This window comes from Brassica napus, chromosome C1 (genome assembly GCF_020379485.1).
Source record: "Brassica napus cultivar Da-Ae chromosome C1, Da-Ae, whole genome shotgun sequence".
Classification (NCBI taxonomy): domain Eukaryota; kingdom Viridiplantae; phylum Streptophyta; class Magnoliopsida; order Brassicales; family Brassicaceae; genus Brassica; species Brassica napus.
This window is the reverse complement of record NC_063444.1, coordinates 8,396,450-8,466,703: the sequence shown is the minus strand read 5'-3', so window position 1 is coordinate 8,466,703 and position 70,254 is coordinate 8,396,450. Positions and strand designations below refer to the sequence as shown.

At 34.5% G+C, this 70,254-nt stretch overlaps 9 protein-coding genes and 1 pseudogene across 12 annotated transcripts; 3 read left to right on the top strand and 7 right to left on the bottom strand.

The window, feature by feature from the left end:
- Positions 1–5,896: 5,896 nt before the first annotated feature.
- Positions 5,897–7,171, top strand: LOC106365918 (E3 ubiquitin-protein ligase BOI). Its single transcript, XM_013805434.3, has 2 exons — positions 5,897–6,103; positions 6,236–7,171. Exons 1-2 carry the CDS (start codon positions 6,069–6,071, stop codon positions 7,062–7,064), a joined length of 864 nt encoding a protein of 287 aa, XP_013660888.1. The 5' UTR covers positions 5,897–6,068; the 3' UTR covers positions 7,065–7,171.
- A 7,928-nt stretch (positions 7,172–15,099) lies between these two features.
- On the bottom strand, positions 15,100–17,412 carry LOC106364045 (fe(2+) transport protein 1). The gene is made up of 3 exons (XM_013803688.3): positions 16,733–17,412; positions 16,448–16,597; positions 15,100–16,359 (listed from the first exon to the last, which is right to left on the bottom strand). Exons 1-3 carry the CDS (start codon positions 17,318–17,320, stop codon positions 16,054–16,056), a joined length of 1,044 nt encoding a protein of 347 aa, XP_013659142.1. The 5' UTR covers positions 17,321–17,412; the 3' UTR covers positions 15,100–16,053.
- Positions 17,413–23,154: 5,742 nt separating this feature from the next.
- On the bottom strand, positions 23,155–24,687 carry LOC106364044 (annotated as a pseudogene).
- Positions 24,688–31,798: 7,111 nt separating this feature from the next.
- Positions 31,799–32,601, bottom strand: LOC106362641 (glutathione S-transferase T3-like). The gene is made up of 2 exons (XM_048743617.1): positions 32,289–32,601; positions 31,799–32,223 (listed from the first exon to the last, which is right to left on the bottom strand). Exons 1-2 carry the CDS (start codon positions 32,599–32,601, stop codon positions 31,799–31,801), a joined length of 738 nt encoding a protein of 245 aa, XP_048599574.1.
- A 2,123-nt stretch (positions 32,602–34,724) lies between these two features.
- On the bottom strand, positions 34,725–36,046 carry LOC106364043 (fe(2+) transport protein 1). 2 transcript variants are annotated; one of them, XM_022694202.2, is made up of 3 exons: positions 35,390–36,046; positions 35,150–35,299; positions 34,725–35,075 (listed from the first exon to the last, which is right to left on the bottom strand). In XM_022694202.2, exons 1-3 carry the CDS (start codon positions 35,951–35,953, stop codon positions 35,040–35,042), a joined length of 750 nt encoding a protein of 249 aa, XP_022549923.1. In that variant the 5' UTR covers positions 35,954–36,046; the 3' UTR covers positions 34,725–35,039. The 2 variants fall into 2 exon arrangements, with proteins under 2 accessions (XP_022549923.1, XP_013659141.1); XM_013803687.3 differs by having other exon boundaries at positions 34,733–35,058; positions 35,390–36,025.
- Positions 36,047–38,176: 2,130 nt separating this feature from the next.
- On the bottom strand, positions 38,177–40,500 carry LOC125580655. Of its 3 annotated transcripts, none has more exons than XM_048745524.1 (7): positions 39,998–40,500; positions 39,861–39,927; positions 39,646–39,721; positions 39,333–39,467; positions 39,168–39,229; positions 39,024–39,033; positions 38,177–38,919 (listed from the first exon to the last, which is right to left on the bottom strand). In XM_048745524.1, exons 2-7 carry the CDS (start codon positions 39,913–39,915, stop codon positions 38,859–38,861), a joined length of 399 nt encoding a protein of 132 aa, XP_048601481.1. In that variant the 5' UTR covers positions 39,916–39,927; positions 39,998–40,500; the 3' UTR covers positions 38,177–38,858. The 3 variants fall into 3 exon arrangements, with proteins under 3 accessions (XP_048601481.1, XP_048601482.1, XP_048601480.1); XM_048745525.1 differs by having other exon boundaries at positions 39,024–39,073; positions 39,998–40,489; XM_048745523.1 differs by having other exon boundaries at positions 39,024–39,229; positions 39,998–40,469.
- A 4,457-nt stretch (positions 40,501–44,957) lies between these two features.
- LOC106364042 (fe(2+) transport protein 1-like) lies at positions 44,958–46,421 on the bottom strand. The gene is made up of 3 exons (XM_048745522.1): positions 45,802–46,421; positions 45,553–45,702; positions 44,958–45,464 (listed from the first exon to the last, which is right to left on the bottom strand). The coding sequence occupies exons 1-3, from the start codon at positions 46,381–46,383 to the stop codon at positions 45,159–45,161; spliced, it is 1,038 nt and encodes a 345-aa protein (XP_048601479.1). The 5' UTR covers positions 46,384–46,421; the 3' UTR covers positions 44,958–45,158.
- A 7,478-nt stretch (positions 46,422–53,899) lies between these two features.
- Positions 53,900–55,603, bottom strand: LOC106364041 (fe(2+) transport protein 2-like). Its single transcript, XM_022694201.2, has 3 exons — positions 54,732–55,603; positions 54,483–54,632; positions 53,900–54,402 (listed from the first exon to the last, which is right to left on the bottom strand). Exons 1-3 carry the CDS (start codon positions 55,338–55,340, stop codon positions 54,097–54,099), a joined length of 1,065 nt encoding a protein of 354 aa, XP_022549922.1. The 5' UTR covers positions 55,341–55,603; the 3' UTR covers positions 53,900–54,096.
- A 7,244-nt stretch (positions 55,604–62,847) lies between these two features.
- On the top strand, positions 62,848–65,982 carry LOC106365917 (E3 ubiquitin-protein ligase ARIH1). The gene is made up of 4 exons (XM_013805432.3): positions 62,848–63,091; positions 63,535–63,969; positions 64,038–64,798; positions 65,407–65,982. The coding sequence occupies exons 2-4, from the start codon at positions 63,544–63,546 to the stop codon at positions 65,825–65,827; spliced, it is 1,608 nt and encodes a 535-aa protein (XP_013660886.1). The 5' UTR covers positions 62,848–63,091; positions 63,535–63,543; the 3' UTR covers positions 65,828–65,982.
- Positions 65,983–66,954: 972 nt separating this feature from the next.
- On the top strand, positions 66,955–69,613 carry LOC106365916 (regulatory protein NPR4). The gene is made up of 5 exons (XM_013805431.3): positions 66,955–67,311; positions 67,393–67,997; positions 68,076–68,823; positions 68,896–69,102; positions 69,168–69,613. The coding sequence occupies exons 2-5, from the start codon at positions 67,458–67,460 to the stop codon at positions 69,434–69,436; spliced, it is 1,764 nt and encodes a 587-aa protein (XP_013660885.1). The 5' UTR covers positions 66,955–67,311; positions 67,393–67,457; the 3' UTR covers positions 69,437–69,613.
- The last annotated feature ends 641 nt before the right edge of the window (positions 69,614–70,254 follow it).

The following is a 70,254-nucleotide window of genomic DNA, read 5'->3' as shown; positions in this document are numbered from 1 at the left end:
TTGCTGATGTATGTCTTAAGCTCTTTCAGGGTGGAGTCGCATTCGGTGTTCCACTCGAATTTCTTGTTTCCTTTTAACAGCTTGTAGAAAGGAAGGCATCTGTCGGTTGACCTGGAGATGAAGCAGTTTAGTGCGGCTATTTTACCGGTGAGGCGATGTACCTCTCGGATCGATCTGGGAGGTAAAGTATCGATGAGCGCAGCAATCTGTTTCGGGTTGGCCTCGATTCCCGTTTCGGTTACGAGGTATCCGAGGAGCTGCAGAACGTGGTCATTGGCCTTTGACGGTTTTACTATCATGTCGTATATATAAACCTCCATCGTTTTTCCGAGCTGCATGGAGAACATCTTATTTACTAGTCTTTGATAGGTAGCTCCAGCGTTCTTTATCCCGAACGGCATTACTTTGTAGCAATAGGTGCCTCGCTAGGTGATGAAGCTGGTTTTTTCCTGGTCGTCGGGATTCATGATGATCTGATTGTAGCCGAAAAACGCGTCCATGAACGAGAGTAGTCGTGACCGACTGTGGCTTCTACTAGTCGGTCAATACGCGGTAATAAGAAGCTATCTTTTGGGCTAGCTTTGTTGAGATCAGTGAAGTCGATGCACACTCTCCACTTTCTGTTTTTCTTTTTTACTACGACTGGGTTTGCGAGCCAGTCGGGATATTGGACTTCGCGAGTGGAACCGATTTTCAGGAGCTTGTCGACTTCGCCATTTACCGCTTTGGCTCGTTCAGGTCCTAGCTTCCTTCGTTTCTGTTTTTACTGGTTTGAACGTAGGATCGACGTTCAGATCGTGAGAGGTGATGTTGATGTCGATTTCAGGCATGTCTGCCGCAGACCATGCGAATGTTTTAATATTTTGCTTGAGGAAAGATACGAGGTCGTTTCTAACTCTGGGAGGGAGATCGTTCCCGATGTTAACGCCCATCTCGGGGGAGCTCTCGTCTAGGGCGACGATGATCGATAGGTCTTTGGCGGGATCTTTTATCGAGAGGTCGCGTGTGAGTGGGATATTCTCCTCCTTCCACGGCATCTTTCAAAATTCGGACAGGTAACAGGCTCAGGCCTGTTTTTGGCTTCCGAGTATGGTTTTCTTGCCGGTTGGAGATAAAAACTTCACGCATTTGTGATAAAACGAGGGAACTGCCCTCATATGGTGCAACCAGGGGCACCCCACGATGGCATCAAAGGGTATAGGATGATCGATTACGGTGAATTCTGCTTTCAGTTTCAGATCGTGAGCTCTGGTGTTTAACACTATGGTCTCGAGCGAGCGGATCGACTTTCCTTCGAAGCTAGCGAGGGATGTCATTTTTGGTTTGATCGTTGGGATCGGTTGCTCGAGCGACTGTAGCGTTTTTCGTGAGATGATGTCGACAACACTTCCAGTGTCGACGAGGATTTTTCGAGAAGGTGGCGCCGTCGATTTCCAATGCGATCACCAAGGCATTGTCGTGAGGCATGTCGAGCTTTACAGTTTCGTGTTCGTGGAAGGTCACGATTTCTCCTTTTGGTATTATAACCATGAGGGCGGTGATGGTGGAATCGCTAGTCGTTTCTCGCAAAGGGCAGGATCGCTTGTCGAGAGTATCGATTTTTCTTTATGCGATCGGCTTCATCGATTTGGAGAGATCGAGATCGATCGATTCGACGCAGTTAGATCGGGTTGGGTAGGATCCTTAGTCGCGCTTAGGAAACTTAGATCGGTTTCTTAGCAAAGATGTTTTTCGTTTATCTTCACCACAGTCGGCGCCAAAATGTAGAACCTAAAATCTACGCTAAGTATTTGATAGTGATCGGGAGTTTGATCTAGGGAAGACAAAAGATGTACGCAACGATATCTTTAGAACACAACGATGTTAACAGTTTCCAGTAGGCAAAAATGGACTTTATTGATGAATAAGATCGAATACAATAAGTTGAACTTGATTGAATTACACAAGTGAGATCGGTAAAGAAAAATATCTAAGAACATGAGAAAACAAGGTCGATGTATGTGTGTAGCTCTCTCTAGGGTTTTCAACGTGTCTTTCTTCATGTCCCGTCTTCTTCCTTTATAGTAAGTCGACCTCGTGATGTTTCGTAACGGTTCCGAGATCTCCGTCTCTTGTTCCGCGATCTCCGACGACCTCGATGACTCTTCTTCGAACTCGACTATTCACTATGGGCTTCATCTCCCTAAGGCCCATGTCTTTGATTGCGGCCCGTTAAGGTATTACCCAAAATTGGGTCCAACAAGTAGGAGCTAATCTATTTTGAAGTTAATGATTTATCACGTAAACGTTAGGTTCCATGGTCTTTGTGTATCCATTATATCGAAGTAGGACCTAATATTTTTCAAAGATATTGTTTTATCACGTAAACGTGTTCGGTTCATGTGTAAATGCAACAGCTTAGTGTATTAGTCTTCTCGAGCAAGTAATATAAGCATGCGAGTGTCACCACCTTTGCCGCCATGAGAGCTCTGCATTAAACAATCTTGAAGATGAGAAGAAACTTCCAGGAACGAACCACCAGCAAGTTTCACGTGTTGTTCGCATCTGGAACAACATTTACAATTTAGGACGAACAAATTTACGTGATGCCAACGAGATATGAACGAAACACTTTAACATTGGTCAGCCAGTTTTTCGTAAACGTGAGAACACTTTAACACTTTAAAATGTTATTGCTTATGATCAGAACTGAATTATTGAGTTTTATAGGTCGCTTCAGACATCTAACAACACTTGAAAGCTCTTCGGATATTTTATTTGATCCTCATATTTCAGAAATCAAGTACTACAAATCAATGTGAGTTTATTATGATTTCAAAATATTATTATAGCAATAGTGAACATAATTAGTATTAATTTTAATAGTATTTATGTTAAAAATATATATATTTACTTTCGGGATTCCATATTGCGCATTTTGAGTCGACTTCAAGAGAGTTGAATACTTTAATTTATTATGTTATGCAAGTTTTATGTTATTTTGAGTTTTTTTTTTCTAAACTAATTGTGTGTGTTTAAAGAGTCGAATAGCCTTCAATTTCACACAATTATTGTTTTTCTTATAATATGTTATTGATCCACTCTTTTTCGATTTTATTTGTTAAACCCCTAAGTCCATAACTACTACAACGTGATATGCGAAATACAAAAAAAAACAAAAATTTCCAAAGCTTCTTATCAAACTTGCAAACACCATATATCAAATTTTAATATTAATGCATCCATTATAGAAAGTCTATGGCTTCGTTCCTAATAACAATCATACATTTAATTCTATCTAAGTATCGCTTAAAATATACCTTATGTTATACATAATCATAATATATAATTTCAACATTAATATAGACATTTTATCATGCGCAGAGCGCGGATTACTACCTAGTTATTATTATATCCGTATATGTTATTAGCTTCTGATATTTCTCAATTTGAATTAATAAATAAGATAAAAGTGAATGTGTAAACAATAAAGATTCATTAGAAATTGGTTATGTACATTAGGCCATGTTCAACGCAGATTCTTAGCCTTGAGTTCCTATCAAAAAAAAATTAAAAAATCAGTGGGTCCCATTGTTTTTTACGAAACGGGTCTTACGGGTCGTATATAAAGACCGATCTTTCTTCGTTTCTTGCAATGTTCGTGGATCTCACTGACACTGACATGTAACGGTTCACGATTAGTTCGCCTTTTATTTATTATTTTTTATCAGACAAAAAATTAATTAAAAAAAAAAAATTACCTATGTCGGAGCTTTCTGCGGTGAACATGCTCTTAGATTTGCATCAGGATAAGGTTTAGTGGCTGAAAAGTATTAAGAATTAAACAGAGATAGACACGCATGAGCCCATGACTGTAAGAAAAAGAAAGACTTCTCTTTTCTTGTGGTCGACCTGTCCCACACCGAGAAAAATCACTCACTTCTGACAACACCTACTTGTCCGTACTTTAAACATTATCGGATGTTTCCTATGTTCTCTTTCAACTTTTAAATTTATTATATTATTATTTCGGAAAATAATGATAGCAAATTCTTTAAAAGCGACGCGAGACGACAAGTGAGAAAGCAAACAAAATGGTGGTACCGAAACAATTATTTATATAAAATTATTAAGTGTAGTTTCACGAAAAATGAAACGGGAAGGTTGTTTCATCGGTCTCACTCAGGGCGTCTCCAATATAACTCTATTTTTTCATATATATTTTACACTAAAATTGAATAACTCTATTATAGAATTAAATTTGTTCTAATAATTTACTCTATAACAGAATTATTTTATAATAGACTGAAATATATAAGACCATCTCCAATAGTACTCTATTTTTTCATCTATAATTTACACCAAAATAGAATAACTCTATTATAGTGTAACTTTTGCTTCAATGGTCTTACTCTATAATAGGCTTATTCTATTATAGAGTGAAATATAGCGAAATATTACTTTTTTCACTCCAAATATAGAATAAAATATGATATTCCTCTATATTTCACCCTATATTAGAGTAACTCTATTATAAGATAACGCGGTTGGAGCAAAAATTACACTATAATAGAGTTACTATATTTTAATGTAAATTATAGATAAAAAAATAGAGTGTCATTGGAGATGTCCTAAGAAAGTTTTTTTTACTCCAAATATAGAGTAAAAAAACAACATTCCTCTATATTTCAGTTTATTATAGTGTAATTCTATTATAAAATGAACCATTAGAGCAAATCTAACTCTATAATGGAGTTACTATTCTATTCTAGTGTAAAATATTGAGGAAATTATAGTCTTCTATTGGATATGGTTTTAGTCGTGGTCTATTGGACCCACACGCCTCGCACGTGCAGTTTTACTATACTTGCTGTAAATAATTTTCGTAAATAAAAATTTATGGCTGCTGTGTCTTTTCTTTTTGGTTAATTTGAGAACTGATTGGTGCACAGTTATCTCAATATAATATGTTGAGCTAATTAAAATCTGACATCAGTTGTTGTATTTTAGAAAAGTTATAGAAATATTATTTTGTTCGTTTGATATTTGTATAAGACACAATCGATATGATAAAGATAAGATATATATTTTGGAAATGTTCTTCTTGTTTAGTATTTGAAAATAACTATTAAAATAAAATATAAATTACCGGGAAAAGTAAAAAAAAATTATCAGCTCTCGAAAAATATAAAAAGAATATATGTTCACGGGTCTCGGATATGCCACGGTAGTTTGAATTTTAAATCAATAAAACTGAAATGAAGACTATCTTTTTTTTTCTTCTTACATTGCCTATTTAATATATCCTTTAATATGAATTCTATATACGTAGCATTAAAAGGGAAAATTAAGATATGGGTTGACTGAAAAAAGAGATTAATGTACACACAATGACAATACAAGGAACGTAACAATTACACCTTTTTTCAAAAAAAAAAAAAAACGTAACAATTACATGTTATATTGAAAACAGTTTTATACACTCTTGTTTTTTAATGTTTCAGTTTTGGAAATAATACAGAATAAAATATTTTAGTGGTACTTCGACTAGCCAAGCTAGTCTGTGACATACGTTTGTGTGCTAAGGAAACATACATGAGTGCATCAAGAAGAAAAGGAAACATTAGAAAAAATATCAGGAATTTACTTTACAGACTCAACACTGCGAATTTCAAGAAAGATATATCTCATATATTTTGTCTCTTTATATAGAAATAAAGAAGTAAATCTTTTGTTTAAGCTAATAAATTTTGTTATTCAAAACTTCTATTTTATTGAAACTAATTCTAATAATACCTAAAAGCATATCAAACAAAAATTGTAACTATAACCATAAAGGTTGTCTTCTTTCTTAGAAATGAAAATTATTTTTAAGAAACTAAATATATAAAAATATTCTTACCAAAAAAGTAGGAAAAATATTTATAGAAGATTAAGATTTTGACTTTCTCTCTTCCTTAAATAAAAGCTAATCCCCATAGATTTCTTCACCAGTCACCACAACCCTCCTTCCTCTTTCTCTCCCTTCGTTCATAGTCTCTCGGATCCTGTTTAACAAACGTATATCTACGCCTGTTCAAGCTAGGCACATGAACATTTTCTCTCCTCGGTTGTTATCAAACAGGTAAAAATATTCTCCAATACTGATTTTCATTTTATTTCATTCTTGAAAATAAAAAGTTATCTTGTTTTTCTTCATTTCCATGCTCTCTCAAGGTTATTGATTTCCTCTAATCCTTTTTTGTGTTATTTGCAGAGTTAACTTCAAACAAGACATGAACCACGGTGAATTTATTACCGGAGAAACTCTCGCCGTAGATCCTTTGTCTAACGCGGTTGCGAAACCTAGCTTCAACAAATCAGAAAGTGGTCTAACTTACAACTTCAACTCCTTCAACGTTGTTCCACCGTCCACAAAACGTCCGCGAGTATCTCAATACCTTGACTCAGACGCTCACTTTGCGTCTGCGGTTAAACTGGGGTCCGGGCCGTTTGGTTCACCATCGATAAACGCTGAACTCGTGTCACACATCCAAAACCAACAACAGTTAGAGATTGATCGGTTCGTAGCTCAGCAAACGGAGAAGCTTAGAATAGAAATCGAAGCTCGTCAGCAAACTCAAACGCAGATGCTAGCGTCTGCCGTTCAAACCGCGTTAGCCATGAAGTTAAAAGAGAAAGACGACGAAATTTTACGGATGAGAAACTTTAACTGCGTTTTACAAGAGCGGGTAAAGAGTCTTTTTGTTGAAAATCAAATATGGCGAGATATAGCTCAGACCAACGAGGCACAAGCTAACAATCTTCGAACAAACCTCGACCAAGTTCTTGCTCAAATCAAAACGCTACCAACCGCTGTAGAAAACGACGTGGAGTCGAGCTGCGGAAGTTGCGTTGAAGGTGGTGAAGCTATTACAGCGGTTAGTGGCGGTTGCAAGCGGTGCGGTGAGAGAGAAGCGAGTGTGCTGGTGTTACCTTGTCGTCATTTGTGTTTGTGTACGGTCTGTGGTTCGGCTTTGTTACGAACTTGTCCGGTTTGTGATTCGGTCATGAACGCTAGTGTACATGTTAACATGTCTTCTTAACTTTTTTTCTCTTCTTTTAGTGCTATTATTAAATTCGTATTTTGTTTTTCTAGAAACTTTAGCTGTTTAATTCTTTTATTTTTATAAGTACAGTTTTTTTTTGTAAATGGGAATTTATTCTTGATTTTCTATTTTACGACTTCGATGGAATCCGAGAATAAAAGTTGTAAAAAGATGAAATAATTCAACGGGAAGATATTCTACTTTATTCCAAATTTGGGATATTTACAAATAAAATTCTCTTTTAAGTTGAAATATTTCATCGTGTAAAAAGATGAAATAATCCACACGTTGATATAATTCAAATCATAGATTGTTATATTTGTGAATATTCCAAATTTAATTGAAAGCTTAATTATATATATATATATATATATTCCAAATTTCTTTTAAATTTATTTTAAATTTCTTTTAAGTTGCACCGTAGGTTGGTTACTAAATTCTCAAAGTCTATTACTTGAGTTTGAATTACCTAACTCTATTTTGATAGATTTGCAGAATGTCGATATAAATTCAAAAATTATAAAAGCTGTACATCTATATATATACTCTTACAGTTTGGCAGTATCTTTTATCTTTCCAACCCGACAAAATATTTAAAATAAGAAGAATCATACTTCGCTATCAAAAATAAAATAAATTATCAAATAAATAGAAAGAGTCTGAATTCGATTGCCTCAACGACATTTTCAGTCCATAGTCATTATAGTTGTCGTGTAATAAATATTTCGAATTTGGACCATATCATGTACGGTGCATGTCTAGACAAGAGACCCCTCCTCCCACTAAAAAAGGTTTTAAAATTCTTTAATTATTACATATATAAAATCCAAGTTTTTGATAATAGAAAAAGAATATAAGGTTACGAAGGGGGAGGGCACGAGAGAGGCAGATCATATGGGTTGTAGGAAAACTGTATTTTAACTTCAATTCACTATATTTTTGGTTTTAAAATTTGTTTTGTTGGAGATTTGCATACAAATCAGATTTTTTTGTCTTTTTCTGAGAAAAAAGCAGATTTCCTACATACAATTTTATCTACTAGCATTTGGTGGTGGTTCATTCATTTTTTTCTTTTGACCAATAAATGATTTTATTACAAAGTAATAATATATTTAATATTCTTATATAAAAACATATTTTCATTCTATTTAACTTACAATTTTTACAATACAAAATTTTTTAATTGTCTACTTATTTTTTTATTTTTGTTAGAACATTTATCTAAATTATTTATATGATGTGTGTATTTTTTAATTATGTAAATGTATAATATTGTACTTAAATATATATATATATACATATATATATATATATATATATATATACACATATATATAAATATTAATGGAAGATAGACACATTTGGTCAATTACTAATATTTTCATATTTTAATTTTAAAAATACGATTTCATAATTTTAATGCAATATTTATTGTTATTTATGTATTGTATTTATATATTATGTATTTTACTGTAACTTTATTATTTGAATATATACTCTATTTTAAATTGCTTTTCTCATTATAAACTGTAATCAGACGTTAAAATTGTAATCTGATTTGATACCAAAATCAAGTATTTTAAATTCAAGTAAAAAATTGCAGTTTTTTAAAAATCAGAAAAATTTCATATCTTTTTAATATTTGTCTAAATAAATTAGTTTTCGCCATATTTTATATCATTTAATTTTTTCTATTTCCATGTCATTTTAGATTCTAACAATGATATAAAATTGTATCAAAATAATTTATAGTTATACTTAGATATATAGTTACTTAATTTAAAATTAAATTAAAATTTTAAATCTGGTTAGATCCGTTTGATCATTGACCCGACTACAATAATTGTAATAAGCTGTTTGATCTGCTTGATATATACTTGATCTGTTTGATCTGTTTTGATCTGTATTTAATCCGTTTGATCTGTATGATCGGCTTGATTTGATATGCACTGATTGAACTGTTTTTACCATTCAAACTCTGAAACCAAATTAGAACGATGAATACGATGTGTGAATTCACGAATTACGATGATTGCGTCCAGGAAACGTTGCCATGTCTCTGTCCAATAATTGTCTATATTTTCCTGGACTGGGGATTAATGGCACGTACATACATAATAGTGGCCAAAATGAAAACGGTACGACTCTACGACTCTATCGAACAGAAGCTAATGAATTTACAAGATTGTCAAACCACATATTTCAATGTCTTCGCTCTTTCACAGCTGCTCACGCTTCCCATATTCATTGTTTGGACACTCCCCTAGATACATATGTAAGGTTTAGATTGATTATATTATATGATCGTGAAATAATGAGAAATATAATAAAATTTTAGATAATTTAAAATCTACAAAGTTACAATTATAGAATAATTTTTGTACAAGATTTAGTAAATGGTGAATATAAAATGTGAAATAATTTCTAAGGACAATTCTCCTAAAACATTCTTTAATTTTTTATCATTAAAATAACATACAAAGGAAAAATGACCAAAATAATATTCCTTAAAGAGTAAAAAACTAATGTACCATTAGTGAATAATACAATATAAATATCAATAAAACATTATTATTTAATTTTTATATCTTACATTCATAAATTTTAGACTTAGTCTCTAATCCTAAAACCATAAACTCTCCTTTTCAAATAACTAAACTTTAATTTTTAACCAATTAACTTTATGTATAGGTGTGTTTTTAATTTCTCTAGTGAAAACTATTTTGGTTATTTTTTCTTTGTGAGTTATTTTTTGTGATACAATATTTTTATGGATATTTAATGATATTTCTCATTTAAACTATATTGTATATTAGTTGATCTATCATATATTATATAACTATAACATTATATAATTTTTAAGAGTCTAATTTTTTTCAAGAGTCTAAAATATTATTATCATATGATCAAATAATATGAATGGAATCAATTAATCTATTTATTCACTTTTCTGCTTAATGGAAGTTTATTTATTTTTTTTTGTAAACAAAAACGTAGATTTACTTTTATGTTCTTTATTTTGTATTCTGCAAAATTTTGTACTTGTTGAAATAGCTATGTAATCGTTTTTAAACGCACTTTCGCTTTTCCGCAACTCACTAAAGCTTTTTATTTCCCTCACCCTAAGTTGTTATCTAACCTTATCGAGTGAGTTATTCTCTGAGACACATTTGTCTTTACTTTGGCGTTCAGAGACACCTTATGTTTGAGCAACACATTTGTTGTTTTCAAAACCAATATATAATAGAAATACCCTTGTGTATAACCTAGTGGCTTTTGTTACGTAAGAATATAGTTCAAACATAAAACGAAAGTAAAATAAATAAATTATTTAATTGATCAAATATTGAATGGTGGAAAACAGGTTGTCTATAGGTTTTGAGATTTAATCTTGGCCCTAGTATATCAACCCAAAACCAAAATCTAACGACAAGTGGTAGAAATTATACTAAAATATTATTGTTTTCGTTGACTCCTTCATATATGCTTGTATTTTAATTGTGAAAAGGTATAAAATATATATTTTGGTATAATCAATTGTAAAAAAAAAAATTTCTACATTTTGATATCCATTTTGATATACTTTAGTAATTAGTACATAAAACTTTGTGGACAAACAATGTGTGAATAGAAGATAAATGGTCAAGGTCAAATATGCAATGACTTGTACTTTATGATCTTATGAACAATGTATGAGAGTATGTGGAGTACTAATACAATGATATCTGGAAATTTTTGGATCGTTATAAGGCTTATGGATGGGTGGTTCTTGGACAGTGGCTCGTGGATGGGTTTATCGTGGATGGTGTGTTGTGGACCTTGTATCGTGAATATGTGCATGAGAATCTCATGGATGGGTTTTTCGTAGATGGTGTGTTATGGACCTTGTATCGTGAATATGTGCATGAGTATCTCATGGATGGGTTTATCGTGGATGGGTGTATTGTGGGTGATGTTTTATAAATGGGTTATCTTGTATGGGTATGCAATGGATGGTGTATAAGGTGATTGGAAACCAACAAGAGATGCATTGTCCATGGTTTTACAGAGAAAGAAGAAATTTGAAACTAACTTTTGACACCAAAAATTCAAGCCATTTTTACCATCCTCTTATATAAAAATATAGTTACTTATATAAAAAAAATTATAAAAAAACTGAATGAACATGATTCAAGAATTCTCGTTCAAGAATTCTCATTTAAACTAACTTGATCCAACTATAAGCGCAATTATACTGACTATGCTAATGTTGTGTCTTCTAACCAAGTTTTCAGATTTGTTCATTGCTTATCAAACAAATTAATTTTCTTTATTATGTATCCCTACAAACACCAAGCAAAATGAATAATATTACGTCTCAACTAAAGTTGGTCAAACAAGCCCTTTCTCAAAAAAAAAAAACTAAAGTTGGTCAAAGACACGATTTATACAACAATATCCAGCATCATAAGGATGCTACAATGACTAAAGCTCCGACCACTACAAACATCATAGAAACTTTGCTTCATCTTCGGATCAGTATCAGCTGAGAGACTTTGGGGAGGTTTAAGACGAGCTAGAGACAGACTCAGAGAAGAATATCCAAATGGGTTTCTCATTTCTTGGGGTCGAACATGGCATCGACTCTGGTAGGCGAACGAATCGGCGACTCAGGTAAACGAAACAGAAGAATCAAGAAGAAGAGACGTTTTCTCAAAAAAAAAAGAAAGAGATGTTTTCAAAGATTTGGCAACAATCACTATTAATAACAAAGAAATATCCAGAAATAAGTAAAGAGAGAGAAAGTTTTGGTCGGAAAAAATAACTAATGAGAGAGAGAATGTTTGTCAGATCAATGTGGAGGGAAAATGCAAGAGATGCAATTTTCCTGAAACTATAGATCATCTGTTCTTTCACTGCTCCTTTGCGAAACAGGTCTGGACATCAGCCCCTGTTTTTCTTAGCATTGAGTACAGCGAATCTATAGCTTTGAGGAGTATATGGAACAACCTTATAAGCAAGAAAAACTTACCTCCCACTGGCATAGTCGAAGGACCCTTAGCTCTTTGGATCTTATGATAAATCTGGATTGCTAGGAACAAGCTTGTTTTTAATGACAGGATCTTCACCGCCGAGGAAACGCTCTCAAAGGCAGTGGCTTTGTGCTCGCGAATGGGCCACCAGCCAAATTTCACACCCACAGTCTGCCTGGACTCCGCCATCTTCAGTTACAAATCCTATGGATTGCGCCCTGATAAAAAACTGATGCTGCTTGGAATGAAAGATTGAATATTGCAGGACTAGGGTGGACGATTGCCTCGCAATACAGAAGCTCGTCATTCTCCTCCCCTGCTCACCATGTGAGCTCGCCATTAGTCGCTGAAGGCTTAGCAGTTCGCAAAGCGGTCCTGAAGTGCAGGGAACTGGGCTTAGCCCGCAGACAGAAGCATCCCTCGCTGGTCTTTATGGAATTCTAACTGATATCCTCTCAGTTACCTCCTCTTTTGATTTCGTTTCTTTTAAATGGATCTCTCGAGACAACAATGTTGTTGCAGAGACCCTAGCAAAACAGAGTTTATCTTTTGAACTTGGCTTAATTGCCCCACCTACCTTTGTTTGAATGTTTTAATGCAAGTGTGTTTCAAAAAAAAGAGAGAGAGAGAATGTTTGTACAAAAAATAAAGAAAGAGAAAATCTTGTTTAATGGGTGAAATGGACAATAAACACAACAAATGTGTGCTGCAAGCAGGATGTGTCTTTTAATGATACTACGGGCATTGCCTCCGCGCGCGGAGTTGTGGACAAAATTCTTGTTTCATCTCAATATTTGTTAGGGTTATTGTAACTGTGAATTTTGCGTTTTGGGTTGATCGTTGTTCTTCAAGTTTTTTATTGTTATAGGGTTAGAGTTGTGATGATGAACTGTGTATGCACTGTTCTCTACTCATGAAGTACTAAACTGTGTTAGTAATGTGATTGATATAATTTATGGTGTTGCTTGCTGTGTCAGTGAGACTTATTGTTTGTCTGTCTTTTTAATTTGTTACTTGTACTGTTGAGATTACATAAATTATATTAAGGTTGTTGAGAGTACCTTTTGTTTCTGGATATTTTTTCTCCAGTTTAGTTGTGTAAATTGTGTGTATTAAGTAATAATTTGTTTTATTCTTATTATGTTGGTTATATGTTTTTTGTTTAAACTTGTTGCTTTTACTGGACCTTTAAAACAAATACATGAAGACTTGTAAAAATAACTATAAAATGAGTGATAATTAGTATTTGAGTCTTAATGGGTTTTAAACGAATATATGCATTTCTCATAAGAAGACAATAGCATTGGTCTGTTGACATTGAGTATGTAAGCTATTTTCATAAGACAAGAGGACTGAGCAGATGGAGATGTTGTTGCCGCTTTTGTGTCTGTTAGGATTTCCTCTTGTATCTCCTGGTGTGGTTGTGTTTGTTTCTCTTTTATTTGATGGGTAATATGTAAACAAAAATCATTGTTAGTTGTATTTATAAGAGTTTGTAACTTACTCTGCTTTTTTGTTTATGTAATTTCACTGACCTTGATTGTCGTCTTCATCTTCTTCGTAAGCATCTGCGAAAGTAAGTTTGTAAATTGTTAAATAGTTGGTCGTGTAGTTTGTATTTGTTTAGCTGGCTCAATGTATGTGTCGTTGAGTTTTAGTTGTGTTGATTGGTTTGGTATAGTTGTTTTGAAGTTTATTTGTAAGATTAGACAAAAAGAGAGGTGATCATTAATGATTTGTCTTTTTTGGGATTCTAGTTTTTGGTGTTTAGATTGTTTGGGTTATTGTGGTTTCTTTTAAGCTATAAAATAAAGATTTGTGTAAAATTAGATTGATAAGTAAGAGAGATAAATAGACGACCACAAACCTTGGGTAGGAAATATTTTTGATTATTGATGTTAGCACAATATAGACACTAATATAAAGGGGATTATGTGTTGATTGTTTCTTACAGATCAATGAGGAGACGGATAACGACTTGAGTTGTTTTTTGGTGAGGTCAGAGCCCTGGACAGAACGGATTTGCCCAACCACATCTTTGAGTTTAAATATCAGTTATGATATCGAAACATAATATAAACCCAGATGCAATATGATAATATACCTGAGAGTTTTAGGTTTGTGTTCGTAATCAATTGGAGATTGTTGAACAGTCTAATCTTGACTGGAGATTGATCTCATGAGCAGTCGTGATGACTTCATCAATAATGGTTAGTGAGATGAAACAAATGAGGAATGAATGATCAGTTATCTTGTACATGCTTGAGAATCTAGCAACTTCAAAACGATCGATTTTCACAATGAAACCTGCTTTCAAAGATGGTCTGTAATGATTAGCACGTCAGACTGGAGTAAACCCATGAATCACAGAATCTGCAAATAATATTATTTAACAAAGAATCAGGAAATCAATTAAAATAATTATGTTAAATATAGATCGAAGATTAACTTACCTTTTCATCAAGAAAAAGAATAGTGATTCCCACATACTCCCTATCTTTCTTGAAGTTCAGGGAATCCCAGAAGCGGAGGAAGTTAGAGGCTATGCTCTGACTACTAAGACCAAGCCGGTTTGAGGAACTGGAGAGGCAGAGAGAAACATTTTCTAGAAGATGGTTAAAGCTAAGAGGAATCAATGAGTTTTATGGAGATGCAGATTGGGTTCATCAAAGATGAGAATCATATATATATATGGTTTACAGATGGGCTACAAATCAGGAAAATTTATGATTAAGCGATTTAAGATGGGGACATGAAGAGTTCACCGATAAAAAAATAGATTACGAACAAACACACGTCGCAACTATGTAACTCAGACTTGTTTGAGACAATGATGAAAAGAACCCAAACTCATGTTAAACGACAACAATTTAAAATATGGGAAAACTATAATTTTTGCAAACTTGATTTTTTTTTCATATAACGTGATAAATTTCGTTTAAAAATGAAATCCATAATACACTCGTAGGCCCGACTCTCAGAGGAAGCCGAAGAAGTAAAAGCTTCCAACATTCATGAATATATATTAGGTTCGTCTATCAATGTACAAAGTTTCATTTAGCTTAATAGTATAAATGTTGGTGTTTATATCTCAATAACTTTGGTTCGAGCCCGGGCTTCACATTTTTTTACATTTTTTAAAAGTGGGACCCACAAAACGCTGACGTGACGAGCTACGTAGTGAACAAAAACTCAAGTATTGTAATTTTCTCGATCTTATTTTGTGGATATAACAACAAAATTAAATATTTCAGTTTAACCACTGAACCTGTGTTTTTGATTTGACACTATCAATTGCCTGTCTTCTTAAATGGGCTGCTAGTATTATCAGGCCAACTTCTTCCAAGCAAAAAAATCTACAATTGGACATGGATTTTCAAGTTAAACCAGAAGCTTTTAAAGACCGTTATGAGTTACGACATTTGCTTTTTTCTCCTACCACCTCTCGACATGAGCCGCCCCTGCATAGAGCTGATCTTAGACCTTGTAAATACAATTGAAGCAGTTTGGTATGCAGGTAAATTGACGATGGGCCTAAATAATGGCCTAATTCTATAGACTAGGCCTATGTACTGGCCTAACTTTATAGATTATGCCTATGTACTGGCCTAATTCTATAGACTAAGATACTGTTTCAGTTATTGGCCTGTAGGTTGTAGCTTTACCGGATTTAGATTACACAGCCGTAAGTTATAGTTGAATTTCTAATCATGTAAAAGAAACAAACGTTTTATTAGTATTATACAACATGCCAAACATCACACGACAAAGTTAACCACAAGAAAAAAAGGAACATTAAAAAGACTATGGACTCGTGGGACCAATCACATTATTAAATATCTACCAATATACATGTTCTTCCAAATGTGGTAGATAGTACCACGTAAGTGCATTGTAAGGAAGCAAAACCGATAGAGAATCGAGACTCAAACCTAAAGCCAACTTCACATGCCGCAGCATCTCGCGGTTATTAGTTAGGCCCATTTGGCAAGAATCGACATTCCACCACAGCCGAGAAGAGCGGCTGCGAAACATTTGAACTGCATTTTGATGCTACCCTGAAGCTTTGGCCCCATGAACTCGGCTGCTAGAAGATCGACAAGGGCCATGTAAATTAGTAATCCGGCCGAGCATGCATTGAGAAGTCCAACGGTGATCAACGCATTGGGACTGTTTTCTCTGTAAACGGTTGATAATGCGATTCCTAACGCTATACCGAATGGCGTTGTCACCGCGAAAAAGAATGCCATAACAAACTTTTTCAAGTTCGTATACTCAGCCTGAAAACATCTCAAACATTGAAAGTATTATTTTCAGTTTTAACATTTTGTTAGAAGATAAATTTTTCTTATATATAAATTAATATACCTGGAGAATGCAACCACCAAGACCCATGCCTTCGAACATTTGATGGAAGCAAAGAGCAGCGATGAGTCCTTTGATGGTGCAAGTATCATTAGTTGCTCCTAGAGACAGTCCAATGACCACCGAGTGAACTATAATTCCGAGCTCCAATACCTACATATCAATAAATATTAAATACAATGATGTATTTAATACTTGTAATGTCTATAAAATTCAAGAAATAATAAAATGGTAACGTCAATTATTAATCAGTTTCTCTAATATGTCAACATGTGTACTACTACTAACCATAGCAATGACTCGATATCGCAAGAGTTGTGCAGTCTCGGAATCATTATCTTTTGTCGGAAAGGTATCATCATTTGCGGGGCCGTGACCATGACCATGACCATGTGGCAAGATCCCAACTGCGTTCTTGCTAGTATAGAGGCTCGTAGCCATGGAATCGATGGCTAGAGTAATTAGACCAGACAACATAGCGAGAAACCCCGTGAAGGGAAACTTGTGCCACGGGTTCTCTTCAAGACATTTGGATGACAACATGTCAAAAGAATCAGGCAAAACGTGCATAAAACCGGTTCCGAGGATAATTCCCGAGGCAAAACACTTAACCACGGTGAAAATGTCTCCATCGGGTCGCAGGAACGGCACGGAACGGCTAAAGAGAGGAGCTCCAACACCAATCATGCTTGCGACTAGGATTGTAGCAATTGCTATGATTTTGAGAGGCAAAGCTTTAGCTTTGTTGACGCAAGGGTTTGCTGACTCGCTTGCGCATTCTTCAGGCACCGTTGAAGTTGCCGGAGAGATTGTGAAAGAGACAAAGAAGAGTACGATGAAGACTGTTTTCATTAGGAGTGTTGAGGTTGAAGCCATATTTTCTTTTGGTTTTGTGTTCTGTTCGGTTGTTTGTCTGTGTGTCTTTGCACCTGTTCGATGAGTCGGTTTATATAGTAATGTACGCCGGTTCTTTTCATGCCATTTATTGTTGGTGATGCAATTATGTTTTATATTGTCCACTCTATCTTTATGTACGGCTAACTCTATAATTTCATGGTATATATAAATTAAAATTTTATTGAGTTTGATGTGCTTTGTATATTTGGAATTTTGGATAACATACATGTTATTGATTGTCATATTTTTAAGTGACTTAGTATTTTTTTTATTTTTTGGTAAAATTAAGTGACTTAGTATTGATTATGCAATTATTACATTGCTATTAAACTCGTTGTTCCCTTTGGATAAAGAGCTGGTTTTTCGGTACGTTTGTTATATGCTATTTTTACAAGTTTCGTTTATTTGTCTCGGGTTTTCTTAATTTCAAAAAACAAAGATTCAGAATATTTCCACATCAAAGCAGAACACCATCGCAAATCCAAATAATAAGTATTTACAGTCGAGTGTATTGATTGTAAATAAGTTTTGACACTCCTTCAAAATCATACCAAAAATAGAAAAATTGATTTCAAGAATTTAATTCACAGTTCAAAATAATATGGTTGTCAAAAATCGAAGATTTGAAAAAGATCGATTAATTTATAAACATCTTTTTTTTGTAACTTAATTTATAAAACATCTTGCTAGCTCAGTTCGCATAATATATTATATTCAAATTAAATGTCACTATTAATTGTATTTATGTACTTTTAGGGACAATTAAGTTAGAAGGACGATGGCTAGGCATGGAGGCAAGTTTGGTGAAAGTTTAATTAGTTGAAGTAGTTAATTTAGAAAACAATGAATTAGTTTGTTGACGCTGATTAGGGCTGGGCAAAAAACCCGGATCCGAAAAACCAAACCGAACCCGATCCGAAAAAGTAGTATCGAACCCGAACCGAAATTGATTAAATATCCGAATGGGTTCAAAATTTTGGTATTTAGAGAACCGAAACCGAACCCGATCCGAACCAAAATATTTCGGGTACCCGATTATATCCGAAATTGATTTATATACCTATATATATTAATTATTTTTAGATTTAATATATATTAAGAACATCAAAATATATAAGATATTTTTAACTTATCCAAAATACTTATAAATATATACAAATAGTCAAAAGTAACATGGCTAAAATAGCTAAAGTATACTCAAAACACCAACAATACTTATTGATTCTCAATCCAAATATTCAAACCAAACCAATTTATATGTTAATTTTAGGTACTCTGACATATGCTATTCAAATTTATATGTAATATATTGTTTTGTTTATAGATTTTGAGAAATTTAAAGTATATAATGAATTTTAAAAATTTTAAAATAATTTAAATGGGTTATCCGAACCCGAACCGAACCCGCAAAGATCCGAACCGAACCCGAACCGAAATTTAAAAATACCCGAATGGGGCTGAAATCTTTGAACCCGAAAACCCGAAACCCGAATAGACCCGAACCGAACCCGAATGGGTACCCGAACGCCCACCCCTAACGCTGATGCATCCATATTCGCAATTATTTGCTTTCATCATTGTCAAGGTTTAAATATTCTTTTGTATTGGATATTATGTAATATGCCGTAAAAAATATATAATGGCATATATGCAATGCACAGTAACCAAATTTTATGCAACTGATTATTTTGTTTAAGGCATTCTAATATGTGACATAGATTATTGACTGGTGAATAAAGAAAAGATAATTGACTTTGTAGTTTTTAAAATCATTATAATATGGTCACCGAAATTTTATGGACTAGGACTTGTGGGATACTGGTTGTCTATCCCTCAGGGGCTTCGATCTCATCCCCTTTGTGTGGTGTGAAAAATGGGGTTCAAAGTGAACACCAATAGACTAAAAACGAAAAATCTCAGGTATATATTGGATCTTGATCAATGATCACCATCATTTGGTTACTGCTTTAACTTCTTGTTTTGAAGTATGCTATTACCAAAAAAAATCTAATGGTATTGGCCAGCCGGTAAAAATGTGAATATCACCAAAGAATCCGCGTCGAACACATCAGAAAAATAAATTTCAGAATTAGGAAGTATAGCCTGAAACTTTTATCCGAGATCCAGATCCGATCCGAGATCCGATTCGAAAATTCAGATATCCGGAGGGGCCGTCAAAGCCGGATCCGGATAGTAAAATGTTGGATCCGTCAAAGCCGGATCCGGATATCTTGATCCGTAAGTTTTATTAATAACTATTTCAAAAATAGTAATATCTATATATAAAAACTAATTTTATTTAATATATTTTCATTTTTAAATAGTATATATAAATTTTATGTAAATTTTGTAATATTATACATAGAAATAATTAAAAACAGTATATATTTTTATTTTTAAATTATTGCTAATATTTTATATATATTAATATTATTATTTTTATTTATTTTAAGGATCTAGATCTGAATCCGGATATCCGTCGGATATTACAATTTTTAGAAGGATATCTGACATCCGGATATCCGAGAACCCCATATCCAGATAAGGATAGTAAAACTATGGATCTGCCGGATAAGGATCCGGATCCGGATACCTTAAAATTGTCCGGATACCCGATCCGTCCCAGGCCTAAGGACGTTGTTATCAATGGGCATGTGTACGGTGTACCAGTATATATATATATATATATATAAAGATGTTGGTGACTCTCCTGTGATGCCACGTGGAAAGTCGTGCATCCTAGAAGCGACACCTGTCCCCTTTCACAAAAACGTTGCGTTTCATTTATTTTTGTTTGTGTTCCGTCTGGGTTTTCGTTTTTTCTGTTGTCATTATTTTAGTTTATAAAGTCAGTCCACTAAGAATTAACTCCAAATGTATATTCGAGACTTATACATATTGGGCTACTTTGTTAAATTTGGCCAAATTCTAATCTTAACAAAATAATAAAGTAGAAAATATAAAACGATTTTAAATCATTAAAATATTACAGACGAAAATAAACCAAAATTATAATAAATCTAAATATAGAATACTTATGTCGATAGAAGAAGATATGACAATAATGGCGATGGTGGAAGAAATGACAACGGTGGTGGCTGGAACAAATGACAGTGCTCAGTTGCAAATATGGTAAATGTAAACAGCGTCGGTGGTGATGTGTAAATGGTTCTCCACGTTCTTCTCCAAGAAGTCAGATCTGAAACACGCAAATGAAAAAGAAAAAAAAAAGTCGAGGATAGAAAAAAGGCGAAGACAAGAAAATGAGTGTGTTGGGAAGAAAAGAAGTCAAAGATCTCATAAGTTAATGCAACTATTTGATTTAAAAGCAAAAGATGTATGATCAATGAAAAAAAAAACAATATATTAAAAGAAATTAAAGTAAACGTCAAAACATAAAGAAAAATCTGATTTTTTTCAAAAAAAAAAAGATCTGAAGAAGTTAAGAAAAGATCTGAAGAAATTGAAAAAAGAAAATTGCAGGAGTCGAAAAGAAAGCGAAGAAGAAAATAAAAACAAATTAAGGAAGAAGAACGATTTGATGAATAAATCTATCTTTTCCTATTCTTTTTTGGTAACCGGAATAAATCTATCATACAATAAAACCACTTTATAACAAATATTTTATAAAACTAATAATATTTTATAATAAAATATTAAATCGAGTATTTTATGAAACGAACTACGTGTCATCTTTCATAGGTTTTGTATGTCGAGAGATTGGTGAACAAATATCGTCTCAGTGAATATTGTCTCAGTGGCAAAAAAAAAGTCTCTAACTAACACGCACAAATAGTAATCTTTGCTAAGAGAATAATATTAACTTTTAAAATGAATTAGTAGTATAACACATAATATATCTTATAACCGTTATAAATTTTTATATAGCAGTAAAACATAAGATCTATAAATTTATAAATGTTTTCATTATGATTTTATCACATCTAAATAATGAAATGTAATAATATAATCTATACTAATACCAAATATTTTGTAAACCAATTCATTTTATTTTAGTTTGTAGGAAACTCACTATTCGCTAAGGTATGTGGCATACCGAAATCTAACGAGTTATTAAAACACACAAAAGGAATAAAAAGTACTTTAACAAAAAAAAAAGTAAGCAGGAAGAAATTTGTTGTGCTATTTAATATATACATATAATACAAAGTTTGCATGTATACTATATGTTTATATGACAAAAAATATATTATAGATTAAATGGTTTGTTTAAAGTTTAGCACAATGGGATTGGTTAGTTTTGAATCAATATGTTTAAAAGAAAATCTATACGAGAAACTAAAAGTCTCAATTCATTCAAAAACAAAACAAAAGATGTAATGGAGTAACAAAGTAGTCAATGTAGTCTAATTTTCATTATAGATATAATAAACTAAACATTTTAAATGTAATTTACGAATTAATTTATTTTTAACAGTTTTTTATTTGGTTACCCAAGGCTTTTGCTTCGGGTACCAGTTTTATAGGATATATGAGCAACATGACACTGATTAGTGAGTTATATTTTTAACTAAGATTTCAAGATTCATCATCTTTAGTGTTTTGTCATCATCTGGTGTAGCTTCTAAGTCAATGGAATCAGAGCTTAAATACACTTTAGCATTTGATGAGACTTTGGAGAGAGATATGCGTTCACCTCATGCACAATATTATTTGTAGGTGTCAAGACAACTCTCTCTTCTAAGTACTACTTGCATCGATAGTTCTGGAGGAAGTTAGGATATGCAGCATCTGCTAATGCTTCATGCGGAGTTTCAGAGTTAGATATCAGTCATAAATTCACTAAATATCATTCTGATTTCGTTTACAGAAACTAACCACACCATTGCTCTGCACTGCTGACTTAGAACACCTCATGACTCACAGTGACAGCAACCAGCGTATATACAGGGCCGCAGAGACACATAGGGTTAGTATCAATTTGGATACGTTCTTCTGCTATCTCTGCTCCGATTTAAAAAAAAAATACATTGACTAAATCACTTTCATCGCAGGAACAACAACCAATATGATGTCCAACCCTTCTGAGCTTTATACGAAGACATCGTTTTCAGAAATACAAATACTAATAGTTTGAGAACCTTTACTTTGTTATATAATAATTGGTTTCAAATACAGAGTCCCTAATATGTATTTAGTGTGTTAATTAGATGTTAATATTTATGTTTAACTAATATTTCATTTTTTTTTATAATTTCTAACAATTTTCTCTCAAATTATTTAGATAAATTAAATAATGGAAAAATTCAAATAATTTATAAAAAAACGAAAATACATATAATCTTTTGGATTAAAAGATGACAAATTATGAAACTATAACAATTTAAATCAAATTATATTACATATTGGCCATCTATCGGTTCAATCGATTTAGTTTCGAGTTTTCGTGATTTTTTAAATATGGATATTTTTAAACACCTAAATTGAATTATCGAACCACCGGATTAATCGTTTTGACCGTGGGTTCGGATCAAATTTAAAAACACTGATTTAAATGCAAAAATATTTTAAATACAAAAATTCTTAAAAATTAATAAAATATTTATTAAGATGTAGAATTTGTCATCATAAAATATTCAGCGTTTGCAAAACGCGGATCAAAATCTGGCTTACATTATTTTCAAATTATCATCCCGCCCGTTGGGCGGACCGGTCCTAGTATATATATATAATAATGTTACTAATGCTCCAATGTTTGGCATTCAGCATGCCAAATTTTAATTACGTAACAAATCACTCTATTTTCTATATTTTGCTAATCTTGAAAAAGAGTATTATTTATGTAAATGTAATGCGAAAACACTATACGACAAGAGCTTTAACCCCGAAAACAAATGGAAAGACTCATGGGACCAATCACAATACATATATATCAAAAGACATCAAATATGATAGACAAGTATCATGCAAAGAGAAAAAAAAACGACAAAGAATCGAGACTACTTAAGCCCATTTGGCGACTATCACGGGGACTACTTAAGCCCATTTGGCGATAATCGACATGCCACCACACCCCAAAAGAGCCGCAATGAAACACTTGATTTGCATTTTGACGCTACCTTGAAGCTTTGGTCCCATGAACTCGGCAGCTAGAAGATCCACAAGCGCCATGTAGATGAGCAATCCCGCGGAGCATGCATTGAGCAGTCCAACAGTGATCAACGCACTGGGGCTATTGTCTCTGTAAATTGTCGAAAGAGCGATCCCTAAAGCTATTCCGAATGGCGTTGTTATCGCAAAAAAGAACGCCATAAGAAATTTCTTCATGTTCGTATACTCGGCCTGAAAATATTTCAAACATTTAATTACACAGTTCTATCATCTTGACAGAAGATAATTTTAGATATAATTTTATATACCTGGAGAATGCAACCACCAAGACCCATGCCTTCGAACATTTGATGGAAGCAAAGAGCTGCGATAAGTCCTTTAATGGTGCAAGTGTCACTTGTTGCTCCTAGAGATAGTCCAATGACCACGGAGTGAACTATGATTCCGAGTTCCAATACCTATCTATATATTAATAAAATTTATATTCAGTTATACATTATTTAAAACGATAAAGTATTAATATTTGGTTTCGAGTACGTCCATATGTGTACTAAGTACTAACCATAGCAATGACTCGATATCGCAAGAGTTGTGCACTCTCTGAATCGTCATCTTTTGTTGGTAAGGTAACACCATTACCAGGGCCGTGACCATGCCCATGTGGTACGATCCCAACTGCCTTCTTGCTAGTGTAGATGCTTGTAGCCATGGAATCAATGACTAAAGTGATTAGACCGGACAACATAGCTAGAAACCCGGAGAATGGAAATTTATGCCACGGGTTCTCTTCAAGACATGGTGATGACAACATCTCGAACGAATCAGGCAAAACATGCATAAAACCAGTTCCAAGGATAATCCCTGAGGCGAAACACTTAAAAATAGTGAAAATGTTCCCATCAGGTTGGAGGAAGGGCACGTTCCGGCTAAAGAGAGGAGCTCCAACACCAATCATGCTTGCTACTAGGATGGTTGCAATCACTATGATTTTGAGAGGTAATGCTTTATAGCTTTGTTGACGCACGGGTTAGCTGACTCGCTTCCGCAGTCTTCCGGCACCGTTGAAGTTGCCGGAGAGATAGCGAAAGAGGCAAAAAGGAGTACGAGGAAGATTGTTTTCATTAGAAGTGTCGATGTTGAAGCCATCTTTGTGTTTCTTTTGGAGGTTTGTGTTGTTTACTGTTTATGTGCTTTGAATTGGACTTATGGGTTGAGTCAAGTTATATAGTAATGTGTGTCCCTTGTTTGCGTGCCATTTATTGCCACTGATGACGAATAATATTTGGAAAACAAATGAATCAATATTGCAAAGGAAGAGCTTACAAAGAAACTTAAAAAGATAGATGTAGATCCTAAAATCTATGCTAAGTATTTGATAGTGATCGAGAGTTTAATATAGGGAAGATAAGAAGATGTAGGCAACGATATCTGTAGAACACAACGATATAATCAGATTCTGGTAGGCGAAGATGAACTTTATTGATGAAGAAGATTGAATACAATGAATGAGATGAGATCGAATGTTACAAATGAGATTTACAAGACAAAAGACTTAATGCTAGATGAAAACATGATCGATGTATGAGTGTAGCTCTCTCTAGGGTTTTCAACGTGTCTTCCTTCGTATCCATCGATCTCTTCTTATAGTAGGTTGCTTCCGTGATCTCCGCGGCCACTCCGCGATCTCCGGCTTCTTGAGTCAATCCCTTTTTGCTCGTCGGAGTCGGGCTTCTTCGTCGGTTGTGTGGCCCAAATCGTTCAGAAACAATTATTTAGTTGACCGAAATTGGGTCCAACAATAGATATTGTGATGCAATGCCTTTTTCAATCACTTCTGCGAGTATGTATCGTTTGAATCTGTAATGTATCAGTTGAAGCCTATACTGTCTTCTTTAATATTTATATAATCAACTGGAAATTTATTTATGTTTTTCATAAATAATTAATTATATAAATAATAAAACTGTAGACATGTAAAAAGGATCTAGGGTTAACGTGTTTTCCCCCACAACAATTACAATATATCAGCAAATCTCCATCGACCTATGTCCTTGTATTAAATCTGTATGAATTAAAAATTACAAACTTGTTTTTCTTCAAAATAAAAATTACAAATTTATCTATCTTTAAATTGATAGTTCAAATTTTAATTATCCACAAACCATGATTTTATCAGATTGACAGTTTATCAAACAAGTGGAACCAATTAAACCAAACAAAAAGGTTTCATTTTCTTCACCCGATTTTTTGTAGGATTGAACGGAGGAGAAGGAGGAGGAGCAAAGTCATGAAAAATCTGTAGAAGAAAGAAATGACTCTCCTCACACACCCTACGACTACTCTCATTCCCTCCGTCTTCTCGTCCCTTCTCCTGGTATTAGCCCCTTTAAACGCTCTTTCATTGTTTCTGATGAATCTGATCATCCCAAACACATGATAAATCGGATATAAAACTATAGTTTATGGATAATTAAATTTTGAATTATCAAATAAATTTGTAACTTTATTCCAAAGAGAACTTTTATTCATATGATGTTGTTGTTTACAATGATCATATGACCATATTCGGAATTATTCGATTTCATTTAATAAATAAAAATAAGGTATTATTTACAACTAATATTTCTGAACCAAAATAAACAATTCAGAAAACTTAATCATATTGAGATATAATTTAAATCGTTCCAGTTTTTAATTAATATGGAACTTGAATTAATGAAAAGATCAAGAGATAATGATAATTACCGTAAATTTGATATTATTTTTTAAATTTACGTTTAAATAATAATTATTTAAATACTTTAAGTTTGTGATTAAAAAACTAAAATAACCCTATTAATTCATTTAAATGTTTAAGAATTATTTTTATAAAGATTATAAACTTAATTTCATCTATTATATATTTTTGATTGAATATATTTTTGAAAGTGTTTCAATTATGTTTTGGAAGATGAATTCTCATATCACATCGATATATCATATCCATCGATCAAAGCGGGGAAGCCTAAATTAAAATGCAATTTTCATGCCGTTTGTCGAGAGTTCAAAGTCAACCCCGTGCGTATAGCTCTTTTTTTGAACGGCCCCCATGCGTATATTTCTGTTGGTCAATTCTCTCTGAAACGTCTACTTTAATCGTGTATTTAAACAAATCTGTGACGTAGGTTTACATATATATATACACTATTGAATTACGATGAGCACGAAATCACACGTGACGAGCTTGTGCTCAGTGCATGGTTGCAATCTAGTCATCCAGACACGTACTCATGATATACATGCCCAGGTATGAGGTAGATTCAACTTTTCGTAGCTTGATTTTGTCTTGTTTCTAAAATAGTAGCTTGAATTATTTTACCAAATTAATCATTGTTTAAATGTCATTATCACAATCATTCCAAAAAATAATGAAATGGCTTACTCAAAACATGGATCTTTTTTTTTTTTTTTTTTTTTTTTTTTTTTTGGTAACTCTGGTATCTGGACATCCACATTCCCAACTATCCCCCCGTAGGGGGTCCAGCGCCCCAACGGAAGGGATGTTAAATCCGCTGTGGCCGGGGCTCGAACTCGTGATGGCGGGCACCTCAGCCGAGGTTCCTATACCACCAGACCACGAGGCCCGGTTCAAAACATGGATCATTTGTAAGGATGGCATGGTTTAAAATTAATTAAAAATTAAATTACAAAAATTTAAATACAAGATAACAATTATAATAATATTATTATCATCAAATATAAGTCAATAAATTTTAAAATGATATAACTGCAAATGTGATATTTTCACATCAGTTTAAAATACAAAATATTGTTTTACATATTATTCTGAATTAACATTTATATTTTTTAGTATTATAAAATATGAAAATATATCTAACTAAACTACGATTAGTAAGAAAAAGTAATCTTATAATAAAATTGAGTTCTTTGAAAATGATTCAAACTTGTAGGTAAACACAAAATTGACCTTTAAAAAAAATTGATTTGTCCTATTCACCTATAAATTTTAGTTATTTATGGAAATATCATTTTGATGAAAATGACTATTTTAATCAATAATCTTCATTTTTTATTTACAACATCGTTATTGTCATCAATATATCATCTACCATGAACAACCAATTTTAAACTCTAAATACACTCTATTTTTCTTATCTTATTTTTTATCCACACAAACCATTTCTCCTTCAGTTTCACTCTCATTTCATCCCAAGAACAAAATTTTCGATTTCAAAATTTGTAAGCTTATTGGAGTCACTTCATTTAATACATAGTATTATTTCATACTATTAATATGCGACATTAAATTTAGGACTGATAATGCAATTCATTTGAAATAATATTCATTGTTAATAGTGGTTATCGAAACTAAACTTTAGTTTTTGTTATTTCAGTTGCTTTGCATTTAAATATGATTAAACAATTATTTTCATGCCTTTTATTTTGATTTAATGTGACAATACAATCATGGTTGTGTTTTGTTTAATATTAAACATGACCGTATATGTAAATGCAAGAATTAACCCACGAAGTAAAGCACATAGTACACCAGAGAATATCTCTACAAATATATGTGTTATTACTAGTATTCTTTTAAAGCGAACTTACAAGCCTCTCTTTAAACAGAATTCGAACAAGATCAAGACCCTTCTTGACTTGCTCACCTAGCCTCACACGTCCTAAGATCGAATACAAGATCTCTAAGAACCTCTACCTCTTACCCCTTAGTGTTATTCACTCGCTTACAAGCTTGGCAAACTCCACTCTTATGCTAAGAATACAATTCTCTCGACAACCCTAATCCACAGGTCGAGTATGACTATATATACAATACAGCCAAGTCGGCTATCCACGCCTATCTACCCAATATTCACTATCTACCCAAATAAGACAAGTTCCCTAAAACCTCTCCAAAGTCTTTTAGAAACTTTCCATCGTGAGATCTCCCTTTTCCAAGGTGAATATCTTCAAGCTTGCTCCCCAAGATGTCTTCGTATTAACTTCGCCTTGGTCCGCAATCCATTCTTCAAGTCGCAATTTTCATCTTGACTTGTTCATCCGCACGTACACTTCTTTGTTGCAGATTCTGCTCCATTCGCTGCTGTATTTGCGTCTGTATCAGAGCGTCCATCTAATCTTTGCATCTATAGTATATTCTATATAATTGTGTATAATATTGATATACATATAATATATGATTTGTTAACACGAGAGAAAGTAGATCATAGAAATGTAATCCATAAGTATAATAATTATATTGATGTCTTTGCATATATCTGTTCCAGAGCCGGCGTAGTATATGAGATGGTCAGTTCAGAGTCCACTCCGAAACATTTTTTTAATTTAAAATTTAAAATTTAAAATTTTCTTTTGTTAAGATATATATTAATATTAAATTTAAACAGTTTTATAAAATTTAATAATATAAAATGTTTTAATCAAGAACAAATAAAATTTATTAATTTCTCTTAAAACTAATTTTTTTGTTATCAACATAAAGACTCAACTAAGATTCTGTGAACCAAACATTTAAAATAGTTTAAATAATAATTAAAAATATTAAAAAATAATAATTATAGGGTCTAAAATTTTTTTTGTCCCAGGTGTCCATGATGTTTGAGCCGCCATGATCTGTCTCCCTCCATGTAGTTGACCTGATAATTTAAAAATTATAAAAGTAATAGCCTAAATTTTCTGGACTAGAAAATTGAACAGGCTTTCGAACCTGAGGGACCAATAGGCTAAAACGGCGTTTGAGGGAATAAATTCAATACGGCAAATTTTGGTTCGATCTCCGCTGGTCACACAGATATGAGCTATTACTTTCGGCTCATTTGAATACCAAGGAGAGGATCTATCCGTGGGCTATACTTGCACCCGGGGGTTAGGTTTGTATCTTTAATAGACTCGTGTTTAACTCTTTTTTTTATTCAAAAAAAAAGAGACTAAAACGAGAATGTAAGGTAAGAGCATCTCCAATGGTGTTACTACCATTGGAGTCCTTAAATATATATATATATATATATATATATATATATATATATATATATATATATATATATTTTTTTAAGAGTTAAGGATTCTAATGAAATTTATATGTCCAATGGTGTTACCACCATTGGAATTCTTAAGAATAAAAAATTAATAAATTTTTAAAAAGTTAAAAAAAGATAATTATTATTTTTCTATTAGTAACTATCATTAAAAAACAAAACATAAGAAAATTAAAAATTTATTTTTTTTATGATTAACTTTCATAAAAAAAAATGAAAACATGTTAAATTTAGATATATATTTTTGGATGAGTAACTATCAGTAAGAAAAAAAAAACTAAAAACATGATGAATTTAAATTTAAATTTTTATTTATTACATGATTAAACATATAAAATTACAATAACTATTAATTTTCACCGCCAAATTTGTTCTTAATATTTTCAATTAAATCATTTTTCAATTGGTGATGTGTTTCCGTCTCGCGAACCTGAAACCGAATGGCACGCATTTCATTGATGCTTGGAGGGATGTCTGTACCACGAGACTTATGCACTCGTGAACTGCTGGCTACATCTCCTTCTTCAAATTCAGATGTATCGTACTGAGTGTTGTATCCATCTCGTTCATTTTCGACTATCATATTGTGCAGTATGATACATGCTCTCATAGTCTTCCCTATCTGTTCCTGGTCCCATGAAAGTGCCGGGTTTTTCACAATCCCAAATCGAGCTTGTAAAACTCCAAATCGAGCTTCCCACATCTTTTCGGGTTGATTCTTGAAGTTTAGCAAATAACTCTGCTTTAGGACCTTAGGGAGTGAGATAGATTGGATAATTGTTGACCAGTTTAGATTAATACCGTCTGTGAGGTAGTACGCCAAATTATACATGTGTCCGTTGACCACGTACTCTACCCTCGGAGCCCGACCTTGAATAATGTCATCAAAAACAGGAGACCGATCGAGGACATTAATATCATTTAAAGTACCTTGAAGACCAAAGAAAGCGTGCCATATCCAAAGATCTTGTGAAGCTACTGCCTCTAACACAATTGACGGCTTTGTTGATCCCCGGGTAAACTGTCATTTCCAAGCCGTTGGGCAATTTTTTCACCTCCAATGCATACAGTCGATGCTTCCTACCATCCCAGGAAACCCGCGTATCTCTCCAATATGGAGTAGTCGCTGAAGATCCTCTTGTGTCGGTATTCGTAGATACTCATCACCAAATAACAGAATTATTCCTTCATTAAAATGCTTTAAACACGAAATTGCCGTGCTTTCACCAACTCTGAGATATTCATCAACTGCGCCAGCTGCAGAACCATAAGCAAGGAGACGAATTGCAGCCGTACATTTTTGTAGTGGAGAAAGACCAAACCTCCCCGATGCATCTCTTCTTTGTTGAAAGAATAGAACGTGTTCTGAGAGGCGATGGACAATACACAAGAATAATTCTTTGTTCATACGGAAACGGCGTCTGAATAAATATGGCGGGAATGTCGCATCTTCGCTGAAGTAATCATTCCATAATTGGTTGTGTCCTATTTCGCGGTCTCGTTCTATATAAGCGCGTGTCCTCAACTTATAGGGTTGGGCTTCCACAATGTTGATGTAGGTTTTGTCTATGATATCGTCGATAATTTCGTCCAATCTTTCTACAACTTCATCGGATGACGATGATGACATTTTTTTCTAGTATCTCCTGCGAAAAAAATTCCGTTAAGATTTTAAAAAACTTTCTTATTCAAAATCCTACTATATAAAAGGAGATAAATTCTAGCTTTTCTAGAGGTGCCACATGGGCAAAATAATCCCCACCTATCAAACTGCCATGTCATTACAGACTGGGCTTGGAATACAAAAAAAAGTTAACATTCGCAGCCCATTTAAACCATTCAACTTCCTTGTACCTGTCGGTTTTTCAGTTTAAGGAGATGATTTGTGTTCGATTTGAAGTATGAAAAGTTAATAGAGAAGAGTCTGTTTGATTGAAAGAGAAGCAAGTTGTTTAGAGATCAAAGCCGACATTACAAGTACCATACATTAACTAGGGAGAGAATACAGTTGCATACGAGAAAGAAAACTAAGGAAACAAAGGAAATACATAGCTAAAACAACTAAACAGCTTCAATAATAGAAGTGAAACTTGACACCTGTGACTTCCTTCACACCCGTGAATGGGAAAACAACAAAACAGCTTCACTTCCTTCACACCCGTGAATGGGAAAACAACAAAACTGACCCGTGACTTCCTTTCACACCCGTGACCTTGTACTACCTGCAACAACCAAAAAAAAATCCAAGAGTTAACAAGAGTAAAGAAAGTGTACTAACTACTCAACACAACATGAAAACCTTAACTAGTATGTGGCTTCCTTTAACTAAACATCACAGCGTTTCAGACATTAGTTTCATTTTTAAAGATGTTTTCATCTCAGATAGTGGATCAGTTTTGGCAATTAAACGCTCAAGCACTTTGCGTTTAGATATCTTCTCTTTCATTTCCATAATGCATTGAATCTTCTCCAACTCCTCTTCTCTTCCACTTTTCTTCCGCTTGATAGAAGCTTTAGCAGCCTTGACACCTATAGGTCTAGCCTCTCCTGCTGCCACCGCGTCTTCTCCATCAACCTCTACCGGTTGTTTACGCTTGTCCTTAGAGAGAAAGGCGGAGCACCATTTCTTGTCATGCCTCAGCTCCCTCCACGCATGCTCGAGTGTGAACTTGATGGAGTAGTCATTGAAGAAGATATCGAGGGCAGCTTTCATCACGTCATCATCATTTTGCCCACTTCTCTGCTCCCTCAAGGCCGCTTCATACTCCCAACAAACTTGCAAACTAGATCGTTAATCCGAGCCCACCTTTGCTTGCACTGACCAAGCTCTCTCGGTATTGTCCCGACCAGCTGAGGGCTTGAGTTGTAGTACTCTACAATCCTCCTCCAGAAATGAGTCGCCTTCTGCTCATTACCGACCACAGAGTCTTTACTCGTGTTAAGCCAAGCGCTTATGAGGATTCTATCCTCTTTGATAGACCATTTCCTCCTCTCCTTGCTTGAAGACTGCTCAGAAACAGGGGGTGTATCCATGGGTATGGACTGCTCTGTACTAAACCAAACTGGTTCGGGTGAATCAAGGCTAAAAGACGACTGGTTATTGAGACGGTTAACAAAACCAGGGGTGGTATCCATGGTTATTTTAAGCTATGTGTCACTCTACTAGCATCACAGAGCTTTAAGTATGCGATATCTATCTAAGTTACATTTAAAAGCAATCAAGTCAGCCAGAGTTAGGAAGGTAAAAAGCAGTACAAATACATTTAAACCTATCAACTCAGAGGAGTTAGGAAGGTAAAAGCATTTATCAGCTTCGGACTTTAATTCTAAATACATTTATCAGCTTCGACTTTATCAACAAAATCTGGTTTACCGCTTAGTTTATTATATTACCATTATCCCGATTCAATGACAAATACTATATACATTTTGATTACTCATAGAAAAGAGAGTTGGAAGTTGTTTGTACATTACCTTCTAAAGGTTAGACAGTCGCATTTTCATCCTCTGAATCTCTTCCTGAACAGACATGAGATAAAAGAGTCATAAGTTTTTCAAGAAAATATGGAAAAAAAAATTATAAACAGAAGGAACGAAACTAACCATGCTCTCTGTTAAGACGTTCTCCTTCTCTGCAACCCACTTGAACATGACTACCATACATAGTAGAAATACTACACTAAGCAACACACATACAAGCAATGGATAGCCATTTGCAATCCCTGTTTTCTTCTTAGCTAACTCCCCCACAATCTGCTCGACCTTAACCAGCTTCTCGTCACTCTCATTAGCTTGATCCTTTACCTCCCTAAGTTGTCTCTGATAGTCACGCAACTCCTCCATGACCGCCACATCCCACCATTTCCACACATGGCAGTCTCCATCATCCGCATTCCCACAAGTGAAGTACCTTCTCCCTGGATCTTTGCTTGTGTAAGAAGTTTCAACAACTGCCTCACCACCACAGTAGCAGGTCTTGGGGATTCCATCATCACTCTCAGATTGAGGAAGGTACTGAACCGGCTCTGCTATGTTGTGCCTACTGTCAGCTTCGTCAGAGTAGAGATCAGCTTCCACTTGAAGAAGCGAAGTTATATCTATATCATACTCCTCTGATGATGAAGGCTGGCTGTAGCTATATCGTCCCATGTTTCCTTAACCTGAAATCATAGCAACAGAGGCGTTAAAACAATTCACATAATCAAACAACTTTTGGACTACATTTCTATAAGCTCAACAGAGTCAGACCACATAGGATAAGAGGATTAGAAATCTTTATAAAAGACTAATCTTTTTGAAACACTTACTACAATCGCAAAAATCCCCCAATCGATTGAAACCCTTATCGTTTTAAACCTTGATTAGAAATAAAACAATCCCAAAATCGATTCAAAAACAAATCGTTATCAAACGCTAACTGATCTCCAAAAATTATATAAATCGATTGAAATCCCAAATCCGAACCCTAATTTGAGAAGAAACCAAAATGAGACCTAGCGTAAATCCCTAAATTAACAAGAGGACCCTTCGATTTACCTTCGCTACCGTCGAGAACCCTTCGAGTATCCTCTTTAGTGACGAGAACCCTTCGATTTATCTTCTTAGCGGTCGAGAGAAAGATCCCCTTAATCGCCGTCTCTGATTTTTTTTTTCGTGTTGCGTCCAAATGAAACGAAGTCGCGAAACCCTACACGAGTCGGAACCAATTACTTTTGCCACGTCAACATAGACCAACACATTTTAATCCTTAGCTTAGGACTTATCCTTAGCTTTTCTCGGCTAAATATTACTATTATAATCCTAATAGTTAAGGATTAGCTACTAAGGATTGTGTTAAAACCACCGTTGCGGATGTTCTAAGGAAACAATTTGAAATAACCTACTTTTCAAGTATTAGGCTGATAATGGTTTTGTCATGGGTACATGCGTACGGTGTACCGGTTTACTTTATTATATATAGACTATAATGTTATAATGCTCCAATGATTGGCATTCAGCTTGCCGAACATTCGATTACGCAACAAATTATTGTTTTTCTATAATTTGCTTTTCTTAAAAAGAGTTGTTTATTTAAATGAGCTGTAGGAACATTATACGACAAGAACTATTACTCCTAAACGAAAGGAAATAATCGTGGGACCAATCATAATACATACATGTTAACAGACATTACACATGATAGATACCAGAAAACGGTAAAGAATCGAGACTTAAACCAAAAACGGTATTTAGTTCAGCAACAAAACTCACATGACTTCAGGTCCGCACTACTATCCGGGGAATTGGTTAAGCCCATTTGGCGATGAGCGACATGCCACCGCACCCTAGAAGAGCCGCTATGAAACACTTGATCTGCAAATTGACGCTACCTTGAAGCTTTGGTCCCATGAAATCGGCCGCTAGAAGGTCCACAAGCGCCATGTAGATGAGCAATCCCGACGAGCATGCATTGAGCAATCCAACAGTGATTAATGCACTGTGGCTATTGTTTCTGTAAATTGTCGAGAGAGCGATCCCTAACGCTATTCCGAATGGAGTTGTTATCGCAAAAAAGAACGCCATAAGAAACTTACTCAACTTCGTATACTCAGCCTGAAAACATCTCCAAACTTTAAAAGTATTATTATTTACAATTTAACATTTTGAAAGAAAATAAATATTTCTTATGTATAATTTTATATACCTGGAGAATGCAACCACCAAGACCTATGCCTTCGAACATTTGATGGAAGCAAAGAGCTGTGATGAGTGATTTTATGGTGCAAATGTCATTCGTTGCTCCTAGAGATAGTCCAATGACCACAGAGTGAACTATGATTCCAAGTTCCAATACCTATATATTCATAAAATTTAAAGTTATATATCATTAAAGTGATACCGTCGATAACTACTCGTTTCCTAATACGTCCATATGTGTACTAACCATAGCAATGACTCGGTATCGCAAGAGTTGTGCAGAATCGTCATCTTTTGTTGGTAAGGTAACATCATTTGCAGGACCATGTGGTACGACCCCATATGCGTTATTGCTATCATAGATGCTCGTAGCCATGGAATCAATGAATAAAGTGATTAGACTGGACAACATAGCGAGAAACCCTGAGAATGGAAACTTGTGCCACGGGTTCTCTTCAAGACATTCTGATGACAGCATCTCAAAAGAATCAGGCAAAACGTGCATAAAACCGGTTCCAAGGATAATCCCTGAAGCGAAACACTTAACGATAATGAAAATGTTCCCGTCGGGCTGAAGGAACGGCACGTTACTGCTAAAGAGAGGAACTCCAACACCAATCATGCTTGCTACAAGGATTGTGGCAATTGCTACTATTTTGAGAGGCAAAGCTTTAGCCTTGTTGATGCACGAGTTAGCTGACTCGCTTCCGCAGTGTTCCGGCGCCGTTGAAGTTGCCGGAGAGATTGTAAAAGAGGCAAAGATAAGTGCGATGAAGATTGTTTTCACTAGAAGTGTTGAGGTTGAAGCCATTTTTTCTTCTTTTTCTTTTGGAGTTATGTATACTGTTCGGTTGTTCAATGTCTATGTGTCTGCACCTGTTGGATGGTCGGTTTATATAGTAATGTACGCCGGTTCATTTCATGCCCATTTATTGTTCGCGATAAAGAAATTATTGTTTACTAGTTAACAACTTAACATAACACTTATATTATGTAGGATAAGAATATGTTTTATATTGTCCACTATCTTTATGTCGGCTCACTCTATAATTTCATGGAAAATATAAACTAAAGTTTTGTTGGTTTTTTCCACCTGCACAAAACTCAAAATCATGATCCAGCCCAAAAGAAGAACACAAGGAGAAAGAATTAGGTCTGAGCGTTCGGGCCTTCGAGTCGGGTTCGGGCCGGTTCTTTTCGGATCCGGAACTTTTCGGGTCCTACCCAATAGGTATTTAGAAATTTTCGGCCGGGTCGGTTCTTCTCGGGTCCGGGTCGGTTCGGGTCTATAATTAAAATACCTGTAATTTTTCGGGTTTATATCGGGTCCGGATCGGGTCCGGGTATTTAGGATCTGAAAAAGACACGATATACCTAATTCCATCAATTTTAGTTGAATATTTCTTATATATATCTAAAATTTTACAAAACAACTTAAATGAAACTACTAATAATTAAAATAAAACATTTTAAAACTCTAAATTTTACATTTTAAAGCTTTATATTACTTAAAAAATAATAACAAATGTTGTTTACAAAAGATATTTCAACTAAATCATAAAATAATATATATAAAATAGAACACAAAAACATCATAGTTTTAGATATACATGTTTTTAAGTCGGGTACAAATCGGTTCTTATCGGGTCGGGTCTATTCGGGTCGGTTCTTTTCGGGTCCGGATCTATTCGGGTCGGTTCTTTTTGGGTCCGGATCTATTCGGGTCGGTTCCATTTCGGTTCCGGTTCTTTCGGGTAAAAAAATTTAGACCCAAAAGGTACTTGTAAATTTTCGGTCCGGTTCCGGATCGGGCATTTTTGGGTCGGTTCTGGTTCGGGTCTTCGAGTCCAGGTTAAAATGCCCAGGCCTAGAAAGAATGATCAAGAATCAAGAAAAAGAATAGAGAGAAAACATTTCATAAAGAGTTCTAAGAGTCTTTAAGAAATCTCCAAACACAAGCCTTAGTAAAAATCTCTTTCCTAAAATACGAAGGTTATCTCAAACATAAACCGTCTACATTCCATCTTAACCTCTCGAAGAAAATATTATCCGCTATCTTTCCCAACAGCTGGTATCAGAGCAATGTTACCGTTATATTTGAAGAAGTTTGAAGATTGCTGCAAAGGCACCAGCATAACAACGGTTTCGGGCTAAGTCGAAAAGGGGGAGATTTGTTGGTTTTTTCCTCCATTAGCCCAAAACCCAAAATCATGATCCATATTAAGAGCCCAAAAGAAGAGCACAAGGAGAAAGAATGATCAAGAATCAAGAAAAAGAACAGAGAGAAAACATTTCATAAAGAGTTCTAAGAGTCTTTAAGAAATCTCCAAACACAAGCCTTAGTAAAAATTCATTTCTTAAAATACGAAGGTTATCTCAAACATAAACCGTCTACATACCATCTTAACTTCTGGAAGAAAATATTATCCGCTATCTTTTCCAGCAAGTTTTATTAGGTTTGATGTGTTATAGCATATTTGAAATTTCGGGTAATATACATGTTATTGATTGCCTTAACTCATACATAATAAGTGCTCTGTTTTATATTACAGTTAATTAGTATTGATCATGCAATTCGTTCGTTCCTATTATGATCACTAGTAGCGGAGCCCCGCGCAAGCGCAGGGTTATTGACAATTAGAATGTGTTGTAATACTTAAAAAATGTTATAGGAAGTGATGTGGAGTGATTTGTAATACTTAAAAGGGGGGGGGAGGGGGGGGGGGGGGGGGGGAGGTTGAGAGCTCGTGTTTGTGTTAGCTCTGGTTTAGACTTAATTTGGCTGGTTTTAGTAGGGTAGTAGTTAACTTGTACTGTTTATAATTTTGTTTGTTAAACGTTTTAGATGTAAGAGAAAATCTTAAAGTTTGTAGACTTTTATCCCCCTGATCATACATGTCGCGAGATGTCTCCATAAAAAATACTAAATAGTCATGTTGTAAGAATTTGTACTTTGTTATCTCTCTTTGAACACATGTTAAATCTTTTTTAAAACAATTTTATATTGCAAATTGAATCATATATTGGATCAATATGGTATAACACAGTGTACATGATTATTTAGTATATGGATTGCTCACATCCCTAATATGTCACAGTCTTTCTTAATAATTTAACTACAAACACACAGCATCAGCTAAAAAGAGAATATTACACCCTGACATATGTTTAAAATCTTAGATCTTGAGATTTTTTGCACTATTTGAATCTCTAGACAAGGGAGAGATCATTGAGCATCTTCTCAATTGCTTACTCACTGTATGCTCTTCCTTTTGTCTACAAAAAAGCTATTCCACAAAATAGAAAAGGTTAGAATTTTCTTTATTGTACCTTGAGAAAAGGAACCATTGCCACTGCTTCTTCAGCAGTTTCAGGACAGAGATTTCCAAGAATACAGAGCTGTTCAATGCAATGGTATAAAAGTCTTGTGTCAAAAAAATGACTTAGCTGATGATAGAAAAGATTTAACATCTTACCTCAAACTCAATGAGTTGATGTCTACTCAGTATTATGTGGAATTTAAGGTAGACTATATGGCATATTCTTACAAAACTAAGGAATTGAAAAGTACTAATAGTCTTTAACCTCAAATAGCACACCAATCTGTATCAATTACATGAGGAGAAATAAGACTCTTTTCCATTAAGATGTCATGTTGACCATGAAGGTTGAACTCAGGAAGGGAAACTTTTTCTGATCGAAGGGACTCTTTTCCATCATTCAAACATATGTTCCAGTTCCGGTCTTTCTAGGATTGAGGTTATTTGAGCATGGCTTCTGTCCAAAAGAAGAAGAAAAAAGAGCAAATCAGTTTGAAGAATCAAATTAAAAAGAACCTCTACTACAAGACAAGAACAAAAAAAAGAAACAAAAAAGGGAACCTTCGATCTTCTGCAGAAGTGACACCATGTTCAACATCACATGACAGTACCTTAAAAACGAATTAGCAAAAAAAAACGAATATTCTTCAGACGTTATCATGGACGCTGCTACAGCAGGACCACTGGTCAACTTGTTCATCTCACCATCAAAAGTAACGAACACGGCGGTGTCAGATACATCAATAACTAACATCTCAACCCGGTACCTAGTAGTGAAAATCAGAGACTATTTGTTAGTTGTGAAGCTAATGAGAGTTGTATGGGAACAATTTGCAAAAGGATAATGTAAAATAGTGCAATTCCTCTTACCTTGCAACTCCAACCGCATTTTCATCATGGCAGGCCGGCACACGTGCATGATGAGAACTTGGGGCATGAGCCATAGCACCATCCATTTGTTGTTTCAATACTGGCAACATCCCCAGTACATAGGAACTCGGCAGTCTATAAATGTTTAAGTTAGTTAAAGGAAGATTTAATACAACAGGAGCTAGTGCAGTAAACCAAACTAAACACAAATCAAATCTCCACTCGATTTACCTGAAACTAATAAAGATGCAACCATGTCAAAACGCTACCATGGATTAAACACTATGAAACAACTAAATGAGAAAAAGGATACTCTCGAACTTGTCGAACAGCATCTGGATTCTTGTACCGGCTAAATGCTTCGCATACTGCAACGATTCTCAAACACTCTGCAAGGATACATATATAATAAGTCCTTCACCAAGAAAGGATTGATTTTTTTTAAAGACTATATACATTATTTCAATTTTTAGTTCAAGAAGGTTCTCTGCTAGAACTACAAAGAAATCATTTTCAGATTCAAACAACCTTTATGGAACCGATGGACGGTAGTGAGTGGCGCGAGCAGCAGGAATAAATCCATGATCACCGAATTCTGCGATCAAAGTTAAAAGATTTAAAAAACAAAATTAAGATCAATTATAAGATGCTAGTTGGAACAATACCTTCTCATCAGGGATGTAGATGGAGCCAAGCAACCCCCTTTTTTCTTATCCATGGAACCGGTGCTCGATTCAGTTGGAGATTTTGTTGTGATTTCGCTGGATTCTTAGCCATGGATGCGCTGCTCGATATTGCCGGAGCTTTATCCAAAGCGTTGGATCTGGAAATCTGACTGTTTCTTATCCATGGAAGCTACCAGAGAAGATTTGGATTCAGGAGAGTTTATATAGGTGGAGTCAAGGGGGAGATGAAGAATCCAAATCTCTTTGAATGACATAATAGCTTTGATCATGGTGGACGACGATCGGAGTCTCCGCTTCGGTTTTGAATAAAGATGATTTTGGTGGGACCCATGAACTGTCTACGTGGACACTCTCAAAAGAGAGAAAAGAGCCTCATTATATATATGATTAAACTCTATGGATCAGTAAGGAATGATTTTTTTGGTACATTTCTTCTATTCTATTTTACATGTTCCATTTATTGTGTCCAATTTGCTTATTTTTGGAGAAACAACTGAAAATATGATTATAAGTATTTCCACATAAAAGAAGAATACCGTTTGGGGGTAATAAAAAGTTCAGACCGTTTTTTTTTTCACGTATTGCACCAAATAAGTGGAAATATGTGATTTGAGGAATTGAAATTCACATTTAAAAATAACATGTTGGTCAAAATAACGGATTTAGATAACAAAATGATTTTTTTATAAATCATTGGCCATCTCATATCGTTTAATAGTATATTCAAATTAAATGTCACTCATATTTTTGTTTATGAAGTTTTAGGGACATAAGTTGTATATGCTGTATTTTAAAATTTTCAAAACGAGTATAAATTACTAAAAATGTTAAAAATCTCACGTAAACTTTGTGATCAAGGTTTAATTTTTTTCCTACAATAAGATACAATGATTATAGAATCATATGAATAAATAATTTTATTATAATAGGTGTTTATGTTAATATAAACACACATATATATATATATATTTCATATCGTTTAAATAAAACTATACATCATATGAAAATACATACTTATATTTTGATATTTGCGTTAAACATATATTGAAAAGTTAATATTTTAATCTTGAAATCTTCATTATTTTTTTTTAAATGATTATAAATTATTGAAGCCACTAAATATTCCACATTAAAAATAATTGTTGGTGTAAAATTTTGTTACATAATCATAAAATCATATGAGTAGAAACCTCATTTAATAAATATTCATATTAAAAGTATACTATATATCAATGTTAATATCATTTAATTTAATTATATATCATATATGATAGATAAGATTGATTGTTTTGATTTATTTATCCTAAAATAATTGCGAATAAACAAGAGTGGTCGTTTGATTTATATGCGCACGCCAATTTATTACATAATACTAACTGATTTATTAGTTATTTAATATATGATTATTATTTTATTATTTCATAATATGCAGAAAAACATAAAATAAGTAATAAATATAAAATATTTAGTTTGCACGAGGCGCATATCTTAAACTAAGTATGTATCTTTTTAATAATTTTAAATCTTAAATATTTTCTAAATCTTAGACCAAAGCAAAATAACGAAATGAGAATAAACTCAAAATCAATATTTATATCGAGCAATAACCAAAATTTAAAAAAAAAAGCGACACAAAAATGAGAAAAATATTGAAGATAGATAAGATTGACACATAAACGTAAATTTCTCATAACCATAATTAACTTTTAAATTGCTAAGCCATGATATAAAACTGAGCTGACCTAGTTTCATTGTAACCAAATCGTAGGTCTGAGATTTTTTGGCATAAACTTTAGGTTCTTATGCGATAGCTGATTATTTGACCTAAAATATTTTTAAAAATGAGATCAGCTTATCAGTAAACAAATTATGTAATTAACAAAAAATTTTTTTAAGAAAATTGTTTAAGGGCCACAAATATTAATTCGATCAAAAAATATAAATTTTATTATTCTATACGATATTTCTTAAATAATTTTCATATAAATTCACCATGCTCATGTCTTATCCTAGTCGTTTAATATAGTATATTCAAATTAAATGTCACTCATAATTTTGTTTATGCAGTTTTAGGGACATAAGTTAGAAGGAAGATGGATAGGCATGGAGGCAAGTTTGGTGAAAGTTTAATAAGTTGAAGTAGTTAATTTAGGAAACAAATAATTAGTGACGCTGATGTAGCCATATTCGGATATTCCCAGTTATTTGCTTTCATCATTGTCAAGAATTAACTATTGTTTTTGTATTGGGTATATGTAATATGCCGTACAAAGGTATAATGGTAAATGCATATGCAATAACCAATTGTTCTGCAGCAAATGATTCTTTTGTTTAAGGCATTCTAATACAGCCAACTGTAAGTTTTTAATTTTGACTTTTTCTTTTTTTAAATCCATGTTATTTTTTTTGGACTTATTATTCTAATACAGCCAACTGCAGCAACTTATTTTTTTAACTTGCAACAATTATGCGATACATATTATTGACTGGCTAATAAAGAAAACGTATTGACATGATTTTTTTTGAAACAAACTTTATTTATCCTTCCCAAAAGGACATTTTTTTACAACAACCTGAGAATGAAAGATTGAAGAAGAAAAACTTAACGTGGATTTTGAAACAAAGATGAAGCAACACCACTACCAAAGGGCGAACCAGTGATCCTAGAATTGGATGAATTTGAACCATATATAGATAAATGGCTCGGTGGCAGAGGCTGAAAATATGAGCTGGCTTTAGCACATTTGAATGGAAACGAGAGTGTTCCTCAACTAATTAATAACATCAAGGAACAACACAGGGGGCGAGAGTGTTTGATGAGCCAAGAACGACTGCCAAACATCACAAGAGAGGGGCATTTGAAAAATAGTTGGTTTCTAGATTCCGAAGCTGCATTACAAAGAAGACAATCTGCAGGAATTGTTCTCTTGTTGGAAGTCTGTGTCTCACAAGGACCCATGAAATAAAAGCGTGCTTTTGTATCCTCTCTTTGAGCCAAATCACCGAGTGCCATGGGATAGCCGAAAGATTAGGCTGCAAGAATGACCATGTTTGGATGAAGAGAAGCGGCCAGGAACACTGTTTTCATCATTTTTCCATAAGTAAAGATCTTGATCAAGATTGGAAGGAAGTGGAGGAGGCTGAGTCAAGAACTGGCGTACAAGTCTGACGATATGATGTCTACCAAAGACCAATTCCCATCTGAAACCTCTTGAGAGACCTTTGATGATAAGCTGGTTCCGGTGACCACTGGACCAATAGGACCCATTAGATAAAGAAATGGGCCAAAGGAAGTCCAACTATCATACCAAAATGATGCTTGGTGACCTGATTCAATATGACAGTGTATGTGAGACCGAGCTAGAGGTCTGAGCTTAACTAGTCTTCTCCAAATACACGTCCTATGTTCTGAAAATCAAATGTCCAAAAATTATTGTCTTTAATAAGATTTGCTTTCGTCCAAACAACCCAAAGGGACCCAATTTTGAGCATAAATCATCCATATCAACTTTAAACCGAGGACAATGTAGACATCTTTCAGTCTTCTCAACCCCAGGCCGCCTGCAATCTTTGGTGTACAGACTGAGTCCCAAGCAACTTTTTCGCCTCGAGCAGAAGTCAGAACACCATTCCAAAGAAACCCATTTTCTCAAGTTCCACAATGCAAGCATTTGGGAGAGGGAAAATTGAAGTCCAAATGTTTATATTGAAGTTAACTCGATATCTTAGCTCGTATATGATCCAATATGGGCTGGTTATCCAAGGGCTGTGGCTTATGAGGTGCGACGTGTGAAAATGGGTTTTCAAAGTGGACACCAATAGACTAAAAAAAATCCAGGTAAGGAAAACTAATCTCCTTTTCAAGTATTACGCAGTAATGGGTGCTGTTGAGAGAACCTAACTCTTTATTTTGTCATTTTGTAATACATTTCTAGATATTACCGCTTTATTGGATATCTTGATCACCATCATTAGGTTACTTAGTACTTACTAAAATGCGTAGATATTTAAAAATACCAAAACAAATATATTGTATTGATTCAAGTCAACCGGTAGAAATGTGAATATCACCAAAGGAAACGCTTCAGATCAGAAAAGTAAAATTTCAGAACTGAAACAGTATGGTATGCATGTTGTTAACAATGGACATGTGTACGGTGTACCGGCCTACTTATATATGCCGGTCCAACATTTTTGGATGACCTAAGCTTAATTGTTTTTAAAAGGTTTTCATATTATCTGGTTTTAAAGTACATAGATACATGATAAGAAAAATGTGAGAAAATAAAATAAGCAAAGAAAAATAAATAAAACAAAGCCACAACCCTACTCATCTAAACTCGGTAGGTTTTTAAACCAGAAATCGATTTATCTAATATCAACAATATATTTTTATGTTTATCTAATATCATATATATAATATAAAGTACATTAAAACTTTATAAACTAATTCAATTTCATTAATGATTGGCAAACAAAATTTTATCAAGTTAACTTCAAAACGATATTAGTCAAAATTAATATAAACATTTCATTGTAGTCAGTTATAATTTTTGTAAAATAATTTGCTAATACAAAATTTCACATTTTAAAAACAACTTTTACATAAAAATAACTGATGGCATTTTAAACAACTTCTCATATATTATTACTAAAAGTTCTATAATCAAAGATGAAAATTATTATAAAGAATTATAACTTATATTTACATATAAAATACTAACAAAATTCTTAGTATAAATAACTAAATAAAAGACGCCCTCTAAAATTTTATGCTCTAAGCGGTGTCTTGAGTGGCTTGCCCTCTGGATCGGACCGGCCATGTATATAGACTATAATGTCACCACTAATGTTCCAATGATTTGCATTCAGCTTGCCGAATTTAGATTACGTAACAAATAATTCTATTTTCTATAATTTGCTTTTCTTGAAAAAGAGTTTTATTTGTTTAAATGAGATGCGAAAACATTATACAACAAGAACTACTTCCCCTAAACAGAAGGAAATACTCGGGGTCGTGGTACCAATCACAATTACATACATATGAAAAAACATTAAGATACCACGTAAGTATCTTGTAATCGTTCGACAACAAAATCCACACATGACTTCAGTCCCGCAGTACTATTCGGGCAATTAGTTAAGCCCATTTGGCGATGATCGACATGCCACCACACCCTAGAAGAGCCGCAATGAAACACTTGATCTGCATTTTGACGCTACCTTGAAGCTTTGGACCCATGAACTCGGCCGCTAGAAGGTCTACAAGCGCCATGTAGATGAGCAATCCAGCGGAGCATGCATTGAGCAATCCTACAGTGATCAACGAACTAGGGCTATTGTCTCTGTAAACTGTCGAAAGAGCGATCCCTAAGGCTATTCCGAATGGCGTTGTTATCGCAAAAAAGAACGCCATAAGAAACTTATTCAAGTTCGTATACTCAGCCTGAAACATCTCAAACAGTAAGAGTTTGTTATTTGCAATTTTAACGTTTTATAAAGAAATATAGTTTCTTATATATAATTTTATATACCTGGAGAATGCAACCACCAAGACCCATGCCTTCGAACATTTGATGGAAGCAAAGGGCTGCAATGAGTCCTTTAATGGTGCAAGTGTCGCTTGTTGCTCCTAGAGATAGTCCAATGACCACAGAGTGAACTATGATTCCAAGTTCCAAGACCTATATATTCATCAGATTTATATTCGGTTATATATCACTTAAAATGATACCGTCGATTAAAATTAAAATTTGGTTTTAAATAAGTTCATGTGTACTAACCATAGCAATGACTCGATATCTCAAGAGTTGTGCATCCGCGGAATCGCCATCTTTTGTTGGTAACGTAACATCATTTCCAGGGCCGTGACCATGCCCATGGGGCATGATCCCAACTGCGTTCTTGCTAGTATAGATGCTCGTAGCCATGGAATCAATGACTAAAGTGATTAGACCGGACAGCATAGCGAGAAACCCAGAGAATGGAAATTTGTGCCACGGGTTCTCTTTAAGACATTGTGATGATAACATCTCGAAAGAATCAGGCAAAACGTGCATAAAACCAGTTCCAAGGATAATCCCTGAAGCGAAACACTTAACTATAGTGAAAATGTTCCCATCAGGTTGAAGGAAGGGCACGTTCCGGCTAAAGAGAGGAGCTCCAACACCAATCATGCTTGCTACTAAGATTGCGGCAATTGCTATGATTTTGAGAGGTAAAGCTTTAGCCTTGTCGACACACGGGTTAGCTGACTCGCTTGCACAGTCTTCAGGCGCCGTTGAAGTTGCCGGAGAGATTGTAAAGGAGACAAAGATGAATATGAGGAAGATTGTTTTCATGAGGGATGTTGGAGTTGAAGCCATCTTTTGTTTTCTTTTGGAGTTTTTGGGTGTTTGAATTGTTTACTGTTTATGCGCTTATTGAAATTATGGGTGAGTCAAGTTATATAGTAATGTGTGCCCGTTGTTTCCGTGCCATTTATTGCTAAAGAAGAACCTACCAAGAAACTTAAGAAACAAATAGATATTGAGATGTAATGCCTTTTCAAATACTTTTGCGAGTATGTATCTTTTGAGTCAGTAATGTATCAGTTCAAGACTATACCGTATTCTTCAAGATATATATATATATATATATATAAACCTGAAAATTTACTTATTTTATTAGATAATTAATTATATGTATCATAAAATTGTAGACATGTATAAAGGAGTTTTTTTGTAACATAATATAAAGGAGAGATTAATAGTACATATTTAATATATACAGACCTTGCAAGCTAACACGATTCAATCTAATTACCAATAAACTATATTTTGTAATAGAATATATATCAAGTAACAAATATGTATATTTTTGCAAATAAGCAATTCTGTGGATTTTTTTCCTTTTTATTCGTTGCACCTTTTAAAAATAATAATTCAATTTGATTTTTTTCCTATATCTAATTGTATGAGTTGATCACGTGCATGAAATTATTGTACAGCGATTCATACGGCCATATTCACAATTATTCGGTTTCATTTAAGAAATAAAAGTAAGGAATTGTCTACAACTAATTTCTCAAAAAAAGAATTCTACAACTAATACTTATGAACCAAAATAACAATCCAAAAAAACTGAATCATATTAATATGTAATTTAAATGGTTTCAATTTTGTTGACAAAAAAAAGGTTTCAATTTTAATAATTAATATGCAACTTGAATTACTGAAAAAAATCAGTTGTCACATCATATGACATCCATCGACCAAAGCGTGGAACCCTAAACTAAAATGCACTTTTCACGCCGTTTGTCTCGAGAGTTCGAAGTCAATTACATGCGTATAGTTCTGTTAGTCAGTTCTCTCATAAACGTCTACTTTAATCGTGCATTTAAGCAAATACGTACTACTAATTGTGACTTATTTAGGTTTATATATACTTTATTGAATACGATGAGCACAAAATCACACGTGACGAGCTCGTGCTCAGTGCATGGTTGCAATCTAGTCATCCAGACACGTACTCATGATACACATGCAGCAAGGTATGAAAGTAGATTTTAAAATTTTCTAAATATTGCATTTATCTTTATTAATTTAATTTATTCATTACAGTATCCTGATTTTCTTTTAAGTTTTTCTAAATATTATTTTTTTGTAATAAGTAAAAATATTTTTTCTATCATAAAAAAATTCTCTAAAAGAAATCGCCGTTTGCTCTTTTTAGTGGTCAGTGACTCTGTCGATGGTGGTCATCCCTCTTCTTCTCTTAGACATTTTTGTTTGTACCTCTTTTCTTTCTCCAATTTTTTTTTTGTCAATTTGATATACGTTTTTCTTTAGATATCTCCCACATATTTTCTTGTAGAGTTAAATTAGAGATTTGGATAATGAAGTTGCTTCTAAAGCATCGGTAATAGTGATCGGCTGTTTGGTTGAAGGGTATCGGGTGGCCTATCACTTTATGATTTTTCTTCTTATTTAGCTTTAATCTCTTTTTATGTGTGAATTACATTAAATCTAATCATGCATTTGAGGATCTTTTCAAACTTTTGGGAGGTCTTAAAATATAATTTTGCTTCATTAGCGTTTTTAGATTCAATTGAACTCTTGTTTCTTTTTTTTTTATAACTTTTTTGAAAATAAATTTACATACTTGAATAAAATGATCATGATTTCTTTTATTTGAATCAATTTTTTGTAATACAAACTTTCACTGAAATAGTTTAGCAGACACAGGGGGTCGATACACATCCTTTGGATCATCTATCTTTAAGGTTTAATTTATTAAGTAACTTACTTTTTTTTATATAATTGGAGAAATGACTTCTTGTACAATTTTGAAATTCTATCTTTGATATATATTGTTAAGGTAGATGGACTTCCAACCTAAAATCAGTTGGTGATAAGTGGAATAGTCTATTTATCTTATATATTACTAAAGATTCTTTCTAACATTGTCTCTAATACGCACTTTCGAGATGATGGCTCTTTGAACGTCAATCTCAGAATGCTCGGGCAAAGATCGATGGGCCAGTTTTGGGCCAGATCGATGTGGATCGGATTGGACTGCGTGGATCGGTCTCTGATACCATGTTAAGCTAGATGGACTTCTAACCTAAAACCAATTAGTGATAAGTGGAGTGGCCCATCTATCTTATATATTAGTAAAGATTTCTTCCAACATCCGATGTGAGATACTTTGTGTCTAATGATATATAATACCATGAACTCGGGTATACTGTTTTATGTCAAATTGTCTTTTAATCCTAAAAGCTATGTCCACCAATTTTCTTTTTGACATGGCCATACGGTGTCATATTGATAAATTTTGTGAGAACCTATGTGATGCTTGACCATGACAAAAAAATGTGATGCTTGACCTAACTATAAATGGTTTAAAGTTTAATGGAGTAAATTCTTTTTATTTAAACACATGGAGGTGGTCTAGTGGTATACGGATTACGAAGATACCTAGATTCGAAACAACCCTAACACTCTAAACATGTGTGGTCACGCGAATATGAGCCATGTTTTAGACTTTATTTAAATACTCAGAGTGAAAGTTCATATGTGAACCGCACCTCATTTTTGAAGATTAGTATGAGCTTCTATATGGGTCTGAGATACTCTAATTTTTTTTTTTATCTTTATATCGGAATTTAGTGTCCACCTTATAATTATATAAAACGAAAATGTTTTTTCCTTATATTTTTTGTTGTTTTTGTTTGAATGTGATGTACCTTCAATTGTGTATATAGAGCTAAACATAATTAATTATATTGATTATAATGAAAGCAAGCATAAAGCCAACTCCAGTGAAACATCAAAATATTAAATTTGATGTAATTTTATTTTTAACAAAATAACAAAATTAACACTATTTCATCAAATTTAGTGTACTGTAAATAGTGTTAAATTTGAATTAATACTATTTATCACACCAAAATATTTAAAATATATATTTATTATATTTCATTTAATAATATAAGTCAATTATTATCATTAATTAGTTTTTTTTGTCATCTATCATTAATAAGTTCAAATAATATAGAATATTATTTTTAGTGTAAAATTTGATATTATGGTTACAGATTAAAAAACAATTAGGACACCAATCCAAATTTGGTGTCACAAAGAATCATAGTAGTATTTTATATTATTATTTATATTATCCTTATAATCAATACGGTCAATGCCGAGAATGTATCCAACTATTCAGGGCATGCCTCCTTACAAGTCAACTTCGGTTAGAGTTATTTTTTTGTTTTTTCGAAAAAAGAGAATAAATAATGACATCAAACTGGAATTACAGTATTAATTATTTTTATGAAATAAAGAAAGAATAAATTATTTTTACAATATTGTTTACCTGTCGCTTTTGTTTCCACGTTTTCATATTTGGACGAGCACGAACCAGTACGTGCCGGACTCATACTCCACCGACGTGACAAATTGCCTACATCTCGATTGGACAACTTTAATAAATACAATAATGGAAAGATTTTCCATATTAGGCAAGTAATCTCTATTTTTCCGTGTCGAAAAATATAAATATATGATATATCTTTGATTTGGCTTTATAACTTCATTTGTCAGAACTGAAAGTAAAAACAACAAACTAAAATAAATGATCATTGCAGAAAAGTAACTCATCTAAAAGCACGTAGATTAACATACACTACAAGAAAACAGCGGTATTCTGACGGACATTCCGACGGAAAATGAAATCCTCGGAATTTCCTCGGAATATACCGACGGAATTCCGAGGAAACATCAATCCGTCGGAATATTCCGAGGAAATTCCGAGGAAAAATGTGTTCCTCGGAAAAAACCGACGGAATTCCGAGGAAACATCAATCCGTCGGAATATTCCGAGGAAATTCCGAGGAAATATTATAGGGATTTTACAAAATTCCGAGGAAATTCCGACGAACTAGTGATCGATCGATGCGTTTTTGGACATATACCCATCGATCGATCACATTGTTACGCTTTGGTCCATCTTAGTGATCGATCGATGCGTTTTTGGACATAAATCCATCGATCGATCCGTTTATAAAAAAACATTCGAGGTTTTGAAACCCCAAACACTAGTTCCTCGGAATTTCCTCGGAATATTCCGAGGAAATTCCGAGGAACACTTGATATCCTCAATCGATCGATGGGATAATCTCATCGATCGATCACATTCTTACGGCCCGGTGCATCTACGTGATCGATCGATGCGTTTTTGAATATATATACATCGATCGAAGCGTTTATAAAAAAAAATTGACGTTTTGAAACCCCAAACACTAGTTCCTCGGAATTTCGTCGGAATATTCCGAGGAAATTCCGAGGAAGAAGAGGGTTTCCTCGGAATTCCCTCGGAATATTCCGAGGAAATTCCGAGGAAATAGGGTTTTTAAACCGAAAACAACGTTTTGCGGTTTGAATAACACCTATATAACCCTTATTAAGGGTCTTACGTTCATTATGAAGTCAAAAATTTGTTCCTTACCCTATAATAAACACTTTTCCGATTGTATGAACGAAATCCCCACAACATAAGAGAAACACTTATACACTTTAATGAACGGTAAAGGGAATACTTACAAATCGTTTTGAAATTTTTTATTTCATGGTTTATGCTCATCTATACAAAGAATCCTCAATGGTATGCATTACAATTGTATAAGAAATGAAATACGGCAAAAAAAATTGATGTTTTGAAACCTCAAACACTAGTTCCTCGGTATTTCCTCGGAATATTCCGAGGAAATTCCGAGGAACACTTGATATCCTCAATCGATCGATGGGATAATCTCATCGATCGATCACATTCTTACGGCCCGGTGCATCTACGTGATCGATCGATGCGTTTTTGAATATATATACATCGATCGATGCGTTTATAAAAAAAAAATTGACGTTTTGAAACCCCAAACACTAGTTCCTCGGAATTTCCTCGGAATATTCCGAGGAAATTCCGAGGAACAATATAAATTAATAGAAATACATGCACAGGATATTTTTTTCCTCGAATTAATGAAAATATTCCGAGGAAATTCCGACGGATATTTAAGTGGCCGTCGGAATTTCCTCGGAATATTTTCATTTAACCGGGCAAACAAGCCGCCAAATATTTCGCGAAAATTGAAATTGAAATACTGAGGGAATTCCGACGGAAAATATCCGTCGGACCCAAGGTTTTATAAACTTGAAACGCATCTTCTTCCCCATTTCTCTCTTCTTCCCCATTTCTCTCTTCTTCCTCTCCGGCGATCTCTCTCTCCTTCCGGCGTTCTCCACCTTCTCTCGCGACGATCTCTCCGGCGAATCCTTTCCATTCCCTTGCAAATCATGTAAGGACCCTATCCCACTCTCTTAGGTCCTATTTGTTAGGTTTTTAAGTAGATTTGATGATTTTAGAAGGTTTTTGATAGATTTTTGTTAGGGTGATTGGTTAGGATTGTGATTTGTTGTGTAATAGGTTTAGAATTGTGATTTGGTTGTGTTGAATTGATTTAGAACTTTTTTTATAAATTGTTCATTATTTTTGTATTTACAAAACGTTTTTTCTATATAAATTCGATTTTACAAAACGTTTTTTGTATATAAATTTGATTTTTGGATTTATAAAAGATGATTTCATATTTATTAAAATATTTATATTTATTAAAACTAATTTTGTATTTATAAAACATTTTTTTGATTTATAAACACTATTTTTTTATTTTTGTATTTATAAAAACTATTTTTAAATATACAAACCGTTCTTTGTATATAAATTCGATTTTTGGATTTATAAAAGATGATTTCATATTTTAAAATTAATTTTGTATTTATAAAATATTTTTTTTATTTAAAAACACTATTTTATTGTTTTTTGTATTTATAAAAACTATTTTGTATTTATAAAAAGATGATTTCATATCTATAAAAATATTTATATTTATAAAACTAATTTTGTATTTATAAAACATTTTTTGATTTATAAACACTCTTTTATTATTTTTTGTATTTATAAAAACTATTTTGTATTTATAAAAAGATGATTTCATATTTATTAAAACTAATTTTCTATTTATAAAACATTTTTTTTATTTATAAAAACTATTTTATTATTTTTTGTATTTTAAATATGTTTTCTATTTCAATTTTAATTTTATATTTTCGAATTTCAATTTAAAAAAATAAATTTATAATTTTTTTTTTTAATTTTGGAAATATTCCGAGGAAGTTCATCCCTCGGAATATTCCGACGACATCTTCCTCGGAATATTCCGAGGAATTTCCGACGAACTTGTGGTCCTCGGAAATTCCGAGGAAATAGGGTTTCCTCGGAATTCCGTCGGAAATTTCCGAGGGATTTCCGAGGAAATATGAATTTCCGAAGAGTTATTTCCGAGGATTTTTTTCGTCGGTATGTCGTCGGAATAGCGTTATTCCGACGACATACCGACGATTTTTTCCCTCAGTATGCCGTTGTTTTCTTGTAGTGATATGATTTCACAAAAGGTAATAGCTAAAACTATATTAAGTCGCGATATTTCGCTTCTTGAGAATTGAAAATTCGATAATACGTTCGTAAAACTAATAGTCCAAGATAATGAAACTTTGAGAGAAATGGTTCTGGTTCAGTTGCCTCTACGATAATCTGATTAATTGCATAGTTGTATTTGAAGATATTCCGTTAGTATTCATCAATCAAAGTATTTATAGGATACATTGGATAAGCTCAAATATGTATCTAAGTATATGTCCGATGATGGAGAGAATATTTGGATATATTCCAAATATCCAAATATTATTATTATTTAATAGGATAATTACTTTTATTGTTTTAAAATTTTAATGGTTTTTCTATATTAAATTAGATTATGGTTTTTTAAAATTAGTGATTTATTATAAATAAGTATTCAAACTTAAAGTTGTATTCAGTTTTATGATGATTTAATAAGAAAGAGATTTTATACGAGCTTTATATCACGGAAAATAGTATTTCCAAACCCTAAACTCTAAAAGGTTTCTATAAACCACTAAGAAGAGTATTATCAACCCTAAAAGCTTTTGATTAAACATTGTAAAGAGTATTCACAAAACCCAAAAGCTTCCGCTACATCATCCGATGTATACGATTTGAAGATTATAGTATATCCAATTCAACATCACGTGGTAAAAATTCATTTTCTGTAGTTTAATGCCTACGAATTATGTGCTTTGATTTGTTATTAATGAGTTTATGTTGGTATTTGGCGTGGAATATTAGTTTTATTTAAGTGTAATTTTGAATACGATGTATTAATCCGTATAGTTTTGATATCCATGGCACTATAGTTTCAGACCTAATTTCTCTCTTTCTGTAGAAGCAAATAAACATCGCATTCTTAGAAATAAATTTACACTGTCATAGATAAATATTCTTTCAAACTCTTATAATGCCATATCAATATCTCAATTTACAATATCAAAATAAAAAATAAACGCTCAAAGGTACAAATGCAATTAACTTCTCCCCTCGATTGTAATAAATCAAATAATTTAACGACAAAAAAATAAATCAAATAACTTTTTTAAGAAAATACTTTATTAATTATGTTGAGTGTATTAGCCCCACTTGGCGACTACCGACATTACGGTGCAGCCGAGCAATGCAGCCGCGAAACACTTGATCTGAAGTTTGATACTACCTTGGAGCATTGATCCCATGAACTCAGTAGCTAGAAGGTCGACGAGTGCCATGTAGATGAGCATTCCGGCCGAGCAAGCATTTAACAGCCCGATCGTAATCAATGCGGTTGGACTATTATCTCTATAAATGCTAGACAATGCGAGTCCGAGGAAGATACCACAAGGTGTTGTTCCAGCAAACAAGAATGCCATCAAGAACTTCTTTACATTGGTAAAATCTGCCTGTTTCACATATGTTATAGACATATGAATATAAACTTCTAACCCATAATTTGATATAAGAGACATATATATGTATATACCTGGAGGATACATCCACCGAGACCCATGCCTTCGAACAAGTGATGAAAGCAAAGAGCTATGATGAGTCCTTTAATGGTACATGCATCATTAGATGCTCCTAGAGATAGTCCAATGACCACGGAATGAAATAATATCCCAAGCTCCAATACCTATTCATGAAATTCAAAATGGTTTTATTTGGTGTTATATGTTCAATATATGATGTCGAATTTATGACCGTCTAAAATTATCTTCATAAATCCACTAACCATGGCAATGATACGGTACCGTAAAAGCTGAGGATCGGAAGGTCCATCATCTTTAGTAGTTCCTAGCACAAGACCATGACCGTGACTATGATTGTGAATCGCCTTCTCATGATCAATGCCATACTCGACAGGCACTGGTCCGACTACGTTTTTGACGGTATAAAGGCTTGTAGTAACGGAGTCAATAGCTAGAGTGACTAGACCAGACAACATAGCAACAAACCCTGCGAAAGGAAACTTATGCCACGGATCATCACTAAGACATTCCGATGACAAAATCTCGAAAGCGTGAGGCAAGACGTGCATGAAACCGGTTCCGAGGATGATTCCGGAAGAAAAACATTTTACAATCATAAATCCGTTGCCGTCTGGACGTAGGAACGAAATGTAACGGCTGAAAAGAGGAGCCATTACGCCTATCAAGCTGGTCGTAAAGATGGCTACAATGGCTATGATTTTGAGTGGTAAAGCCTTAGCTTTGTCGATGCATGGATTATCGGAGCGGCTGTCGCAACTTTCCGGGGCCGTTGAGATGGCCGGAGATACGGTAAAGGTGAAAATGATGAGGAGGATGAAGACGAGCTTCATGACTAGTTTGGTAGTAGCCATTAGTATGGGGGTTAGTTTATAGTATATGGTGTCTGATGAAATAAATGTTTTTGTGTTTTGGTTGGTTTATAAAGGAATATTAGCCGGCTTGTTATCGGTCTTGATCTGGAAAGTCAATTTATAGAGTAATGGACTAAATCAATAGAAGAAGAAGATAACATTGGAGAATCAGATTCCTGATTCTATTGATTGTGTATTTCTGTATGTACATTGTCAGGTATAAATTTTAAAATTCTATTGAACATATTATCCTGTTATTGTTTAATCGGATGGAAGGTGTGGCTAGTCCCAAACATTCGTATCAAATTAAAATAGAATTACCGACATTGTTTAATCATAATATATTCCAAACCTTTAATAACTTTCTCAGAGATTAATGATTGAATTTTTGTTGTAGTTTCAATTGTAAACATGTCGCTATATCCTACAACAATTTTTCATCTATACTATTAAAACAAAATATTTCTTACGATTATGCCCTGATTTTTTCAATTAATTACAAAAATTGTTATTACCTTTTAAAAAATTTAAATGGTTTTCGGCCACATTAATTGTATTGTATCAAACCGATGTCACACACAATAATCCTTAGGTCATTCACACAATGAACCCTAGGTCACACACAGAATTGCGTCACACACAATGAATAAGAACTCAACTCTTATTGCTTTAGAAAATAACCTCAAAAACTAAAGCTCACAACTCATAAGTTATGCAACACACTTTGTATCTCCTTATATATAACTCAAACTTTCCTAAACTCATTAGGAATCACAAATAGATATTTTCCTATTTCTATAACTCAATAGAATTAGGTAACTTGCACAATAAGTTATTTCAAGTTTATCTCAACATCCTCCTTCTTAAGTTTGAAATCTCTTTTCTCCAAATCCTGCATGCCAATGAAGTCTCTCATTTCTCGAAACTTGATTCTTCCCAACGCCTTGGTTAGAATATCTGTCTTTTGCTCAGTGCCAGGTACATGCTCAACTTCTATCAACTTCCTCTCAACGCATTCACGTATGAAGTGATATCGAGAATGTATATGTTTACTTCTTTCATGAAAAAACATGATTCTTGGTCAAAGCAATAGCAGACCGATTATCAATTCGTATGGTGACCTTCTCACAAGGATCTCCGGTGATCTCGCTTAGCAACTCTTGCATCCATAGCGCTTGTCTTGCAGCTTCAGTTCCCGCCATGAATTCTGCCTCACACGACGAGAGCGCAACAACATCTTGTTTATGTGAACACCAAGTAATTGGACTCTCTCCAAGATAAAAGATGTGACCCGTAGTACTCTTGCCATCATCAAGATCATTGTTAAAACTACTATAACTGTATCCAAGAAGCCTTGGTGCCTTCGAAGTGATCCTTTGAAACGACAATCCAAGACTAGTAGAGCCTTGTAAATACCTGAGACATTGCTTTATTGCAGCACCATGCGTCTCCTTTGGACTATGCATATAGCGACTCAACACTCCGACACAATAGGCCATGTCCGGACGTGTGTGAAGCAAATACCATAGGCAGCCAACGTTCTTTCTGAATTTCGTGGCGTCAATTTCTCTTTCTTCATCGGCTCTAGCCAGCTTCACACCAGCTTCCATCGGTGTATGCACAAGATTGCATTGGCTCATCCCGGTTTCTTGTAGAATATTTTGTGCATATCGATTTTGATTCAATGTTATCCCTTCTCCATGTTGACATACTTCTATCCCTAGATAGCAAGTTAATCTTCCAAGATCACTCATGTCGAACTTCGCAGCCATCATTGTCTTAAACTCATCGATGATTCCTTTGTTGGTTCCTGTAACAAATAAGTCGTCTACATAGACAGCAACCACAAGGAGGTGTCCATTGATCATCTTTCGGTACACAGATGGCTCCTTCGTACATTTTTTAAACTCCATCCTGAGAAGAATATTGTTTAACTTTGTGTTCCACGCCCTTGGCGCTTGTCGCAGTCCGTATAAAGCTTTATTGAGTTTGTATACCTTATGTTCTTCTCCTTTCTTCTCGAACCCCTCTGGCTGTGAAACATATCTGACTTCCTTAAGCTCACCATGCAAGAACGCTGTCTTTACATCAAGGTGATGCACTTCCCAACCGTAAGCTGCTGCCAAATTGATGAGAAGTCTGATTGTTTCCAGTCGAGCCACCAGTGCGAAGACCTCATCGAAATCTATCCCATATTGCTGCACGTATCCTTCTCTCATCTGAGTTCTCTTGATTTTGAAGACCCACTACAAACCTATTGGCTTGATTCCATATGGGAGTTCGACTAGCTCCCATGTATTATTTTTCTCAATAGAATCAATCTCATCTTCATATGCTAATGTCCATTCTATTGATTCACTTGCTTCTCCAAAATTCAGTGGCTCGTTGTTGAGGCATAACAAGAGCTTTTCTCCTTCTTCTATCGCAAGCAAGATATAGTCGTCTAAAAACTTTGGTTTATTGCTTTGACGTTCTGATCTTCTCAAGACAGGATGATTTTCTTCTTCTTCCTCTGTTTCTGGTTCGTCATGCTCAGACGATCCGTACTGCTCGTCTACAACAGTCTCTGTTTGACCCTCTTCGATCCTCTTGATCTCGCATGTACACTCTGTACTAGAGTTATCTTGGAGCCCACGATTTCCATACGTTCCAAGCGTAAGTTTGAAACTCTCATCTTGTCTCTGTTCACGATCAGTTTCACTCCAATCCCAGCTTCTCAACTCGTCAAAAATAACATCTCGGCTTACTACTATCTTGTGAGTTTGTGGATCATATAGGCGATAAGCCTTTGATCCTGGTTCGGTTCCAAGGTTCACAAGCATCTTTTATTTATCGTGAAGCTTTCTCAATTGTGTCTTCTCAATCTTCGCATATCCTATACATCCAAAAATTCTAAGATGATTGATGTTTGGTTTCTTCTCATGAAACAGCTCATACGGAGTCCTATCTTTTAGAGCTCTTGTAGCAATTCAATTCAGGAGATACATTGAATGTCGAATTGCCTCTCCCCAGAAGTAGTTTGACACGTCCATGTGTTTCAAAATGCTTCTTGTGATCTCTAGTAAGATTTTGTTTCTCCTCTCGACTACGCCGTTCTGCTGTGGTGTGTACGGAGCTGTAAGATGCCTCTTAATCCCCGCGTTTTCGCAGTAAACATTAAACTCAGTGGAGGTAAACTCCCCTCCTCTATCTGTTCTGAAGGTTCGTATCTTCTCTCCAGCCTCAAGTTCCACTAAGCTCCTTAACCTTTTAAACTTCGTGAAGGCTTCACTTTTCTTCGCAAGCAAGATAGTCCACATATACCTTGTATAGTCATCAATGCAACGAAGATATATATCTTACCACCTTGAGTACTTGGAGTTATTGGACCGCATAAATCCGCATGTAACAGCTGAAGCTTCTTATTTGCTGGGTATTGTGTTGCTTGAGGAAACACTTGCCTTGCTTGTTTTCCTTTTAGGCATGATCCACATACCTCTTTCTCGATGTTGATACTCGGAACCCCCAACACGAGTTCTCTTTGTATCATTGCTCTCTTTGTCTCAAGGTTTACGTGCCCAAGTCTTGCAAGCCACTTGCTTGACTCGCTTGATCTAGTTAAATGTAGACTTGTGTCCTGTTTTAATCCCATGTGAACCTTATAAAGCCGATTTCTCGATCAGTTTGCTGTAGCAAGTAACTTCTCGTTCTGGTCATGCATTGTTAGTTCTTCTCCTCTCATTCGTATGTCGCAACCATCTTCAGTAGCTTGACCTAGACTGATTATGTTACTCTTTAAATTCGGAATGTAATACACGTCTGTCATCTTTCTTGACTCGCCATTCATATCAATGAACGATATTGTCCCCTTGCCTTTTATGTCAATACGTGAGTCGTCGCCAAATCTGACCTTTCCCGTGATCGAAGTATTGATTGAGGAGAAGTATCTCTTATCTCCTGTCATATGATTACTTGCACCATTATCAAGATACCATATGTTTTCTCCTCCAGTGTTTGTCTCATATATTTCTGGCACAATGTGTTTTTCATTCAAGAAAATGGTTTCAAGCATCATCAGCTCCTCTACATCATGTGTCTCAGTGTTGTCTGTTTCGTGAGCTTCTTGAAGCTTTAGTAGGCGATCCGGACAATCAGTAGCAAAGTGTCCATTCTTATCGCAACGATAGCACGTGATTCTTGAGTAATCAAAATTTCTTCCACAACCTCAGAAGCGTCCTCCTCGACCTCTGCCTCTGTATTCTCTGTTGTAGTCACGAGTTTGTTGTCCATTGTAGTCAGTCGCACCTCTATTATAGCTTCGGTTAGACTGACTACCTTGACCCTCTGCATTTGTATACATCAATTTCCCTTGTTCTTCCTCAGCTTCTACTTCTTCAGACACACGCTCTTCGTATGCTTTTAGACGACCTATTATATCCTCAAAACTCGCAGTGTTTAAATTTAACACTTGTTCTAATGAAGCCACAATTTGTATGTATTTCTTTCTTGGGAGACACTTAAGAAACTTTCGGACTAGCTTTGGTTCTTCAATATTGGCTCCAAGCGACGCAGATTTTCATGAAAGTTCTGAAAGTTTTCCAGCGAAATCATCAATATTGTCGGAATCTTTCATCTTTAACCAATCAAACTCGGCCATCAATGTTTGAAGTCGTGCCTCCTTTACTCTCTCTGCTCCCATGTTTCTCAATTTGATCGCATCCCACACTTTCTTTGCTGTATCAAGTTCTCCAACTTGAAGTATGAGAGCCTCAGGAATGGATTGAAACAACAAGGCCGTAGCCATGTCATTCTTATCACTGTCCGCAGACACTGTCTCAATCACATCCCAAACCTTATGCACTTTCAACAGTATCTTCATTCTCATAGCCCATACCGTGTAGTTGCTTGAGGTGAGCATCAGACACTTTATAGACGAAGAAGTTCTGCCTTCTTTCCTCCCTGTAACCGGAATCAAATCTCCCATATCTTCTTCTGAAGCTCTGATACCACTTATTGTATCAAACCGATGTCACACACGATTATCCTTAGGTCACTCACACAATGAACCCTAGGTCACACATACAGAGAATTGCGTCACACACAATTAATAAGAACTCAACTCTTATTGCTTTAGAAAATAACTTCAAAAACTAAAGCTCACAACTCATAAGTTATGCAACACACTTTGCATCTCCTTATATATAACTCAAACTTTCCTAAACTCATTAGGAATCACAAATAAATATTTTCCTATTTCTATAACTAAATAGAATTAGGTAACTTGCACAATAAGTTATTTCAAGCTTATCTCAACAAATTGCACCAGCCAGAAACAAGTATTTAAAAACGAATTTACAAGCCCATTTCGACAGTAAAAAAAGCTGGGATTTTCAAGCCCATTTCGACTTTATTAGAAACCCAATCATATTATAATCAGTTTTACGTATACTTTAAAGATCTATACTAAAATCGATTTATGACATATATGCTATTTATATTGTATTAGCACTTTCGTCATGCCAAAAATCTAAATAAAATTTTTTATTATTACTTTCCGTTTCTTTATTTTTTGGTAAGACCGTCGAAGAAGCTGGATGACTTGTGGGTGGGTTTCACGAATTTATAGACCGAAGCTCATTTAAATACTTGATTTTTATTGACAAAAAAAATTCGAAAACCCATTTTAAAACAGTAAAACATAAAAATGGATTCAAATTTTTGTTTGTATTTCTTTTAATCAAATTTTAAAATATGCTATGAAAAGGATATTTGGGATTTAATAGTTTACAATAAACTAAAAATATTAATACAAGAAACTCTTTTTAAAAATCAACTCTTCGGAATTACTTTGTATGACTATAAGACATCAACACTATTAAAAAAACTAGTTATCAAATAACAGTTACAATTAACAAATATTTAATTTTCAAAAGAAACATATCCCGTGCTTTTAAAATGCGAGTCATTATATATATTATTATATTTATATCTCAATACATATTATCCTAAATATATAAAACAACTACTACATATAACAAAATAACAATTATAAAAATATAAATGTTATAATATAATATGTTATAAAATAATATATTTAAGAAATAGATAATCAGCATGCGTTTTGATAGCGCAGATCAAAATCCTGTTAGCAATTTAAATTCGAGGTAAAAAAAAAAACTGTAACATCTGAGTTAGTGGATATCTAATTTAGTTTTATTCAGAAACAAATCTGAGTAGCTCGCCCATCTATTGATATTGGGCCACATTGCTTTGTCTCAATAAGCCATTACATTGTAGTATTTTCTCACAAAGGTACACAAAACCACAGTACTCTCTTATGTGTCTCTTATACCACACACATGCCTAAATGAGATTCAGATGGTTCTCTATTTTGAAATAGGTCCAAGTGAAGGAAGTAAATCAATCATGCAACATGCCTGGATAAAAGGATACCAGCGTGTTATGTTTTAACTTTTAAGGAGACAACAAATGAGTGACAATTCTTATCAATGGGGTTAAAATAAAATTTCATATATAATTCATAACTTTGTGAGATCAAATAGTGGCGAAGATAGTTTGTAGATGCAGAAGTTATTTGGACACTAAGATTCTCTAAGACTCTAACTAAGCAGCTCATGTTCTAGTTAAAGGACATGAATCATAACTCTTCCTTTGTAACTTTCATTTATGTAATTTTTTTTATAAAAAAAACTGTATTTTATGTTCCATCATGTTTTATCTCATTCCTACATGTTTGAGTTGATGATCATTCAGTTTCAAGGCAATGAAAGGGAGATGTTACAAAAAAAACATCTTGGACTTAAGACTAGCGCATCATAACTACGTTGGTTAAGACTATCGCATCATAACTACCCTAAGTATATCTACAAAGTTAGATTAATTTAGTTTATTGTTTTAGTAATCACGCATGTTATGTTTATTTCCTCTGTTTGTTCCTTTGCCACAACACTCCTATAAAGCTATTAAGCCCTATTTGAATTAAGTTTAAAATAATTAAGCTAATGATTGATGTCTCCATTTTCAAACTTCTTGCTGCCACAACTGTCCTTGAGTGTCTTCTATTGCAGCAATATATATTTTTTAAAATATATTTTAACTTCTTATTGTTATCTTTGTTCAAAGCAATAGTGGGGAATATAAACTATTGGCCGATAAAAGTCAGAAAAGGAATTTTTTAAAAACGAAGTTACAGCTTTTTCTCTATTAAGAGGAGACAAAGTCCATGTGCTTCTTTGATTTCTTAAGCTATAATTCTTCAGGGCCTCCTAATCCATTACAATTACAGGTTTAATTATTTAATCTTCTGCTTATTGGTTAAATTTTTTAATATTTGGTCTAATAATTTTTAATTAAAGTATTTGCTGTTTAACAGTGAAACCGTAGAAAAATGTAAATACTTGCAACACAGTACGAGAATGACAGCAAAGAGAAACCAAGCACTGATTTTTTATATTAAAAAAAAAAGCAAATTAAAATAAATTAATAAAAAAAGAGAGAATAAAGAAACAAAAAATAAAGTAAAAAACTTTTCACTTACGCCATTCCAAGAGAGAGCAAAAAGACCAGAAAACCGATTCTCCTTCTTCTTCTTCTTCGTCTTCGTCTTCGTCTTCTCTCCACAATATCCAGTCGAATCCTCCAAAACAATGCAAACAAAGGAAAAAAAAGCTGAGATTTTGAATATGGCAACTTAGATATCTTTTTTTCCGTGATCTTTAGTTTCTCCCTCCACTTGATTTTTTTTTTTACTGGTAAGAGATTTCTGGGTCTTTTTTTTGTTCTTGATTAATGATCTTTTAAATTCAACCGATCTCGTTTTTATTACCATATATCTTAATTAAATTTAAACCTTTTTTTTTTCCCTCTCACTCAAGTTTATGTAATAATTGAGGTTGGTTCTAGTAGGTGAACCAATCGTGTGCTGTTTCTTTTGTTATTTTCTGCGTGATTTTCCCGTGATATAAGCTGATCTGTTGTAATTAAGTTCTGTAAGATTAGCTGTTTTGGTGATCTGTAACGCAAAGATCATTTCTTTTTCGTTTTCTCTCTCTCTCTCTAAGTTTGAATTTTTAGAATTGAGATTAGATGATATCATCAAAGAGTTAAATCTTTATCACAATAAAATCTGCAGATCTGTTTTGGGCATTCCTTGGTTAGTTGCTAAGTAAAGAAAGTTTGTACCTTTTTTGTGTAGTGCCCCAAAATGGAGAATCAAGAGGTTTCTTGTGGTGATGATGAGCTGCCGTTGAACCACGTTGGAGATGAGGAAGATTTTAGAAGCTGTTGTGGTGATGAAGAAGTCTGGTTAAAGGAGAGTGATGATACAGCTAAAGTACCAGATGAGGAGGAGAATAAAGATGAACTTGAGGATGAGTTCTCTGTTAAGATGTTCTTTAAAGGAGTTTCTATATCCGGAGGAGGAGATTCGGGTTCTGGCTACTCTGGAATTGGTGTTGTGTTGGAGAGATCAGGAGGTTCTGAGTTGATTCAGGTCCAGAAGAAGCTGGACTTTTATGCTGAAGAGTCTGTAGCTAACTATTTAGCTTTGATAGATGGTCTTACAGTAGCTTTACAGAACAATCTCAGTTCTGTTGTTGCTGTAACGGACTCAGAGCTGCTCTATAATCAGGCAAGTCTCTTTCAATTAGTCTGTTTGTAGCTTTCGTCTCATGTTATTTATATGAAATGGCTTTGCAGATAACTTGTGAGGAGAATCTTGAAGTCCCTCTTCTGGTAGCTTTAAGAGAAAGGGTACTGGAGAAAACAACTACTCTTGATGGGTTTGTTCTAAAGCTTTCTCCTTTCTGTGATCTTGACCAAGCTCTAAGCCTAGCTCAAGTAGCGGTAGGAATTTGTAATCTTGATGTGGATAAACCAGCTGAGAACTGCTCCATCTGCTGTGAAGACCGTCTCTCCGAGATGATGCTCACACTAAAATGCACTCACAAGTTCTGTTCTCACTGCATGAAAACATACGTCGAAGGGAAAGTGAACTCTTCAGAAGTTCCCATCAGGTGTCCTCAACTGCAATGCAAGCATTACCTCTCATCCACCGAATGCAAAACCTTTCTCCCCGTCACATCTTTCAACTCATTCGAGGAAGCTAATCTGCGTTGTACCAACAACGGCAAGGTTTACTGTCCGTATCCCAATTGCTCCTTTCTGTTAGACCCGCGTGAATGTCTATCAAGTGCAAGTGCAAGCTCAAGCTCGTCTAGTATGTCTGAGAGTAGCTGCTGTGTGAAGTGTCCACTCTGTGAGAGGTTTGTGTGCGTGGACTGTGGTGTTCCTTGGCACGATTCTATGAGCTGTGAAGAGTTTCAGATTCTCCCGGTTGATGAAAGATATCCAGATGATATAACGTTGCATCGCTTGGCTAGGTATAAGAGGTGGAAACGGTGTCAGCAATGCCGCATAATGATCGAGCTTGCTCAAGGCTGCAACCACATGACTTGTCGGTAAGACATTACATCCACATCATGTTTCATATCTTTAGCTACACATTACGTAATATAGTTCTTGAATGCTTTCATAAACTAATGATATTATTCTTCCTATAAACTTATAATCCTGTTGTCGAAAAAAAAAAAACTTATAATCCTAGGTTCGGTTCGACATAAATCTTATCGAATTAACCCGAAAAAGTTGGTTCGGTTTTTGAAAATCCTACCAAAATTTTTGACTTTTTTGGTTATATTTTGGTTTAGTTTTGGTAAAATTTCAGATAAGTTCGATTAAATTCGGTTAATACAGTTAGAAATTTGTTTAGTTCGGTTTGAGTTTTCAGTATGGTTTGGTTATATTTTTTTCTTGAATATAGCCGAAGTAACCGAACTAAAAACCAAACTTAAAAAAAAAACCTACCGAATCAAACCGAACTAACCAAAAATTCGGTTCAGCAGGTTTGGTTTGGTTCAAAATCCCAGGCCTAATTATATGGTTTAGATGCTGTCAACGGAGCTTAGACCACTCCGTATTGTTAATGTCATCTATGTTGAATTTGGTATCTTAGATAAAGTGTTGTTCTCGCTTTGTGGTTTCTCATATATTTATGTGTACATCTCAGGTGCGGGCATGAGTTTTGCTACTGTTGTGGAGCAGAGTACAGAGAAGGGCAACAGACTTGCACTTGCGCTTTTTGGGACGACGAGGAAGAAGATGAAGAAAACTCAGAGTCTGGAAACACAATCCAAGAGCTTGAGCAATGGCCTTGGGACACATTCAGCTCAATTCCAACTGTAATGGACGCTTACTCCGAGCAAGAAAGATCTCAGCTTGCTTTGATCCAACGGTTCTTAGCGGGTGGAGGGTTTAGTCTCAGTGATCACCATACTTCTTATCAGTCGCCACCACCGCCTCCTCCTCCATGTACTACAGAGTCGTCGTATGTTGAAGCAGCCATGAAAGATCTTCACCAGCTTCCTTGGCTTGAGAGGTTTGTGGCGGTTATAAGTGATGATTACTATGAAGAGTTTAATATCCAGTGAAGGTTTTGGTTTTGGAAGACGCTTAACGGGAGTCTCTCGCTCTCTGAAGAAATTGTTGGGGTTTTAGATTCTTGATTGAACTTAAAAGATGAACTGTGATTGAAACTATTTGCTTCAACTATATATATATAAAAAAAAACATTTTAAGTGGTCCATTTATCAATCTACTTTTGAATTTGTGTATATGTAAGAAAGTTGGGGTTTCTTAATTGAACTCAAAAGATGAATTGTGATGAAACTATTTGCTTCAATACTTTTCACTATGTGTTACATGCAACAACTAACAAAGTTGAGGTTTTAGATTTATTGATGAACTACAAGAATGAAACTATTTGCAATTACAAAAAGAAGAATTTGATCATTTCGTTTTACATATCTTACAAGAAAGATTAATTCACGCGGATTTGGTCGTATACTCATCATAAGGAAAAACTTTCATAAACCATATATGATCATTTCGTTGAATGGTCCATGGTCTGATATAGATGTTTGGAATTTGGATTGTCCTCTCTTAAAACAAAGCAAAGAACGAATAGTATATATACTATGTAGAATTAAAAATATTTAATACATTTTTATCTTTCAAGAACTTACGAAAGTAAAACTTGGTCATTATTCATGCTCTTCAAATAAGACACAACAAACTTGGAATAAAATATTAAATAAAACCTAGCTTAAAGTTTTGGGTAAGACTTTTTTCTACATTATAACATAAACTAAGAAGGGGTCCGGTCCGGTCCTCCCAATTTATTACTTTCTCTGTTTCAAAATAAATGATGTTTTGGAAAGTTTTTGATGTTTTAAAATACATGATGTTTTGATTTTTTATATTAGTTTTAGTTTTATTGAAAACTGTATGACCAATGATGTTTTATAATTTTTTTTATGATTAGCTGAATTAATTTTATTTTATATTTTTAATCCTACTTTTTAGATAAAAGATGGAATATCTTAATTTTTGTGCATTTAACTAAAACATCGACTATTTTGAAATATCATCAATTTACTTTTTCCTTTTGTGTATATTTTGTAAAGCTGACGTCATCAACGACGTCATCGACTCACTTCAAAACAAGTCAAAAGTCGTCGTGACAAATTAGGAGATAATAAATCATATGATTCATGACTCAAAATAATTGTCATCTTGTCACCAAAAAGACTTTACTGTTCCGTCTCTCTTTTGGCTCTTTGCATTATTTCTGCAGAACAATGTAAACTTAAGAGTCGTTGAGTTTTGTTTTGCTCTTAACAAAGAAAAGACCAGTCTTGTTAATTCTCCACCGTTAGATAGAGATAACACCTCTGACTCTTTCTCTTATTCGTCCTGAGATCTCTCTTCATCCATAAATCTTCATCGACTATATTCACCTGTTCAAATTTACATCCGATCTGTGATTTTATTTTCTTTCAATTCTTTATCTCATTTGTTGAAGATTCAATTAGGGTTCCTCCTCCATCAGCCATCGTCGTTGACTTCCTCTAAGGTATTGTTCTTTTCTTTCATAAAGTTTTGATCTTTTCTTCATGGGTTGATTTGTTTTGGTATCTATTGATCTTGCTCACAGATGATTCTCGCCATTTGGAATCAAAGTTAGGGTTTTGTATCTCTAAACAAAGACGGAGCCTTTTGATGGCGGCTGCAACTGCAATGGAGCCATCTTCATCTATAAGCTTCACATCTTCCCACTTATCTAATCCCTCCGTAGTCACCAATCACCAATCATCATCTCCCAATCTCGAAGCCGCGAGTCTAGCCAAGCTCAGCACCGACTTGGAGCAGCTCCTCACCAGCTCAGACTGCGACTACACCGACGCGGAGATCACGTTCGAAGGAGAGACTCACGCTGTGGGTGTTCACAGATGCGTCTTAGCTGCCAGGAGCAAGTTTTTCTTCGACCTGTTCAAGAAAGATAGAGAGAGCGAGGAGAAGAAGAAACCAAAGTATCATATCAAAGATCTGCTGCCTCATGGACACGTGGGGAGGGAGGCGTTCTTGCATTTCTTGAATTACATCTACACTGGGAAGCTGAAGCCTTTCCCTGTTGAGGTTTCCACTTGCGTTGATACCGGCTGCGCTCATGACTCTTGTAAACCCGCAATTGATTTCGCTGTTGAGTTGATGTATGCTTCGTATACGTTCAAAATCACTGAGCTGGTTTCATCGTTTCAGGTCTGAGATTATTGTTCTTGATTCGTTTTAGATGTGTCAATGTTTGTTTTATTAATGTGTTAATGTGTCTGTCTGCAGAGGAGGCTTTGTAACTACGTTGAGAAGTCACTAGTGGAGAACGTTCTCCCAATCCTCTTAGTCGCGTTCCACTGCGACTTAACTCAGCTTCTTGACCAATGCGTAGAGAGAGTCGCCAGATCAGATCTTGACAGATTCTACATCGAGAAGGAGCTTCCTCTCGAAGTCTCTGAGAAAATCAAGAAGCTTCGAGTCAAGTCAACGAACACAGACGAGGTGGCTGATAAATTGATAGAGAGAACAGGGAAAGTACTCAAGGCGTTGGACTCAGACGATGTGGAGCTAGTGAAGCTTCTTTTGACCGAGTCAGACACAACTCTAGACCAAGCCAACGGTCTGCACTACGTAGTGGCCTACAGTGATCCCAAAGTTGTGGCTGAGGTTTTGGCTTTAGACATGGCTGATGTGAATTACAGAAACTCGAGGGGGTACACGGTTCTTCACTACGCTGCTATGCGTAGAGAGCCGTCGATTATCATATCGCTGCTTAAGAAAGGAGCTAATGCTTCTGACTTCACGTTTGATGGACGCAGTGCGGTTAATATATGCAGGAGAATGACTAGGCCTAAGGATTATTATACCAAAAATGCAAAGGGGGATGAAGCTAGTAAAGATCGGTTGTGTATTGATATTTTGGAGAGGGAGATTAGAAGGAATCCATTGGCTAGTGGAGGTGGGGATACACCTACTTGTTCTCATTCTATGCCTGAGGATCTTCAAATGAGGTTTCTCTACTTAGAAAAGCGAGGTAGCGACTTGACCCTATGTATGTTGTAGCTTAATGTTGATGACTCTTACTGTATGTGCTGGTTGTTTGCAGTGGGGCTTGCTCAGTTGTTCTTTCCAACAGAAGCTGATGTAGCTATGGACATTGCTAATGTTGAAGGGACTAGCGAGTTCACAGGCTTTCCTGTTCCGCCGCCTTCGAATGGCGCAACAGGAAACTTGACTCAGGTTGATTTGAATGAGACGCCTTATATGCAGACTAAAAGGCTGCTTACACGTATGGAAGCACTCATGAAAACAGGTAAAAGCTTAAAGAGTTTATAGTGAAATGAGCTTAAGATTGACTTAAATCTGTTCATTTCGCAGTTGAGACTGGTCGGAGGTATTTTCCATCTTGTTCTGAGGTTCTGGACAAGTACATGGATGATTATATGGACGAAGACATACCTGATATGTCGCATCCTGAGAAAGGCTCGGTGAAAGAGAGGAGATGGAAGAGGATGAGATATAAGGAGCTGAAGAACGATGTTAAAAAGGCATATAACAAAGACAAACAGGCCAAGATTGCACGGTCTTGTCTCTCTGTTTCATCACCTGCTTCTTCTCTTAGAGAGTCCTTAGAGGAGCCAACATGATCTTGTGCCATAAACTAATAAAGACTTCTTGAAGAGAGTTGTTGGTTTAGCTGCTTTATAGTAAAAGATTCGAGATTCCATTTTTGTTTTAGGATATGATTTGTGTTAAAAGTGAATTTGGTTATTGAAATGTATATTAGGATGCTCTCAAGATCTTGAACCCAAAGTCTTCAGTCACTTGGAACATATGAAAGCTAACAAATTTCCTCATAATGTTTCTTACTAGATTTATCTAAACGGGAGTTCAATCCAGTTATGTTGATGTCTTCCGTTCATTTACTTGGTTTTATAATATAATATGATAATAGTGTAATATGAGCTGCTCATATTTGCTGTTTGAAATGGATGGGATAACTTTGTTGCATTATTAGCATTGTTTGGCTGGATACTGAGGATTATAAATATTTGTGAAGAAGAAGAAGAAAAGCTAAACAGAATCGTGGAGTGTTTATCTTGACCAAGTTCGTTATATTCCGCCTCTTTGTAGTATTTTTCTTAAAGTAAAATTTTGTTTGGTGTACATGAGATCCGGTTGGGAGAAGTGATGTGATGAAATCATTGAGCTTGCCTCCTAAGAAAGGAAGTGCGCCATGCATGGCCTCTTATGAACTCTAAGCTCAACTGAAAAGAATCTTGTACAAGCTTACAATGAAAAAACCAGTTATCTCTAGTCCTCAACACAACTTCTTTAAGGTTTTAGAACAACACTAACCTCTTAACACACACAAGATGTGTTTTGGCACCTAACTGAGAATTTTCTTTTACACCTCCACAGTGTCCAAACTACTTTGGGATTGATTTGGATGTCCATAGATTCA

Bases quoted from the DNA above. Each gene is read 5' to 3' on its own strand.
- LOC106365918 (XM_013805434.3), top strand. From the start codon at position 6,069: ATGAACATTTTCTCTCCTCGGTTGTTATCAAACAG. The intron at 6,104-6,235 runs GTAAAAATATTC...TGTTATTTGCAG, and splicing joins CCTCGGTTGTTATCAAACAG to AGTTAACTTCAAACAAGACA.
- LOC106364041 (XM_022694201.2), bottom strand. From the start codon at position 55,340: ATGGCTACTACCAAACTAGTCATGAAGCTCGTCTTCATCCTCCTCATC. The intron at 54,633-54,731 runs GTTAGTGGATTT...TTTCATGAATAG, and splicing joins GGTACCGTATCATTGCCATG to GTATTGGAGCTTGGGATATT. The intron at 54,403-54,482 runs GTATATACATAT...TATGTGAAACAG, and splicing joins TCGGTGGATGTATCCTCCAG to GCAGATTTTACCAATGTAAA.
- LOC106365917 (XM_013805432.3), top strand. From the start codon at position 63,544: ATGGAGAATCAAGAGGTTTCTTGTGGTGATGATGAGCTGCCGTTGAAC. The intron at 63,970-64,037 runs GCAAGTCTCTTT...ATGGCTTTGCAG, and splicing joins CAGAGCTGCTCTATAATCAG to ATAACTTGTGAGGAGAATCT. The intron at 64,799-65,406 runs GTAAGACATTAC...TGTACATCTCAG, and splicing joins TGCAACCACATGACTTGTCG to GTGCGGGCATGAGTTTTGCT.
- LOC106365916 (XM_013805431.3), top strand. From the start codon at position 67,458: ATGGCGGCTGCAACTGCAATGGAGCCATCTTCATCTATAAGCTTCACA. The intron at 67,998-68,075 runs GTCTGAGATTAT...GTCTGTCTGCAG, and splicing joins AGCTGGTTTCATCGTTTCAG to AGGAGGCTTTGTAACTACGT. The intron at 69,103-69,167 runs GTAAAAGCTTAA...TTCATTTCGCAG, and splicing joins GGAAGCACTCATGAAAACAG to TTGAGACTGGTCGGAGGTAT.
- LOC106364043 (XM_013803687.3), bottom strand. From the start codon at position 35,953: ATGGCTTCAACCTCAACACTTCTAGTGAAAACAATCTTCATCGCACTT. The intron at 35,300-35,389 runs GTTAGTACACAT...ATGAATATATAG, and splicing joins GATACCGAGTCATTGCTATG to GTATTGGAACTTGGAATCAT. The intron at 35,059-35,149 runs GTATATAAAATT...AGATGTTTTCAG, and splicing joins TTGGTGGTTGCATTCTCCAG to GCTGAGTATACGAAGTTGAG.
- LOC125580655 (XM_048745523.1), bottom strand. From the start codon at position 39,915: ATGGATTTATTCCTGCTGCTCGCGCCACTCACTACCGTCCATCGGTTC. The intron at 39,468-39,645 runs GTATCCTTTTTC...AAACATTTATAG, and splicing joins GCTGTTCGACAAGTTCGAGA to ACTGCCGAGTTCCTATGTAC. The intron at 39,230-39,332 runs GTAAGAGGAATT...TTTCACTACTAG, and splicing joins AATGCGGTTGGAGTTGCAAG to GTACCGGGTTGAGATGTTAG.
- LOC106364042 (XM_048745522.1), bottom strand. From the start codon at position 46,383: ATGGCTTCAACTCCAACATCCCTCATGAAAACAATCTTCCTCATATTC. The intron at 45,703-45,801 runs GTTAGTACACAT...ATGAATATATAG, and splicing joins GATATCGAGTCATTGCTATG to GTCTTGGAACTTGGAATCAT. The intron at 45,465-45,552 runs GTATATAAAATT...GAGATGTTTCAG, and splicing joins TTGGTGGTTGCATTCTCCAG to GCTGAGTATACGAACTTGAA.
- LOC106362641 (XM_048743617.1), bottom strand. From the start codon at position 32,601: ATGGATACCACCCCTGGTTTTGTTAACCGTCTCAATAACCAGTCGTCT. The intron at 32,224-32,288 runs GTCAGTGCAAGC...GGGAGTATGAAG, and splicing joins GACAATACCGAGAGAGCTTG to CGGCCTTGAGGGAGCAGAGA.
- LOC106364045 (XM_013803688.3), bottom strand. From the start codon at position 17,320: ATGGCTTCAACCTCAACACTCCTAATGAAAACAGTCTTCATCGTACTC. The intron at 16,598-16,732 runs GTTAGTAGTAGT...ATTGATATGTAG, and splicing joins GATATCGAGTCATTGCTATG to GTATTGGAGCTCGGAATTAT. The intron at 16,360-16,447 runs GTATATTAATTT...AGATGTTTTCAG, and splicing joins TTGGTGGTTGCATTCTCCAG to GCTGAGTATACGAACTTGAA.